Source organism: Siphateles boraxobius, unplaced genomic scaffold, assembly GCF_051911475.1.
Source record: "Siphateles boraxobius isolate OS27281-9 unplaced genomic scaffold, OSU_SipBor_1 53, whole genome shotgun sequence".
Lineage (NCBI taxonomy): Eukaryota > Metazoa > Chordata > Actinopteri > Cypriniformes > Leuciscidae > Siphateles > Siphateles boraxobius.
This window is the reverse complement of record NW_027509175.1, coordinates 9,111,597-9,183,685: the sequence shown is the minus strand read 5'-3', so window position 1 is coordinate 9,183,685 and position 72,089 is coordinate 9,111,597. Positions and strand designations below refer to the sequence as shown.

At 38.1% G+C, this 72,089-nt stretch overlaps 3 protein-coding genes across 3 annotated transcripts; 1 reads left to right on the top strand and 2 right to left on the bottom strand.

Annotated features, from left to right (window-relative positions):
* Positions 1–17,245: 17,245 nt before the first annotated feature.
* On the bottom strand, positions 17,246–31,438 carry efnb2b (ephrin-B2b). The gene is made up of 5 exons (XM_077205334.1): positions 30,898–31,438; positions 27,373–27,662; positions 22,383–22,475; positions 21,884–21,997; positions 17,246–21,379 (listed from the first exon to the last, which is right to left on the bottom strand). Exons 1-5 carry the CDS (start codon positions 31,008–31,010, stop codon positions 20,982–20,984), a joined length of 1,008 nt encoding a protein of 335 aa, XP_077061449.1. The 5' UTR covers positions 31,011–31,438; the 3' UTR covers positions 17,246–20,981.
* Positions 31,439–33,239: 1,801 nt separating this feature from the next.
* Positions 33,240–45,233, bottom strand: arglu1b (arginine and glutamate rich 1b). Its single transcript, XM_077205333.1, has 4 exons — positions 44,619–45,233; positions 42,311–42,536; positions 40,624–40,707; positions 33,240–34,209 (listed from the first exon to the last, which is right to left on the bottom strand). Exons 1-4 carry the CDS (start codon positions 44,951–44,953, stop codon positions 34,045–34,047), a joined length of 810 nt encoding a protein of 269 aa, XP_077061448.1. The 5' UTR covers positions 44,954–45,233; the 3' UTR covers positions 33,240–34,044.
* A 5,794-nt stretch (positions 45,234–51,027) lies between these two features.
* On the top strand, positions 51,028–55,438 carry en1b (engrailed homeobox 1b). The gene is made up of 2 exons (XM_077204942.1): positions 51,028–51,815; positions 54,644–55,438. Exons 1-2 carry the CDS (start codon positions 51,311–51,313, stop codon positions 54,961–54,963), a joined length of 825 nt encoding a protein of 274 aa, XP_077061057.1. The 5' UTR covers positions 51,028–51,310; the 3' UTR covers positions 54,964–55,438.
* The last annotated feature ends 16,651 nt before the right edge of the window (positions 55,439–72,089 follow it).

The following is a 72,089-nucleotide window of genomic DNA, read 5'->3' as shown; positions in this document are numbered from 1 at the left end:
AGTTCATTTTATCTATAAAGCAGTTCTGCAAAAAAACAAAGTATGTCATCGTCCAGCGCAAATCAGTTCTCCTACAACCCCGGCAGTACATTGTTATATCTCCTCCCATGTACTTCTTTACACTGTTGTCGCCCACCACTCTGAGTGAAGGTCCCTCAGTTGCCTGGGATCATAGATGCTGGCAGGCTGAAAATGGGAAGCATGACATAGTCCAAGAAGCATGAAACAGTCTCTCCCACGCGCTCCTGCCTGATGTAGCCCACGGAGACCATGTTCTCCTTCATATTGAGATTTGAAGCTAACTCTAAGCTCAAACGTCTTCCTCTATTTGTGCATTCGTTTGGTCACTTTGTCAAAACTGTCTGAGTGAGATCACCACTGTACTCCTGAACAGGCTGTAATTTTTCATGTCTTTTATGCTTTTGTTAAACACAATCTGTTATTTCTTTCTATTAAAACATGAAACACCTCATTCGCTGTCTTCGTTATGTGCGCAGGGCTCTTTTGTGGTGATTTATGCGATGAATATGTAAAGCCATGCATTAAAAGAATTCTCTCCAGATTAATCACTGTTATACTGTCATAATTCATTTGCAATAACAACTGCCAGTTTGCTTATGTTGCTGTCTGTGCTGTAATATAGAACGGTCTCATATTGCATGGCAAAGAACAGATATGTTCCCCTTTGCTGAAAACGTTATACAACAACGTCTTTCAAATTATGCCTGAAAAAGACACTACAAATGTTGATCTTTTAAGAAAGGAATTGTTTAAAAAAATATATAAAAATAAGTACCAGATCCCTTTTTGTACGCAATTCCTTATGAAACTATATGGCACTTGCTTAGATTGTTTTTTGTGGACATTTTTTAATAATGGCACTTGAACCTTAAAGTTCTTGTGCTTTTTCGAATTTACCTTTCATCCAGTGTGTAATATATAAATGTAAAAAGTATAAAAGATCAAAGTGCACAACAGATAAAAATTATTGTCTCCTGCTGAGTCTTCAGCAATTCCAGTCTCACATCTTGTTACATACCTAAGTAACAATGTAACAAATTTGCATAATGCCAGCCTATAGTCTTCATTGGCTGTCTGCGAATGACATTTACTTTGACCCGCCCTCAAACCCAGACAGCAATATAGTGTCGGCCCAGATTCGGCCCACATCTGGTATGTATGGATTCCACGTTGCTGTCTGGGAGCACTGTAGTAGCTGAGACTGGAAGTTTGGTTCGTGTTGTCGACATGTCAAGAAAACGTACTCGGTTACATACGTAACCTCGGTTGTCTCTAGAAGAGGGAACGAGTATTGCGTAAGCTAGCTTACGCTATGGGTAAAGTCATCTTTTCTGGAGATATTGAAGCCAAAAATTATCCGTAATTTTGCATTTATTGTCAGCGCAGTGCAGCAGCCAGCAGACCTAGAGCAGGCAATCTTGCGTGCTCATTGGCTGCCGTGATGCAACTGCTGCAGCCTACCACTGAGCCTCGCGCGTGACGTCGCGCCCTCTACGCGTCACAGCCCGCCAAAATGGGGGTGGCTTAGCATATAAAAGCCAGGCTCGTAGGTTGCGTCACTGATTTCATCATCTTCAGCGAAGCTCTCCGCATCGCTGGATCTTGAGAGAAAGCCGTCAGCCGTCGAAACTAGCGACCAGCACTCAGAGGAAAGCGCCTGAGGAAGCCGGCCGTCTTCACCGCCTTCAGCCTTCCGTGCCTGCTACGCCATCCGGCGTTGAGTATCCTTTTGTGCTTGCCTTCTGTGAGTGTTCGCCGCTGCGACACTCACTCTCTCTCACTAAAAAGAGCGCGAGCGTTTTTGTCAAAATGCCTCGCCTTTCCTGCGGCTCGTGTAGAGCCCCGCTCTGTGATTTGCGCTCTCTGCCTGGGCCCAGACCACGCAGCCCTCACCCTGGAATCGGGAGGCTGCGTGCACTGTGAACCGCTTCCGTTGTCGACCCTGCGGGCTCGACTCGAAGCCTTCACCCCGGACGCTGTCACTCCACCCTCTGGACCGCGCAAGAAGAAGCGCCGTGCGCAGAGGATGCCGGAGCCTGTGGCCACAGTGAAGCGATCGCCGGATCGTATCCCGCCAGCCTCACTCTCTCCGGCCCTCCCGGACACGCAGCCGCCTCAGGGGACGAAGCTGAAGGAGCGTACCCAGGTGACAGCTGTTATATCCTGGCTTCGGATAGCGAGGAGTGGTCAAGTTCCCATCACTCCGCCTCCTCCTCGATCCAGGAATCCAGCAGGACTTGGGCTGGCGTGGACGCCAAGCTCATGCGCCTCCTTTCGAAGGCCGTCGACCAACTCGGCCTGGATTGGTCACCGCCTAAGGAGCCCGCACCCAATAGACTCGACGGCTGCAACCTCCACAGCCGCCGCCCCCCGCCTATTCCAGATCTGCGCCATTTCTGCCAGAGCTTCATGACGAGCTTTCGAAGTCACGACACGCTAGCCAGCGCCCAGCTAAGCCCCAGCCTCCGCAGCATCGACAGGGCGGCCGCCCTAGATCACGCTCGTCTGGACGCAGGCTGCCTCCCTCCCGGGGGCCCCGGCCCAAGATTGCGCTGAAGCCCGAGCAGGGAAAGTCCTCCTAGCAACACCAGAGAGGATGACGGCTGGGTCTCGCTGCGGCCTCACCACAGTCAAAATATCTCGTCCTGTCAGTCGCCTCAGAGAAGGCTACTGCAGACGCACATTTAGCAGACAACGAGTCGGCAACACAGCCCGCTCGCCTGCACATAAACGCCGTTTTTATGGCGACCCAGAGAAATCTCAAAAAGAGTATAAATTCTGGTTATCCGGCTCACGCCGATAAACACGTTTACACATAAACACGATGCCCCACGTATCTCACACAGAGCCCACTCTCATAAAGATGGCAAATACCGCTCGAGTGCTAGATGTAGAGAATGTGGCCACAAACCTGTGCTCACACCTACTCGCTGTCCACTCTGTTACACGGCAACAGCCTCACAGCGGCCAAGTTATGAATGTAAGTCACGCGACACGGGCTCTGCCAGCATCCGATAGTGAGGGTAATGTTAATCTCCTCTGCCCCGTAAGGGCGCTGAGGGCTTACATTACGTGCTCCGCTTCTTTCAGGCGTTCGGAACAGCTCTTTGTCTCGTTCGGTGGGCGCAACAAGGGTCTCGCCGCCTCGAAACAGAGCCTGTCCAGATGGATAGTGGAAGCCATCACAGAGAGGCATCTCTGGCTGACGCTTGCAGATATGAGGGAGCCAGAGCGCTCCGCATTTCTTGACGCGCCACTCTCCCCTACTGGTCTCTTCAGCCCAGCGGTGAACGGGATCGTCGACCGTTTCTCCGAAGTACAGAAGACCACACAGGCCATGAACCTCTTCCTGCCGCGACGCTCTAGCTTCTCTGCAAGCCGCCCACGTGAGCCGCCTGCACGACACGCTAGCCAGCGCCCAGCTCAGCCCCAGCCTCCGCAGCATCGACAGGGCGGCCGCCCTAGATCACGCTCGTCTGGACGCAGGCTGCCTCCCTCCCGGGGGCCCCGGCCCAAGATTGCGCTGAAGCCCGAGCAGGGAAAGTCCTCCTAGCAACACCAGAGAGGAAAAGACGGCTGGGTCTCGCTGCGGCCTGACCACAGTCAAAATATCTCGTCCTGTCAGTCGCCTCAGAGAAGGCTACTGCAGACGCACATTTAGCAGACAACGAGTCGGCAACACAGCCCGCTCGCCTGCACACAAACGCCGTTTTTATGGCGACCCAGAGAAATCTCAAAAAGAGTATAAATTCTGGTTATCCGGCTCACGCCGATAAACATGTTTACACATAAACACGATGCCCCACGTATCTCACACAGAGCCCACTCTCATAAAGATGGCAAATACCGCTCGAGTGCTAGATGTAGAGAATGTGCCCACAAACCTGTGCTCACACCTACTCGCTGTCCACTCTGTTACACGGCAACAGCCTCACAGCGGCCAAGTTATGAATGTAAGTCACGTGACACGGGCTCTGCCAGCATCCGATAGTGAGGGTAATGTTAATCTCCTCTGCCCCGTAAGGGCGCTGAAGGCTTACATTACGTGCTCCGCTTCTTTCAGGCGTTCGGAACAGCTCTTTGTCTCGTTCGGTGGGCGCAACAAGGGTCTCGCCGCCTCGAAACAGAGCCTGTCCAGATGGATAGTGGAAGCCATCACATCTGCTTATGAGTCTAAAGGTCTGCAATGCCCCTTGGGCATCAGGGCGCATTCCACCAGCCTCTTCATGGGCTTGGTCCAGCGGAATTTCCATTCAAGACATTTGTGAGGCGGCAGGCTGGGCCTCTCCGTCCACATTTGTTAGGTTTTATAACCTGGAAGTTCCCGCCTTGCAGGGTAGACTTCTGTCAGTGTGAGCGGTGTGTTTGTCCTGCCCAGATTATCATGCGCAGACTACTCTCACGCGACGTTAGCTCTCCTGGTTGAGCTGCACTATATGGTGAATAGGAAGCTCTGTATACCCTGAATGTGCTTATAACATGTGCTGGCTCGCATTGCTGGCCATCTGTTTCCCACTTATCTATGTTCCCCGGGAGTCCCTGGGACTCATGAAGTTGAGGCTGGACGCGCACAGCGTTGACAATGGGCTCCCGTAACGTAAGCTAGCTTACGCAATACGAGAGAACCTCTCGTAAGAGAACGTACTCAGTTACAAACGTAACCTCGGTAACGAGTATTGCGTAACCCGACAGTGCAGGCGCCACGAGCGAACCATAATTTTGGCTTCAATATCTCGAGAAAAGCTAGCTTACGCAATATGAGAGAACCTCTCGTAAGAGAACCCTGTTTTCAGACTCTTTGAGATGTATATTATGAGAAAATGTAAGTGTTTTTTTACCTTGGATGCTGTAGGAGACCTTCAAAACAAAATTGTGAACCTTTAAAATACCATAATAGGGGCACTTTAATGAAAATTTAAATATTTAAAATAAATGCTGTTGTTTTGAGCTTTCTATTTATCAGAGAATCCTGAAAAATGTGTCCACAAAATATTAACTGTTTTCAAAATTGATAATAAGAAATGTTTCTTGACCTCCAAATCAGCATTTTAGAATGATTTCTGAAGGATCATGTGATACTGAAATAAATTCAGCTTTGTCATCACAGAAATAAACATATTTTAGTAGTTATTTGAAATTATAGTTATTTTAAATTGTAGTAATATCTAGTATTGGTGTTTTTATTGTCTTTTTGATTAAATAAAATCTAAATTAGTGAGCATTAAAGACTTCTTTAAAAAACATTAAAACATCTTACTGACCCCAAATGTACTTACTTTATAGTTAAAAAAATTTATGGATTTTTAAACAATAGCTTGATTCCAAAACCTGACATTCCTTGCATTTTCATTTGGTGTTTATGGTTTTAAACTGGTAAAATGGGAAAAATATATTTAATCTAAATTCTTTATGTATAAATTTATTCAGCATGACTAACTGACAACCAAACAGAACAAATATATAGTTTTTAACCTTTTCCCAAATAATCAGAAAAAATGTTTTAGTTCTCTTTCAGTCAAGTAACTTTACATTAAACAGTAAGCAATACAAACAATGTGCTCATTGCATGCAAACCCATTAGCCTAAATAATGAAGACAAGGCTTTTCCTATTTAATGTGCATAATTGTCTACATGTTTACACCACATTCGTTCCCCCAACAAAGTTTGTAAATGGTACTAAATCATAAACGTCTGCCATGTCATGGGTATTTGGTGCATATGGCAATCACCTGTTTACAGAGCATTGTTCGAACCCATTAAAGCAGTGTTTATGTGTTTTTGAGAACTGTACAACACAAAGAAAAATCGCTGTTTTTTTTTCTCACATGAGAACCCTCCAAAGGTTTGGCTCGATGCCGACAGCTTGATTTGTGTACCTTGTTACAGCACACAGCTAGATTGACAAATTCCCTCTCCCCGTCCTGGCTCTGTATTAAACACAATACATTATGGGGCAGGACTTCCCCTATTGTCTGAGCCCGGGTGTGGACCAGAGCGCTCTGTCGCCACATTGTGCCTCTTTTCCTCTCCTCCCACTCTGCCTTGAGGAGTAGCTGAAGTAAGACTGCACCAGAAAAAGACTTCTGGTCCCTTCACTTCTTATCTATGGACAATATTTGTTGTTGAGTTAATTACAGAACTCTGAACTGATAGGCAGCTTAAACCAAGATTAAACTGGTGGCTCTATCCGGCCAAGAGATTTGCTTTGCAACAGGTTATTCCTTAAAACATGCAAAGAGTGAAAAATCATTTTAATCTATGTTTTGGAATCTCATTGGAAATATCACAGCCACATTATCACAAACCATAACCCTATATCCAATATGTTACAATACATTACACAATAGTTTTTGTGAAACTATGTCGGCCCAGATCCGGTCCACATCTGGGCTGTGTGGAATCCAGGTGTACCAGATGGGCCGGATCTGGGCCAACACTATGTTGCCGTCTGGGAAGCTATTGTATGATTTCCAAAGAATTTATTGCATGATACATATTGACAACTTACAGAATATTTGTCCTTTTTGAAAATTTACAGATCACTTACCAGTCATATATAGAAAACAGCATGTGTGCAGATTCTTCAAAACTTCTTCTTTTGTGCTTCATGGGGGAAAATAATCACCCGTCTAGAGCGACATGAGTAAGTAAATGACAGAATTTTCTTTTTTGTCTGAAAGCTAACTTATTTTCTCTTCAAATCTGTACATAGCTTAATTATTGTGCTATGTATTACAGTTCAAAAGTGGGGATCAAATGATTTTTTTATGTTTTTGAAACAAGTCTTGCTCACCAGGCTGCATTTATTTGATTTAAAAAAACCTCTAAAAGTTGTTATATTACAAAATATTATTACAATAAAAAAATCCTGTAATTTATACCATTATTCCAGTCTTCAGTGTCACATGGTCATTCTAAAATAATTATAATATGCTGATTTGGTGCTCAACAAACATTTGTTATTTGTGTTGATTATTATTACAACAGTTGTGCTGCCTAAAATTTTTGTGGAAACTGTGACTTTGGGTAAAATGTTTTTTTGAACATTAGTGTGTTTGTGTGTGTGTCTATATATATAAAGGTCATACAACCAAACATGCAATGCATTACATCATACATTAGTGTGTATAGGTTTGTATTCATGACAGAGAGTGCAAATCTGTTTCTTCCCTCGATATTTGTTTGCATGTGAACACTATTTATGTACAGTCACTGCACATCAACATTGTAATCTGTATTCAGATTTAGGGTCAAAGGGATGCTTGTGCTTCAGGGCAACAGCTCTTTCAAACTGCTGAGTTATAGTCCTGCTCCATTAGCAGAATCTGGCTAATGGAGTCTTGAAATAATACGGCGAGTCTCCTCTGGGGCAAAATCATTTTTCCTGCTCCCTCTTTCGCACACAGGCACACATCAATGCCATACAGACTTTCGGTGGGCAAACGGAAACTGTAGCGAGTGCAACTGTGCCACATACTCAGTCAGATGCTAAAGTGCTCACCTGACAAAATTGACAGTATTTCCTCCATGGCTTCACAGATGTTCTGACACAGAATCACACGCAATCTGGCTGGGTTAAAAAGCTGAAACAGAGAGGATCTCACAGCCACATTGTCAAATCTGTCATGAAGGAACAGGGTTGAAATAAACCATCAGGACCCGAGGCAAACACACCGCACTGTAATTTATGGCCGCTGAGGCGAATGCTGACTGCCTAGTCAAAGTATAGCGGGAAGGCAAAACACAAGCTGTGAAAAGCATTTATTAACTTTCACTCCCTAGACGCTTGGAGCCTGCACTTGTGACAGTGAAATGTTTTGTTAACCCCTTTTTACAAACGAAACAGTCTGAAACGATTTTTGCGACTTATAATTATATATATTTTACAGATATACACCAGCCATTTTTCTCTGACATGTTGAGAATGTCCCCCATACAAAATATACATTCTGTGTGATTAAATTGGATCCTTCTGGACTATGAAACGGTCCCCTCACGGCAGGCCTGGAAATCCATTTACGTGCACAGCTCACTATGTACAATTGCCACACAAGTGGAAAAAAAGGTATTTAAGTGCAATGCACAGGGAGACTTGAGAGAGAGAAAGTGAAGAAAAATAAGACAAAAACGACAAACTAATGTCAAACCTTGAGTGCTGCTCACTGCATGTACTGCCCAGTGGAGGTACTGTATCAATACTATTTATTTTTTATACTATAACGTTAAAGGTTTCAAGCAGAAGTATGTTACATTATTTGCCATGTTTAATTCAGTGAGTGACATATAGTGCAGTCAAAAAATTATTTTGCATTTTTAATCCAGTTTTATGTAAAATGTCTTGCCTGATTAAAAATGAATAAAAAAAATGTAATATCACTTCCAGATCACTCCTCACAAGTCAAGCCCAATGCGTCATTGGCAGTGTGCTTTACATACAGCTGGCGCTTTTTATTAAAAACGAAAAATATATATATACAATTATATATTTTACATTAAAAATAAATGTATACTCTCTTGAGCTGTATTTATCTGGTACAAAAAATCTCCATTAGTGACCCAGCTAAAATATATATTAGGACGTTTTACTTACATTCCCATGAAGTTATGAACAAATTACATTCAAAACATCCAGTTTAAAAAAAAAAAAATAATTTTGTAATGTGAACGTTGAGGGAACATTACATTTTATAATTTGCAAACAGTACAGGAACGTTACTTTTTAATGTTTTCTGAACGTTCTCAAACAAGTAGTAACCCAGCAAACACAGGACGTTCCCCTAACATTCCCATATGGTTCCCATTTGGTTATTTTTTGGAAATCAAATAAGAACATTCTCTATAGGTACTCTCTTTTTTTTTTTTTTTTACTTAAGAGAACCTTTGAACATTCCCTGTGCAAACGTTCCCATAACAAACGTTACAAATACATGTTTTGGGAACAAAACTAACGTGCACGTTAGCTGGGAATGTTTAAAAAGTGTTAGATGAACATCCAACTAATGTTTCAAAAAGAAAAACCATTTTGTGAACGATGTATAAATAAAATTTTAATGATAATATGTTGAGAACATTGTTAAAGACCACAGAACTCTGAACAAAATGTAAAACTTTAATTATGAGTAGCTTGAACAGTTTAAAAGTAACTACTCGATACTGATGTGCATGTATATAAGTGAGTAATATAGTAAGAGTACCGACTGCCGTGGCATGATGTTAGCCTTGGTTCCATGACCCTTCCCTTCCCCCGCACTGGAAAAGCCAGTCACAGGAAATTATGTTTTTTTTTACACAGAATATTTTCCAGGTTCTTTCTCTTTCTCTTTGTTTCTTTTACTCTCTCTGTCTTTTTTCCTTTGTCATTTTCTCTTTACTTCTCTCATTTCTCTCTCGCTGTCTCACGTTCATTCACAAACGACTTGCCTTCAGCTGTCACTGTGCGTTTGCAGGTATTCACTGGGTGCATGTACCTTATGAAGTTGCCGCTATAGGCTTTGACTCATTTAACACATATTTTAGCTTTTGCTGCTGGCTAGCTTGGCCAGATCTGATGATTTAAAGCCTCTCCAGTACCAGAACTACTGCTGGGTCTACACACATTAACTGTTTTGCATCCTCAGGGAAACCTAACGGGATCTTGAAGCAGCATGGGCTTCAGAAATGCACCCATGCAAGTGCACTGTTGCGTGGACACACCCTGCCAGCAATCGACCTTTGCCCCACTGCCTTCTGGGTAAGTCTAGAAAGACAACGCTTTGGGAGCACACACACACTGGGAAAAAAACAAAAACAAAGTTTTGGGGATCCAGTAGCACATGTGAAAGGCCTCAGTTTGGTGAAGCGCAAGATTTGGTGGATTAAGCAAGAAAAAAGCCCAAAAGAAACATGGAAGTTAGGCAAGTGACAGCTTGTGCCAGTAAACGTTTGTTTAATGAATATAGCCACCATGATAATGAGTAATTAGATGAGTATCTGAGCCTGTATCGCAATAACTTGTGCAGGATGTGCATGTAAAGTGCGCTGTATGTGGCATGGCTGTGGTTTTCTGTGATTCATGGGTTCCTTAGACACAACAGTAGTGGTCTCTTTTTCAAAACAAACACAGAAGTTAAACAAAGTAAAGATGGTGGTTATGGCCAAGTTGGAAATATACTGTGGCTTTAAATGTTTTCCCGAGCTTGGCCAACAAGGTGATGGATCAAAAGAGGAATATTGACACAGCCAATAATAATTTATTGCTTATTTAAAAAAAAAAAAATTTGACTTTGATTAATAATAATCATGAGAGACAAAAACTAAAACTTAAAAAGCTTCGGGGTAAAAAAAACGTTTTAAAGCCGTAACAGTCAGTTTGATTTACTGTGGCCAACATATTTGATTTACTTTTTCTACATTAAATCAAATTGACTCTATTTACTTTCTTAGTACACATCACTGGTCTTATTGTGAATGATTAATCAGCACGAGTTATTCCAGAGAAAAAAAATGTTTGTCTTTGCAATCCTTCATCCTCCAACCACCTGTCATATAGAGTCAACTTTTCACCATTTAATCAATCCCCTGGAAGAAAATATCCAAATCCTGGCCTACTCTTTTTTTTTTCTTGTTGAATTTACTCTTTCATATAGAAGTATGTCATGTTACAATACAAATGGGCTGCTAATGACATTTCATGGTGACTTTAATAATTAACTTGATATTTGAAAGCACCCTGATGTAGGAATATAGTTTAGAGCACAATTACTTTGTTTACATATAACTGACGTTAAAAGCTTGCAGATCTATATATAAGTGTATATTGATCTGAACAGATTAAATTGTTTTTCATTTCACATTTTTAGCAGGTCTAAAATGTTGCACGATGTCTGGTTGAAATACATGTAGGTAAATTAAATAGACAGAATGTAAAAAGCCTCTCAATTAATTAACACTTTTGTAATGTGTTCATTGAATGAGTGATGAACATTTAGGACAAACTGACTTACTAGAATGAATCAGACTTTACAAAGCCACATATGAGATTCTAGGATTAACTAATTCACTATAATGTATCAGACTTGAAAAACTGTATGAGAAAAAGAGGACTGTTTTAAGACGCACCAAAAGACTAGAATGAATCAGACTTAGCAGCGCTACATAAGAGAGAGAGCAGGCGGGTTGTTTGTGGTTGTTTACCTCCGTTCGCAGTAAGGTAATAAAAATGTAACATTAAAAACTGCTGTTGCTCTAAACCACAGATTGATGAGTTTTTCTCAAAGCTACTTAAGTTATATATGTGGTTGGAGTGTCATAGTGCTACATGTAGGATGGTAAAAAGAACCCCACATGGTGTTTCTTTTACGGCATGAAACGATAGAATTTTCTTCCATGTTGCGACGTATATCCAAGTGAAACAGACTCTTGAAGAAAGAAGAAATGTAGGGCGGGACTTGATTTTGTCCATCTGGAATTGATTGAATGGTTGTTTGCTATTGGTCGACCTCATGTGAGTGACAGGTTGCCCCGCCCTTGCGCCAGTAAACACGTCAGAAGAGAAGAGATACGCTTCAAGACAGATGGAAGTTATTTATTTTGATTAAAGATTATGAGGGAATATGACATAAAAACATTATGTGCACGGATAAATCATTTATAATAAATACTACAAAATTCCATAAAAGCACAAGAATTATCCTTTTTGATTTCATTGTGACTAATTTATTTTTGACCATCTGTTTGTGCAGAAAAAGAAGACTCTTAACATTCTTCTAAGGTGTTGTTGTTACTGTGAAAGAAAATGAATCACTCTGAAAGTGAGAACAAAACAACAGTGTTGCATTCTGCATGTATAAAACTAGCAAATATTTTTTACCCTTGAAATGAATGTGTTTGAAACCACTTCAGTCTTGTATTCAAGATTTTCTTTTATATTTACACCACTTAACATTTTAGCTATCAACATTTATTTTTCAAAACTGTTTGAAATCAACATGAATTTTAAGGTTACATTTCTAGATTTTCAAGAGATTCTTTTCTTATGTCTCAGACAATACAATAGAATATCAAAAGATCCTCTCCTGAGATCCTCACACCAGCTTTAACAACCTACAACAGATTTAGTCTCCTTTTGAATGCCAAAGCGGCCTTTATTTATTTATTTATTTTTACCATGACTATGAAGCTAAATATTAAAACTGCAATCCAGACTAGCTAAATCCTGCAGCAGTCAAAATCCATCATATTCTGTTGAAACCTTGTAATCCCTCCGTGCAGTCCATCCTCACCTACTCAGGATGGATTTTGTCATTTGTTTAAATTATTCATCGTCGTGTCTTGCCGTGCTGAATCTCTGGAGATGGCAGGAGCTGGAATGATCACTCTGGTGTCAAGCAAATGTGGAACGGATGCTCTGATGTTTCCTGGAAGCCGTGTGTGTACCGTAGCGTTAACACGCTCCCCTCTCTTCTCCAGCCCTCTTCCCAGGGTGCACACAGAGTCTTCGTCAGACTGTAGCGTGTGGCAGATTGGGTGGACTAATTCAGGATTAATTGCATGCTTGTTACAACAGGGCGCCCATATGGCCTCAAGCTCACTGGAGTGGCACTTTTGTGTCAAATCACACGTTTGCTTGAGGAAAAGGAGGTTGCTGTTGGACTGAGTCTTGTTTCCAGATTCTGACGAATCGGCAGAAACATCCAAAATCCTGCTGGCATGTTACATGGATCTTCCTGAATTTCCAGCGGCAGTTCCGCAAGATTGAAAAGGACGTGATTGAACATTATTCTCAGGCAAAGAATTGCTCACAATGGAGAGTGATAGGTTATATTGTGTATTCAATGAGAAATCGAAGACGTTCGAGATGAGGGAATTCATGAGTATGTGAAAGGCACGGTGGAAGGCATTTAAGCCTGTTTAGAGTCAATGTCACACAGATGTTCAGGATGGGATCCGTTCCTCAGCAGTAGAAAGCTATTAGAATCAAAAGCTCCCTGAATGCTTGTTAACTCCACAGTCACACATTTTAAGAAACAATGCCGGCATGATCTATATTCCACTCAAGAGGCCACTTTTGTATCAAAATGATTCAACAATGATCAGTTTTGGCTTTTAGCAAGAGAAAATTCACCCAAATGATTGCTATTCCATTGCAGTTTCTCTTTGCTCAATGCAACGCAATGCAGCATTTTGTAATTGCCTGCAAATTATCCCTAGTTTTTTTTACTCATCGTTTTGACAATTCTATATTTATTTTGGTCATTGAATATTGGATGTGACATTTAACCTTGTTGGCTAAAGGCACATGCAACAGAGAGAATAAAGTCGTTACTTTGCAATGACACATATTAGTAGTAGTGTGCTCCAGATGCAAACCTTACCATTCTTTCCCCTTTTACCTGTCACAACAAAGAAACCTAAACTAAGAATGGAAACTGGTCAAATACTCACTAGAAAAAATGGTGATCATTTTCAACAGATGTTTGCATAGCGGATTCCATCTGCTAGTTTTTTCATCAAAACATTCGGGGCAACTTTAGCAGGCTCTCTAATTCAATTACAAAGTGGCAAACAAAAGGTTTGCAGTGTTGTAAGAACAAATGCTCAAAGGTGTCATCTTCTTTTGTGGTCCACACACTTCCAATTAGAGTTGCTTCTATCTGGGTGTGAAATCTACTAGCAAGAGCGATTTACCGAGCAAGTGACAGCAGACAAACCAGTTGGCTGCGAGGACAGAAATGAAGGTGGCAGGCGGACTGTTTGTGGTGTGCCGTAAGGCTCTCACAGCGGGTTTGGCTCTCACCTGTTTCCCTGCGAACATTTCACACTTCTCTGCAAAGCTAGTCTCTCTATTGAGGTTTGATCTAAGGACTTTGTTCTCCTGTCTTATCTGTTTATATTTCATCAAGTTTTTTTTTTAAATTTTCTGAAGAGTGTAAGTTCTTTCTTGTGCAAAACTCATCTACCACACTGTTGAAGTTGGTCTGACATATTTCCCAGTATATTCTATTCTGTTGTGTTCTGAATGGTTTCTAGGGCATTCCGATGGTTTATAGCACAAAGTAAAAAAAAAAAAAAAAAAACCTGCTTTGGTTCCTTTACACTTTTATACTTTTACAGTGCATATCTTAGGAGATTTTTCAAACCAGGCTCTTTAGAGAGAAAAAAACAAAACAAAAAACCTTCCATTTCTGCAAAATTATATCACATTGCTTCTTGTACATTTCCTAACACGTTCAAAGTGAAATTTCCAGTGAGTGTGATTCTGTCATTAATTATCTGTCACCCTCATGTCGTCCCAAACCCGTAAGATTTTCGTTCATTTTCAGAACACTAATAAATATATTTTTGATGAAATCTGAGAGCTTTATGTCCCTCCATAGACAACTACGCAACTACCACTTTGATGCTTCAAAAAGTTCATAAAGTAATTGTAAAACGAATTGATATGAAATTGAGCGGTTTAGTCCACATTTTCTGAATAGACACGATCACTTTATATGATGAACAGATTTAATTTAGCCTTTTATTCACATAGTTTAAACATTCATGAACTCACACATCAGTTGTGGTAAATGGAAGCTCAAGCATGTTCGCTTGACGTGCGAGAACCAATGAGGTTAATTCTCGTGTTACGCAGAACGTTTGAGCTTCCGCAAGAACCAATGAGGTTTGTTCTCACGCTTTAAGCACGCTTTGGACTAAACCGCTCAATTCATATGGATTAGTTTTACATCACATAATGAACTTTTTGAAGCGTCAAATTGATAGTTGTTTATTGATCTATGGAGGGACAGAAAGCTTCCTTTTTGTGAAAAGGAATAAAGGTTGTTGGTGTTTTACTGCCACTAGTGTTTATTTCAGCTGGAAACTTCAGTGAATTGTGTGTGGGTAAGTTTCGAAGCAAAAATGTGGGTAGATTCACTTTTTTTATTGAGCCTATGTTGAGGTTTTTAAACCTTATAAATTACAATTAAGAAAAGTAATCGCACATCCTCCAAAAAGGTGCCAAAGTCGAGATATTCACGTGAAGCACAAATAATGCATCACAATTTACACAGCAAGTTTTCTGCAGAAAATATATAGTATTGAGGTTCGTCTTAGCAAGCACCTCTAAATGGAGAACAAACAAACCAGATAGATAGATAGATAGATAGATAGATAGATAGATAGATAGATAGATAGATAGATAGATAGATAGATAGATAGATAGATAGATAGATAGATAGATAGATAGATAGATAGATAGATAGAGGAACAAAAGTTTGATTGTTTCCTTGGCGGTCTAATTAAATATTCATCCCCTTCTGTCTCATTCTCCATAATGATCTGTAACAAAATGCAATCAGATGGCTTTCTAAACCCTGTTTTGTGAAAGGCCTGTGCGGGTTACGAGGTCAAGGTTCAGCTACGAGGGGTTGAACTCCACTAATTGTCTCCCTAGAATGAGGTCTACATCTCTTTCAAACTGCTTTCATTGAGTCACGTTTTGAATTCGGTGCTTTGACTAACTTTACAAAGACTAAATTACAGACACCGTGAATGAAAGCGGCAGATACTTAAAATGTAAAAAAAAAGGCCTCCAGACAGGGATGTCACATCACAGATTGAACAGAAGGGGAACTCCACACCCTTGGGCCAAAGTCTTTCTAGTGCCAAATAAACGATAGACAGCACATCTGGCTGTCAATGTGCGTTCCTTTCAGCTGAATGTTGGTTTGCTTTTATTGGGTGGTGGAACAAATGTAGAAGTATTTTCAATTTTAACACTGGTTGCTGCTTTATTACCTGCATACGCAAGGCTCCTTGAAAGAAAACCAATTTTTTGACCTTCAATCCATTGGCGTGACATGCCGGAAAGGCAACCAGATTTAATCGAGCTATTAACCCCGTGCCCTGAGCATTAAGTGTAGCTGAGGTAGAAAATGGACGGGTTTTTTAAATGTTTTCACACACTTCATTAAAACTCCATGTTGCGGGATGCACCGAGCCGTGGCAGCAATGACACTAGGCACTAGAAAGTGAGAAATTAGATGAAGGCACAATCAAAAAGGTGACGCTGGGGCCTCGTGGGACTGTTAGTCATCTGCTTGGGTGAGGATGGTGTGTGGGGGGTGACAGACAGAGGAGGCGTTCCGCCTTTTCTTCTCCATTACTTTAATTGTTTCCAAACCATTTGGCCTTGAACGTGCGCTAGTCTATACTCAGCACACATGCTTCAACCACACTTAACATTCCTCGGTGCACAAGCCCTTAATCTTTCCTCCACTTTCCCTGTCACTTGAACGTAAGGAGGGTGATATATGGCGTTGAGAGACACTGAAATTTCGGGTAACTTTGAAGGCATCATCCGCAGGCAGTTTATCTGCAGGTCTGAGTGATTGCTTTTTGTCTTTTGTGCTCGCCAGCTTATTACTTCCAATATAATATTGAAATATTGCATCTTGCGTGGCACTTCATAAAGAGTCTGGATATTTTTCAGCGTATGTCATGCAGAATTTTTTTTTATATACAGCCATGAATTAAGAATTTGTTTCCATGACTAAATTCGGGACCATGTTTTATTAATTTGTTCCCTCGTTTTAGGTCAATTGTGGCCACTTTTAACAAATTTGTCCCCTTGTTTAGTCACGGTTGAACTAATTAAAAATGAAGAAACTAAGTAGTAGGCTACAACCTGGCCATGATTTACCTAAAACTAATTAATAAGTTAATAAGGAACAGATTCTTAATTCATGGCCATGATATCTTATTGTTTGGTTTTTTTCTCCCTGAATGTCCTGTGCAAGGCTCCATATCGTCGCTGGCGGGTGAATGGGGAAAAAAAACACATAGTATTTTTTTCAATTATTAAACACTGCGTTGTCAAAGTTGATATTGGGGCTTTATATGTGGTCAGAAACTTGCATCTGCAATTATATTACTAACATTTTACCAAAATCAACTTAAAATGGAGTTACGATTTTTTTTGACCAGCGAAATGTCTGAGGAATTCAGACATGGGCTACGTTTGGTCCATCATTAGAAAGGCAGTAAGTGAATTGCATTAGGTTTTCATCAACTTACATGTTATAAAGTTTACTGTGTATCTCATCTTTTTTCTGCCATTTGTTCTGCCAAATTCTTGTGTCGAAGACAAGCCGGACGATGACATCACTGACAAACTGCGTGCGACACTTCATTCATGATAGAGGCGGGTGGAGTTATGAGGTTTGTTGACTGACAGTTTGAGGATCCAATGGAGTCACGAGGTTTAATCACAAGCAGTTTTTAATACTTTTCATCGGTTAAATATTTGCAAAACCCACGGGCAGACATAAAGGGTGACAAACAGTAAAGATTTATGAAAGAAAAAGAAAAATGAGATAGGCTTACAAGGTTGCGAATTTGTCTGTTAGAGGCTAGAGCATTGCATTCATTTTTCCAATTGGCCCAGCAAAACGGTTACCTTGAGCACGTTGTTCACTGAACCAATATAAACTATTACAAGTTAAAAGTTCACACAAACATTTAAATTCTGTCATAATTTACTCAGTCATGTCGTTCTAAACCTTTCGTAAAATGTAAGTCTTCTTTTGTATTCAACAGAAAAAGAGAATGTCATACAGGTTTGGAACTATCACATGAAAAGATAGCTTCCTTTATTTAATGACTAGTGATATCTGATAATAAATAAAAAACTATACAAACATGTTTTCGTAGCCCAATGATATAACAAGCCTGCTAGACATTTTGTGGAGTCCAAGTGAGCACCTCGATTTAGTCTAATACAGGTTAAGCGTCCTCACGCCGTTTAAGGAATTCAGACTTGTGTACAGTTGTGTATTCACACAGAGCCTTTGTGACAGGTCTCAAATGATCTATGGCTCTCCTCCAGAGTAAAAACATACTTGAGGCCTTTCCTCCCTTTTCTTTTCTCACCCTGCATGACAGATGTGTCTCCCTTCCCCCACTAACTCCCCCTCCAGCACCCTTATTTTTCCTCATTGGTCCTTTATTTCATCCTGCACACTTTGGTGGGGAGGAAATGTGCCTGCCACATGATGATATCTTGATTTTCTCCAAAAGTTTCCCATTTCCTGTGAGTTCTGACTCACAGACATTAACAAAAAGGCGCACAATCAACCAAGTCTCCAAAAGTTATTCAATATGGCATAAGGCATTGTGGTCTCTGAGTAATTGTTCCTGATTTTTAACCAGCTGTAAATGTTTGGGGCAACTAGAAAAGGTCTTTTGTCATTTCTAGTCCAGATGTGTGCTTTCTTCCGGATATACGACTTCAGCTGTTCTCTCTGATTTAATGAAGCATTGTGTGTTGCGGATGATGTATTTCAGTCATTGTTAGTTTTTAGGTAAAGTGTGTGGAATAAAAACTCTCATTTCAAACTGCTTTCATTTCCTGGAAGGTTCTTCAGAATAAAATCAAGAAACATTGCTACAAATTATTGCTCGATTGATATGGGTTATTAAGTGATAGTTCCCCCAAAAGTGACAAATCTGTCATCATTTACTCACCCTCATGTTGTTCCAAAACCAAGACTTTCATTCAACTTTGAAAGCCTAACTTAAATCCGTTCATCGTAATAGGCAATAATGTATCTTATTCAGAAGACTGTTCAATTCATATGGATTTCTTTTATGAGCACTTTATGAACTTTTTGAAGTGCCACATTTTTTAGCGAATGGACTTTCAGAATGGAGGAACAGAATTCTCTCGGGTTTCATTAACAATATGAAACAAACAACTAATGACAACAGCATTAACAACAAATAATACAATTCATTGATGGCAAATGATGCTGATTCTCTCAAATTTAACTAATATAAGCTTATTAAACAGCTTGGCTGGTATGGCCTATCAGTACAACACACCTCATCTAAGAGACCTACAGACCGTGTCAGCATTTCATAATCCCGAACATAAGAAATTGAGGTTTGCATTTCAATAATTGTAGAGATGAGAAAAATATTTTTTGCAAAAAAACATCATAAAGGTGTACATTCCAGGATGCAGGTTATTATAAAATGACAGAAGTGTTTCTTTTGGCCGTGTGTGACAGGCAGCTGGCTTGACTTGTAGATTTACCACCCCATTGTTCTGTCCCTCCATAACAAAAACACACTGTTTCCTGTTCTGTTCTAACCATGCTTAGTATTCAGGGTGGAATATTGTTTGTAACGTATGAGGGGAGAGGAAGGGCCACAGATAATGTGCTGTGGAAGGTTAGAGGTCTTTTTCTGAGTCTGTAAGAAAAAGCGCAAACGCAGTGTGAGAACATTATGTGTGTAGCTGGGATTGTGTGAGGCAGTGAGGTAAAGTGTGTCTGAGGTCATGAGGTGTGAGTGCTTCTTTTGAAATGCATCCCACTACACTCCCCACCGTGGGAGAGCTCTGAGTGTCCTGTGACCCAATGCGTCATTTGGAAATCAAGCCAAATGGTATGTGCTTCCTATGTAGTCATCAGGGACAATGATCGGACAGTTAATTGTGAGAATTGGACCCCAATCTAAAGTGTGACCCTGATTTGTTTTTTGCTTCGAAATTGGTTGAATATCAGCAAACTTGGTAAGTATTGGTGATGCATTTGACGGCACATCTCGATAAATGTCACAAATTAAACAAATCACGTTTCACCCCAAAATCATAAGAAAAAAATCCAACATGTTGCATAAAATAATGGGAATAATATGTGAATTTATCTATCTATCTAAATATTTTTAAAAAATTCAAACTAAAATCCTGTAAGCTATTGATTTATTAACAGTGATGCTTTCAGATATTGAGTCAAATTTTGACAAGAGGCCACTTATTTTATTTGAACTTTTCATTCATTCAAACAAAGAGAGAGAGGGAGAGAGAGAGAGAGAGAGAGAGAGAGAGAGAGAGAGAGAGAGAGAGAGAGAGAGAGAGAGAGAGAGAGAGAGAGAGAGAGAGAGAGAGAGAGAGAGAGAGAGAGAGAGAGAGCAGCTCAAGCGACTATGGCAAATCATTTCATTAAACCTCATCAGCCACCTGGAATGTGAAATTTCCTCAACACACTATTGGTTAGTTAGAACCAACAAATAAGTTTAACAAATGCAAGATTAAAAAAAAGCCATTATATCCAACACGTTGCTTCACGTTTGCTGAAGTAAAACCCTCAAGTATTTTAACAAAATTGACTGAACATTCAATGATGAAACTTAATGGATGAACAATATTCAGATTCATAGAAAACATAACTTAGAGCATAATTTCAATGCTTGGCTATTGTATTTACATTACCAAGTCAACAAAGGATCTTTCTGTATGTTGACCTTTAGTTTTGTTTGTTTGCTGTTTGAATAAATGTTTGAAAAGTTATAAGCAAATGGGGATAAAAGAACCACATGCGTTTTGGACCACACCGGCTTGCACATCAACAGCATAAGGGCTACAAATGTCTGAACTGATATGTAATATGCATCCATCAGGCCAGCTTTGGGATGCAGGCAGCCAAAATTACATCGGATGGACTCAAATGCATTGAAGAACTGCAAAGTATAGGAATCAAGGCCTCTTCTCGTGCATTAAAATTTCGATATTCAAGATCTGGGAGTTGAGAAACAAAATCAAAAACCAATAAATTAAAAAAAAAGTCCTGTATTTTCCTAACAAAACCAGTTTTTTTGTTAGAGTATTCTCAGACTCTTCTTCACATGAGATGTTTATTCAGCATGATTTTGCAGCACTTCTTCACTGCTTGTTCATTTGTTCTATGCTTTGAAAGTCATCCAGTTTTCCATGTTAAGGTATAAACAGAGAGCAAATTCCCATGTGCACCAGCATCTAATCCAGAAACCAGGCCTCATGACCAACAAAGAATGAGTTCTTCTGAACTAGACAACACTTCGGCCCTTGTAGCATCCAGCCAACAGGGCTAAATCAACTGCAACAAGCAACTGATCTAAAGACTTTCCATCCTTAAAAACAACACCATTTCAGTGTCCGTAGCTTGTCCATGCTCTGTCAAACTTTGTAGTAGATGTTTGCAGGATTTTGTGGTGGCATTTCTTGGACGATGTAGACAGGGTGTCCATAGTCACCACTGACCTTCTCATAGTGCGGACAGTACATGCTTCCTGAGGTCCGCAGTGGAAAGATGATGTCACTCGGCTCAGAGCCGTTATTGTTGCTCCCGCCACTGGCGGAGCTTCCACGTTTGGGCAGCGTGTTTAACGGCAACTGGGCAGAGCACTGCGCGGAGTGTTTCTGATGACGCCGATGAAGGAGTGCTACAAGAGCAATGATGATGATGATGAAGATGACGGCACCGGACGCAACACCAGCAAACAGGGCTACTTCAGATCCAGCAGATCCGACAGACTCTCCGCTCTTCCCTCCGGACTCACCATTCTGTATAGAGTCTGGGGGAACAAGAAAGAGTTTATGATCAGATGTAGTTTATTCTTTGTTGGGTAAAAACACAATAATAGTCAAAGTGAAGTGCAAGTCCACACTAAACTGGCAGCACTTCATTTATTTTATTTTTTACATAAATCTGCATCTGTGATACAGATCCAAAAAATGTAATCGTTTTACATCCAAAAGGTTTTGATTAGTCTTTTGTCATTTGTGAATATCCGTCATCCATTGTCATACAAAAAAAGGGCTAAAACTGGTCAGACACCAAGAAATATATAATTTTAGGAATAATTGTATTAAGACGTTTTGCATTGTGTCATTAATCCTCATTAGTTGTATTTAATGATATTATATATTGTATAAAGTATAATTATATATATATATATTATTCCCATTATTTAGGCAAAATATTGTTTTTTTTTTTTTTTCTTTTGATTTTGGGGAGAAATTTGAATTGCATAATTTATTATTTAATGAGATTTACCCTCATATACATGAATACCTACCAATTTTGCTGACAACGTCATTCTCCTTGCTGAAGGTGTTTTGGTCCTTATTGTCAGGGTATTTTGGAGGATGTCTTGTGGGAGGATTTTTTGCTGAGATTGAATCTGTTGGACCTAAAAACAAAATAGAAAATTAAATATTTACAGCAACAAAAATGACTAATGGAGCTAAAGTAGTACGAAATGTTCATCGAACTGAAAAACTGATCTGAACATAATATCGGACCACCCTTACATCTTTTTGGCTTCCAGGCATTATGCCCCAGGTTTTGAGAGAGAATTTAATGAATTGGCGTAAAGCTGCAAGTATCTCCCAACAAGCCCAAAGAATGGACAGCTGGCATAGCCATAGGAAACAAGCTCACATGACATTTCAATTACACGCTGAGGCACACTAGCATGGACACCCACTAGAAGAGCGGTGACATGAAAGACTGTTATGGAAGAAGTGATCTTCATCATTGCAGGTATGGAGAGAAAGGTTGTGGGTGCTACTCACTCTGTCCAACTCTCAGAACCAGCTTCATGGATTTGGTCTTACAAACACCGCCATCATGGTTGTCCAAACCTTCAAATGTGCTGTTGGATGTGGCTGAAAGAGGGAAGAAGGAGACATTAATTATCCATTGATATCATTTTGTTATTCACACACAAAATCTCACAAAATCTGTCAAGAACAAGTCTGGATCATATTTATCCTGATGAAAATAAAGACTTTTTATGTTTGCAATGTGACATTATTTTCAATACAATTAAACACATTCAAATGTCATTATAATGAATCAAAAATAATAATACATTCAGTATTAGAGCTGCACGATTAATCGTTAAAAGATCACAATCTAGATTCAAACACTCGCAAACACAACTCATCATGTATGAAACAGCTTCATAAACAGTCTTTTCAACCACTCAGTATCATTATTTCTGGGTTACAATGATCAGATTATCACATAGGCTAAGTACTGGGATAAAAGTTTAAAGTTCAAATATGAACACTGATGTCTAAAGTCGATCAAAATTAGGGCTGTTGCGGTATGGATTTTTTCTAACCGCGGTTGAAAAGCAAGATTTTCCCGCGATATGGCGGTAAACCGATTTAAATACTAAATACTACGCTTTAAATAACCGCTAAAAATTCTGGGGATTCAACATAGCCAATATACTAGGGACTTTAGCCTTTAAATATCTTTGCTGCATTGGATCAGTGTTCTTTCTAGAACAGCCAAGAGCTTTCTAGCCTCGCGGCAGCAGCGCCTCGCATTGCTTATAGACCTTAAAACAGTCAGCGCCGCGGATGCGGTTTCTAAAATTGATCAAAAAACGTTGGTGCGGGTGGATGGCGGACAGATGAGTTTTGTGATGCGGTTGCGGGCGGATGAAATAATAATAGCGCATCCGCGCATCTCCAATACGAATGGAATGTTATTATGTGTCATGGAACATTGCGCTCCTCAACTCGCGAAAAATCGGATTTGCTCCATCTTTTGATGATAAGTTTTATTTAGAAAACCTTGAATCCATGTAAGCCACTATATCATTAGACATAATCCATGTCATTAGAATCAATGAATCCATACACAACGTGCACACATGTGCAGGCCAATGTTTTTTTGTTTTTTTTTGCGGTGATGACGGTGACGAGCTCAGACCCGCGGATGGAGTCACATGACCGCGGTATTGCGGTAACCATCCCAGCCCTAACCAAAATAGAGTAAATCACCTGTAGAAAGTAACGTTAAGCTTCAAAAAAGATTGTATCAAATACATCATTAACCAGTGGGGGGCGACAAGTGAGTATTAAAAATGTATTTGTCATTGAATCATTCATTCAAGAGAATCATTCAAAACGCTGATTAATCCAGTAATGAAGCAAGTGAAATCTTTATGAGTGAGTCATTGAATAATTCATTTAAACCAAAAAAAATTTAAATCAAGTTAATTAAACGTTTTTAAATAGACTGCAGTAATTAACATTTTGTCAAAACCTATAGTAAACTACATGCTATTCTGTTTAGTTGTCTATTCAGAATCCGGAGAGAATTGTGATCTCTATTTAAAACAAAAAATTGTTTATAATAATTTTTATCATTGCTAATTATAATGCGATTGAGAATATACTAATAATCAACAATGAGATAATAATGAGAACTACAAAACATCTGCATGGATTACAGTAATGAGTGGGGAGGATTTGTTTGTTATGAAAAGTCAAAGCAATGTTGAAATAGGAAAATTTCTAATGCAATTTCTTTCTTTTCTTTTTTAATGTGAGAGTCACCCATCCAAAATTTAGTAGCTTACATTTCTGATGCTGAAAATTTATAGCCATCATCGATCTTAAAAAACGTTTGCATGCCACCAAATTATTCTTTCCTCTCGAGGCATATTTCTCTTACAGTCTTGTGGATGAATTTGGCCATATAAGGTTTAGTAGCCCTAAGTGAGCTAGTTTATGACCGGGTCAACTTTCCACAAGTGTACTCACAGGTGCTTTAAAATCTTTAAAGTGTTCCTTGCGGACATATGAGTCACATGTTCATCAGTCACTGTGTATGTGTATGCAGAAGGTGAAGGTTCAACTTGCTCGCACAAAGAGAAAATCACAGTTTTGCAGCACGGCAAAGCTTCTTAAATGCTTGCGTTTGTTTGCCAGTAAATCCTTACGAAAAGCATTAAGAGGGGCGCGCACGCACTCACGTGCACGCTAATTTAGAAAACCCTCATACTGTGAGTAATAAACCCAGTGTAATCACACAGGTTTGAAGTTTACAGAAACTAAGCATATTACCAAAGCCTTTTCACATCATTATCACAGAATATCAAGGATTTGCTTTGACCGTCAATCCACGGCTAGTGGAGTGGCTTGGTGGAACGATTTAAACACCATTGTGCCTGAGCACCCATGCTGTGTCCTCTGATAGCAGAGCTAAAGAATTCCATTGGGCCGTAATCTCTCTTTCCCTGCGAGGATTAAGACCAATCCCACATGAACAAATGGACTTCCCCTCCAAACTGCTTAGGGCACAGAAAGAACTGAGTGACCAGCAAGTGAAAGGGCAAGAGAGTGGGGGGGGGGGGGGGGGGGGGGGGAGAAAGTAAACGAGAGAGAGAGCTAAGAGGGAAAAACAGAGGGGAAGAGAGAGAGAGAGAGAGAGAGAGAGAGAGAGAGAGAGAGAGAGAGAGAGAGAGAGAGAGAGAGAGCTAGCTTTTACCCAACATGTCCCAGTTCCCTGCAACCATTCCCACATTCATCTGTAACGGCCACTCTAGATGTGACCCGACTCTTCGGCTTGAATGAAGCCCGCTCATTTCCTAACCACAACAAGCACATTCAGTGCCTCGGGCCAGCGCAGCTCAGCCAGTCACGAAGCCAGCGACCGAGCAACAAAGTGGAGGTGGAAAATTAAAGTTGCGCGCACACAACAACAAAAGTGTATCCAAACAGATGTTATGGTTTCAGTAGAGTTTTTTTTTAGCTTTTAGCAGACATTAAGAAGTCTAACTATCCTATAGATCATATTTAACCACACATACACCTTGAAACATATCCTGTCTGACTGTATGTCTAGAAAAAATGCTAATTATTTGTTGTAAGTTGCAGTAGGACATAATGACGTCTTGCAATGGTTGCGCAGATATTCAATGGTTGCTCGTAATTTCTTACTTATTTATTTGCTCCATAAACATATAAATGCAATTTAACAGTCTCTCTTTTTTACTTTTAAAACTTCACTGTTAAATATGTAAGAAATAGAAATTACTTTTTTAGTCAGGTTGATTCATTCATATAAAATATTATTAACAAATGTCCTCATGACTAATTTTTCAAATTACTTCCACATGAAGTAAATTTACGTTTCTTAATTTACTGTACCAAAAGTCAATTAATTAAATAAAATATGAATTGTTACAAATCCTTAATGTCTCTCTAGAAACTTAAATTGATAAGAAACTAATAGCAGCTAGTATCTTGTTCACAAGAAAATGAAAACAACAAACAAATATAAATTACAGTTTGAAAGTTTGGGCTCAGTACCATTATTTAATGTTTTAATTATTTAAGTCTTTATGTTCACCAAAGCAAAAATACAGTAAAACAGTACTATTGTGAAAAATTATTACAATTTAAAACAACTGTTTTCTATTTTCATATATCTTAAAATGTAATTTATTCCTGTGATGGCAAACTTGCATTTTCAGCTTCATTATTCCAGTCTTCAGTGTCACATGATCCGCCAGAGATCATTTTAATATGCTGATATACTGCTCAATATACATTTCATATTATTATCATCAATGTTGAAAACAGGTGCACTGCTTAATATTTTCTGGATTCTTCTATGAATACAAAGTTCAAAAGAACAGCAATTATTTGAAACAAAAATCTTTTGTAACATTATAAATGTCTTTTATGTCATTTTTTTTTTTCAACTGAATGCCTCCTTGCATAATAAAAGTATACATTTTTTTAATTGCACTGACCCCAAACTTTTGAACAGTAGTGCATGTCAGGACTTTCCAACATGCCTAAAAAAAGTTTTAAAGAAATTATTCTCTTCCTCTCATTGTCAACTCTCACACACATCATAGTTACATGCACACGTTCTGACATTCACACACACACACACACACACACACACACACACACACACACACACACACACACACACACACACACACACACACACACACACACACACACACACACACACACACACACACACACACACACACACACACAAACATGGAGGTACGTCTCTTTAGAATCATTTAGGTCAGATATCCGTGTCCCTCGGGCTGCAGGCCAAGCTGCCTTAAAAAATCACATCAAACCGATCCGTCTCATACTGGCAAAGGATTGGGGGATTTAGAGCGTGTAAATCTTAAAATCACATAAACGGCCATTAAGGAATGTGCCAACTGAAAAGGGGCTGAGATCAACACACGCTAAACTGAACGATAACCACTTTTCGAAGTGGTTGAATGATACTAATGACATCTATGTAAAGGGCCATCAACAAGACTTGCTACACAGAGAACATCTTAGACTTCAGACATTTCCCTCCACACATGAGAAGAGGACAAAAATAGACCTGGGAAAAACTACATTTTAAAAAACAAAGAATTGATGTGTGCTAGGCAAGCTAAACTATATAATGATTAATGAGCATAAATATTTTTATGATAATGACGAAGACATCTTGTGTGGTAAACACACTTGCCAACGGATTTAACACATTTCCATTAACTATAAACTTGATTTGTTCATTATTTTTGGAGGGCTACACTAGTCAGTCGCCTTCCCAGACGAAAAGACGGAAAAGATATCTTGGGAGACAATGCTGGAGGCTGAAATTCCCATGGGTGGGATCAGTTCTGCATTTGGCTCCTTCTACACAGTGTTCCAGCTGGCAATGGAGGTGAAAAACTATCATGAATCAGCACCTAAAGGGAACATTCTTGAGTAAAAATGGAAATAAACTTACAGATGATGTGATAGTCCTTTCCTTTGAAGAACTCCAGGCCCCACAGGTTGGGGCTGAACTCTTGAAACTTGAAGGTGAACTTCACGTCTTGGTCCGGCTTGTCACAGTTGAGCAGTAACATGTCGCTTTTAGTAACACTACAGGTCTCCAATTGTTCTTTGGGAACAAGATAGACCCGGAAGTATTCAATGTTCATCTGCTCAGTGGAGCCTGCCTTGATTCTTGGACACACAATGTCCATTTTGTCTCCGATCTGAGGGTATAGTACTACACCCCTTCCTGGAACAAACCTGTAGGGAACAAGGGATGTTAAATATCTTATAGTGTGACAGAGATGGGAAAAACTTTAATGATTAGCATGACTAATAATTATTTATATAATTATAACTTTAAAGGTAATGTAAAATATATCATGTTTGGATGTCTAATTAATTAATCTGTATCTGGGGGTTTCTTCAGGTAATTCAATTAACCAAATAATCATTGGCTTCAATAATGTCTTTTAAGGGTCAATTCTCCTAGATGGGGATAGTTCACCCAAAGCAGTCCAAAAAAAAAAAACATTGGCCCAAAAAGGGGTCCAATTGGGTCGAAAACAACATTGGATCCCATTGACTTTCTCTGTAGGGTAAAAAAAAAAAGAACAAAAAGAGACAAATATCTTTGGTAAAGTTACACAAAGACGCCATGGCTGCCTCCATTCATAGTTAAACAAGCAACTGACTGAAATGGATTGAGACAAGCGATTTCCTTTGGCTAATTTTCAGAGTTCTGTCCTGAAGCAGAATGCAAATGCATATAAAGCATTTGGGACCTTGGCTTACTTACACTTTTTTGTTTTTTTGCAACTTTGTAGTCTTCCTATACCCTCTACCCCCCCCCCCCCCCCCCCCCATTACATACTTCTCTATTCTGTAATCCATTTCCACAATTAACAATCGCTCACTCCTGACCGTTTGCTGGCAGTCCTTTATCTGCCCTCAATGTTTATTACAACCTCACTATAGCTCCTATTATAATGTTCACTTGTTGTAAAAGGGTTCTGAAATTGACCTTTCAATTATTTGCAGATTCTCAGATTAAGTTGATTTATGATTAAACACACAAATTCCACTGTAAACAGACTTGTGTGCATTGGGTTTATCCCTTTATATTTTAATCTACCATGACAAAGTTGGACATGGTCTCATTCTCACTAACACCATAAGGAAGAATAAAAGAGTCACTTTCTAAGACTAGCTTCCATCCTCATAAAGTCATTAAGAAAGGGACCCTCGAGGTTCTGCTGGGGGTCCTGAGAAGACAGGAAGCTTCAGTGCCCCTCCTCCGCCCCCCTGCAGCACCAACTTCTGTGTGGATCTTGCGGAGAACAAACCGGGATGGGGGTTGAACAGTGCCTTCATCCCAGCGCACCTTTTGTCTCCAAAGCTCTGTGACAAAGATGACCCACTGAGCTACTGGAACTCATGAAAACCGATTACAACCTGCAGCAAAGCTCTGCTGCACTACGGCTTAGCATCTTAAAAGAACGTTATCCTGCATCTAAACAAAACTAATCTATTTGAATACAGGTTCACTGTGAAAAAACAGCCACAAAGCTACCAAGGCAACCAGTTTCACTCTTGAGTGATCAGATGGTGGAATACAACACATAAAGACTTTTAACAAAATGTGAAATCTAAATGTCCAAACATTTTTCAGGTAAGTTGACCAATTGACAAGACCTCCCAATGGCAGGAAGAGAGTCTGTGGCAGCTGAGAAAACACCAGGCTGGGTGTTTCAATCTCAGCGAGTAGTACTTAAATGCATTTCCCTTTCTTTTAACAGTGTACTGAGACTATTTGTCCTGACGCAGGAAGGTGTGCTGAGGAACAGATGCATAATTATCACAAGACTTTGGAGACACACTTCACAGTGGAAAAAGATAGCTCAGGAAACAGATCTCTCTGTGGCAATCAGCGAGAGGTTGTAATCCACTCTTCAATTTAACATTTCTCAGCTTATAATCAGTCCTAAATTTAGGCTGTGGCTCAGCACTCTTACACGATATTAACCATGATGTAAGGTCTCCACAAGTTTGATTGCTCTAAGTGCAGATTCATTCTGCAGCTTTACTCAGCAAATGCTGGGTGCATGGAGTTCGCAAGACATGTTACAATTTCACCATATAATTTATATAAACCATTACATTTAACTGCACTTTTTGACAGGGCGCGCACAGGCTAATTACTTAAATTACAAAAATGCATATAAATGAACTTTTACAAATAGTGGTAACGTCTATGAGGTGAAGTTCGTAACGGATAGCCCAACTGAACTGTTTTTAAAGTTTATGCGGTGATCTCCTTTTAGCCTGATTCTGCAAATGAAAGCACTTGCATCTCAATGCTGCCAATAAAGCATCATTGTAACTAATACCCTGCAGTCTGGAAAGGTGGGTGGTCCTCCAACAAAATGCCATGGATTATGAATATGTTTAGTGGGCTGTCTTGTGTTTAAATGACTACGACAAGGTTATAAAAATCAATGGAGAAATCAACTAATTAAAACTGCAAATGAAAGTGTGATTACAGATACACTTTTAAAATGAAAGGTTCTTCAATGGTTCTTTGCTACACCTTCAGAACCCTCAACTACCTTTTTGTAGCTGTACATTTTGTTTGGACTAAGTAAAAAAAAAGAAAAAAGATTAAGACTAAGATTTAAAAAGTTCTTTATGTTGCATTATAGGTTCTTTCCTACCAGTCAGCATATTGCTATTTAAAGTTCCAGTACATATTTTTTGTCTTTGAATTATATGGGCATCTGTGGTTCAGTTCAACTTTCAACTGGTAACTATTCATTGAGTACTAGTACGTATTTCTCGTTATATTCTTGTTGTAGGCTACTTGTTTATTAGACATTAGCATGTATTCCATTTTTTGTTGTAAAAATGAGGACTATAATTGTTGCTATATGCACTTGATTATACATAAAATAGGGGAACACAAAATATACAGCAACGGGACTAGACACAACTGTCAGAAATCATTTGCAATTTGTTAGGCAAATTATTTTTGCTCCAGTTCCAAATGAAATAGTTATGTTTCACTATTGATACAGTAAAGATATAGTAAAGTACTATTTCAATTGGAACTGGAGCAAAAATAATTTGCCTAACAAATTGCAAATGATATGCCTTCAGAGTAACTGTAATTTTCCCAAATGTTTCTGACAGTTGTTGTCTAGTATTGCAACGTGATTTTCTATTAAATAAATCAGTCACTTGTAGGCTAATTCTCCATTTGATAGAACTTTGCTATATCTTTACTGTGTCACTATTGATACAGTAAAGACAAGTGACTGATTTAATTAATAGAAAATCACGTTGCAATACTAATACAAATATTAAAAATGAATATAACCACCAGTAGCCTAACAAAATAGATTGTAGTTTGTGTAGAAGAATAAATGTTAAAGCTGCTTGCCATACAACGCTTTTTGGGGTTCTATTTGGAGCCTTTATTTAAGTGTAGGCTACTTACTTGGTGTTCGAGGTATTCCAGTATATTGATTCTAAAACTGTTGATCGAGCCAGTTTTACTCGACAAGCAACCACGAAAAGACAAAATATATAAGTCCACATAGATGTATCCATTGCGATGAAAAAAGAGTTTAGCAGTCCAAATCGATTATAACAAGTGAGAGATCCACAGGCACTAATGCGAGGAGAATCCGATGTTGTTGGGCGCTCTTCTGCTGAAAACGCGTTTTATTTCAAAACGAAAAAAGAACACAATTTGCTAAGACTCCTTCGCAACTGGCACTCTATAGAACAAATTTAACAAAATAGCCGAACAGCGAGAGTTAATCCATGTAATCGGGTTTTTAGACATTAAATGTCGTAATATGCATCCTTTGAAGAACAGTGATTGACATTCTTATGAATGTAGAGTAAAATAGTGCAGGTTACGTGGGATATCAGCACAGCTCTAAAATTCTGATGTTACTGAGCTCAACTCTAAAGGCGGCATCAGTGCTTCTCCTGTTCTTCGTCTTTGCATTCAACTCTGCCAGTCTTGGAGTGCCCTCAAGACGTGCTCAGAGACTTCTTAGGACAACCCAGTGTTGCGGCTAGACCCCTCCCACATCAGACTCGATTGGATGACGCTAAATGAGTGACACCTAGTCGAATTGAAGGAGACAACACAGAAGTCTGGCAACTGTATGTATACTGCTATATTAATCATTATAGGCTACTTCCAGAGCACAAAGTTTACCCGAGCTGCAAAGCGGTATCAAAATTATCAAAATGCTATTGTTTTCAACCGGGAGGAGGCCGTGACCCACTAGGGGGCCTCAGCGAACTTTAAAAAAGCCATGTTAAATTAAAAATAATTCAGCAATTCGTCATATTAATATTAACGACTGTATTCTAAGTAAACAGACTGAGACACATTCTTTTCCGTAGAGATATTCTAGAATGCTATGTTGTCTTTACAAAGCCATAAGGCAATTGAGCTTTAAGGTAGCCTAAGTTTTAAGGGAAATAATAATATTGAATTGACAGACAGAGATAAAAAAAAAATCGATAAAGAACTTCTTGTAGGCTATATGTATTTTAATTTCTGAATACACAGAGAGTGTGTGGCCTGGCCTGGTAAACCTTATATTATGGGGACAAAATGTCCCCACAAAGATGGCGATATCTAAAATCCTTGTGGGGACATTTTTTGGTCCCCATGAGGAAAAAAGCTTAAATCATATAGTGATGTTTTTGAAAATGTAAAAATGCAGAAAGTTTTCTGTGATGATGGTGTAGGCCTACTGTATAAAGGGATACAATTTACAGTTTGTAAAGTATAAAAACCAGAACATGTGTGTGTGTGTGTATAGGCCAACCTGCACACAAACAAGATACAGAATGCACATATAGGGCTAGTGAAAATAATTGTGTAGGGCTAAACGAAGGAATGTGGCGTCGGGTTCGAAATGGAATGATTAATCTTTTTATTTCTATTTAAACCGCTATGGAAGCTTGTAACTACAGGCATTTCCCACGAACTTAACGCGCTTAGTCACGAAAACCTCAAAAAAGTTGTAAAAATCTGTATTAGAACTACTCACAGTGTGAGCAATTTCGTCATCCGTTTAATGTTTAGAAAAAATAGCCTTCCCTAAATTACGCACATTTTATCTTAAATATTAGATGTCTGAGATAAATCAAAACATTTGTTCGATGGTTCGGGAAACTTTTGTTTATTGTCCTTTGCATGTTTGGACAATAATCAAAAGGAAAAACTAACAGGTAAGAGATAATAAATGTGATGCGTTTGCACTTCCATCGTCTGGTCTGCGTTCGAGCGCGAATCAATTGTGTATTTGCGCTTGGGGCTTGTGCCGAAATAACAGAGGTGTCAAACAAACTATTAATTAGGCTGCAGATTTAATAGCATTTGGTGATGCGTTGACATCCTGACTCAAAATGTGGTCTATCTTGTTGATCCCATGTCTTCCAGAGTCTTTGATATCTCGAATGCTTTTTTTCTCGATGGTAGGGAACATTAAAGGCATAGTTCAACCAAAAATGAAAATTGTCACTATTTACTCAATCTATGAATTAATTAGTTTGAAAGAGATTTCGAGGAATATGGGTAACCAAACAGTTGCTTGACTTCCATCAATGGGGCAGAACAAACGTTTGCTTGAAATGTCATTCAAAATATCCATTTGTGTGAGTGTGTTCAGCAGAAGACAGAAACTCATGTTTGGAACAACTTGAGAGTAAATGACAATAAATTTTTTGGGGTGGGCTAACTATCCCTTTAATCCTATTTTTTTATGTAATCTAATCCTGATTAACTACACAAGTTAATACAAATAGATATCAGAAACACGACACATGAATGGATTTATTGGAGATTTGTGACATATCCTTGATAACTGGGTCAAATGTTTAACCAGACCACAAACATAAATTCTGGCCAATCAGCAACCTTTCACTCAATCACCTCTAAAAGCATCTCATCACTAACATAAGAAGCTCAATCACATGCAACGACCAGGTACCATGTATTACAGCATCACCTTACCTTTTGAATGTACAATTATGAATGATAATGCTAAAAATGATAAAAGGAGGTTACTCTTGTTTTATGATGCTTCTTGGTTGGACTGGTTACCATTTAAACCATAGTGGTCTGTGCTATTCAAAATAGAGGGATGGACTTCCAGTTCAAGCAATTTCCCAGCCATTCTTTCATTCTAATTACTTTATACTATGAATAAACTATTAAAAAAAATAAAAATACTTCAATCGAATCAGCCAGGAAAATCTGTTGAGGTCTTGAATTAGTGACACCGGAAACCGTAACGTGCATTTGGGATAAGAGAGCAGGTTAGGCCGGTCCTTTTTCACCCTACCCGTGCAATGCACCAAATGTGTTTGCAGATACTACATGGAGGACAAGTGGAGGTTATCTATACAAGTAGTCAGTAATACAAAACAGATAAGTAAAACTGGGGGGCGGGGACCGTAAGGAAATTTGATAAACTGATTGTTCCCGTTGTTCTGAGAATTTGAATTACACCACACAAGACCAATGAAGAAGAACTTGTGCTGCAGCACAAATGCCTCACACGGAGAGGTGGTCTGGAGAAAGTCTGGAGGAATCCTGGCCACATTGTTTTCATCACTCAGTGGCCTTGAAAGAGAAAGACAGTTTAGGCCTCGACTTCCCTTTCCCCAAAATGATCTTCTGTTCTTCTTTCTGCTGTTTCTGTCGCTCTTGTTCCAACTTCATACGCTCCTCATGTATTTTTCTCTGCTCTTCAACTATTCGTAGTTGTTCCTCAGCCTGCAGGACAGAAAAAGTTATTTATTAGGAGATAAATATTAACAAGCGCAATATACTGGTATTGATTAATTGATAAAAAAAAATTATATTGATATGTTAATTAGTGATGATGCAATATACCAGTATTGGTGATAACCATAATATTTCAAATGAATAGTACATATGATATGACAAATAAATAACCCAGCGCCAGTATCTGTTTCACATCCCAACATACAGTAGGTGGCGGTATTGCACCTTAACACTGGGTGCCAACTGTCATAAAACACAAGTAGACACAGTGTGCTACTTTCATGCAAAAGCATGTCGTCAGATATGACAGACACTCTAGCCGCACTCCAAAATGACTCAATCACCCCAGTCTGCAGGACTTGCCGATCAACACTGAGCGCAACAGGTGGGCAATACAACCAACCAGTTTACACACCTCCGCCTCTGTTATATAGCAGATTTGGACACTGTACAGACAGTAAGTTGCAATTATTTTGCTAGTCCTGAAATGGGAAATGTTACATTAACCTGTTAACTGCTGACAACTTTGTGTTTTATTAAATTTACATCCCTTGGGTCTTTTAGTCCAAATGTGTGCTTATTCAGATAAAAACTTATGGATTATCGTATGTTTACTTCAAATATCTTTAGAGAGCAGTATTTTTTTTCTTCTATTTTTACCCATTTTTAAGGACAATGTGAGCATTATGGTGCACTTAACTCTTCACATGTAATTTATGTTTCATTCATACTCGATGCCGGAGGTAGTGAAACTCATAGGAGTAATAAAACCCTAATATGGACAAAGACATCCAGATATCACACGCTGTAGCTGAATAAAGCGCAGACCAAGAGTTAACACACCATTGCAACAGTGTATGGTTTTTCTGTGTTTTTCAAGCCATCTCGGGTATTTTCATCAGGATCATGTATATTTAAAATGTAATGCCAATCGAGACAGCCTTTATCACTTCTACCTCATTCTGTGATGAGAAACAACATCAGTTCACCGAAGGAAGTTATTTCAAACTGGTTGCCATTAAGTGTAAATGTTCCTTTTGTATGCAATGGTTTGATTCTTCAAAAAAAGAAAAAAAGAAATAGATGAATTTGACTGATAGCATTACTTTTTTTCCAAGATTTCTATAGATATATATTGTTTTTGTGAATTCTTTTGCATGATAATCATGTAGTGAAAAATCTGATATCCTGACAGCCCTAGCGCAAATTTAATATTGGCTGATACCCAACTGCATCACTATATATTGGAATGGTGCCTATCTTGCTTTATTATTCATGCAATATAATTTTTGCAGTTATATTTGTTAAAAAAATAAAGATGCATAGAATACTAAAAACATTCAAGACTAGACTATTCATGCAAAATGCATTCATAATTACTAGTCCCACACTTTAATTAAACGCTTCAAGCAATCGTTCTGTGCTCTCTGATGTTCGATATAATGTAGAAAAGTGCTTTACCAATAGTCTGTTAAACTTTGAAAGTTATATCATTTGCAATATGTAGTCGTATATGACAAACCAAATTTTGTGAAAACGGTTTAAAAAGGGATAGTTCCAAGAACGCATTTGTCAGTTCACTTTTAAGTTTTGCTCTTAACATTTATGGCTTGTAACTGAGATCCCTTATATAAGCTCTGTTTTGTAACTGAATTCAGGAATAAAACTAAACTGATCTCCTTTTTTCTTTTTTCTAAAAGGCTGCTCTGTTGAGAAAGAGAAACATGTCAAGTAGTGCTTCTGCAACATTAATGTTCCACATGGCCACAGAGAGCAGGGGACATTCATTCTATATGAGAAGACAGCAAGGCCAATAGAGTGCTATTTAGAAAGAATTCAAGGTGCTTGACACAAAGAACAGTGTTTATTGAAAATTCTGAACATGCCCAAGTTTGTGCAGAAAGCATAACAAAGGTTTGATTGTTAAAGTGTCCCTATTATGGATTTTTTTAAATTACCTTTCATGTAGTGTGTAATCATAGCTGAATGAAAACTTTCTAGTGAATGAAAATATCCTGCAAAGTTTTAAATCTGAAAGTGCACCGTATATAAAGTTATTGTCTTTCAAAAGTAAGAGTCAACTCTGAGTCAATGAAATGAATAGTTTTAAGAGTCCTAAGCCGGTTCGTTGTGACGTCAAGACGAAACAATAGCATATTGCCCACCACTTTATTGCGCGCGCAGACACGAGGGAAAACTTAAACCTCAGACACTGCAGCTGATTCCTGTAGATACTGGATAACATCATGCCGAGAAGACGCTGTGCTTTACAATGTGAAGGTAAAGCCTGTTTTTTTTTCACTGCCCAAGGGCGAGCATGTGAAGAATCAGTGGTTAAAATTCATTTTACCACGATTCCACAGCAGTATAATCCTAAACTTTTGCTGTGTTCCCTTTATTTTACTGACAACTGAGTTCAATGCAGGATCCACAAACCGCTTGCTCTTGAAAGATGGTGTTCAAAAATAATTAGTTTTAATAATTTAGTTTTATACTGTGTAGGTCTCCTGCTAACTGCTTAACCCTTTATGAGGCAAGTAACCATATTTAGTCACTTCCGCACACATTAAAAATGCCCTCCCCCTGCCTCCAGTTGGAGTTCTAGAGTCATGTGGTTTTCTCTCAGCCAATCAGGGGAGATCAAGCTATCTGACAGATATTGACATCAAGGCATCTGACCAATCAGCAGTGGCCTGGAGCACCTCAAACACAGCCATCTTGCAGAAATCATAAATATTGCTTTTTTGAACCTGCCTTCTCCCACAGCTATAGTAATAACATCATAACTAAACATGGTAAGTTGATGTAACTCACAAATTATTTGGTTGAATAGTTGTGTTAAAGATTAAGATTGTTGTTATTTGCATATCATTTGTAAAAATTAGCTTAATGTTTGGCTGAAAACTAAATGCACCATATTTGATCATATGCCCCGTTTACCTAAGACTAGCAAGTGTCCATTTTTAGACATATGCCTTATGAATGTATGTTTTTTTTAATTAAAGTTAAATGGCATACACAGGTGCTTATTGTCAGTGTGAGGCCTAGTTCTGTGTGAATTGATTTTAATTACTGAATATTGGTTTGTGATAAAACACAATTATGAGCAAATATAAGCTCATGACCATAGGTTAGAGTAGGAACGTAGATCGACCGGAAAATCGAGAGCTTCGCCTTGCAACTCCTTCTTCACCGTGACAGACCGGTACATCAACCGCATTACTGCAGAAGCTGCACCGATCCGTCTTCAATCTCCCGTTCCATCCTTCCCTCACTCATGAACAAGACCCCAAGATACTTGAACTCCTCCACTTGAGGCAGGAACTCTCCACCAACATGAAGTGGGCAAGCCACCCTTTTCCGACTGAGAACCATGGCCTCAGATTTGGAGGTGCTGATTCCCATCCCAGCCGCTTAACACTCGGCTGCAAACCATCCCAGTGCATGCTGAAGGTCCTGGCTTGATGGGGCCAGCACGACAACATTATCTGCAAACAGCAGAGATGAAATCGTGTGGTCCCCAAACCTGACACCTTCCGGCCCCTGGCTGCGCCTATAAATTCTGTCCATAAAAATTATGAACAGAACCAGCGACAAAGGGCAGCCCTGCCAGGAGTCCAACATGCACTGGGAACAAGTCTGACTTATTGCCGGCAATGCGAACCAAGCTCCTGCTCCGGTCGTACAGGGACTGGATAGCCCTTAGGAAAGGGCCCTGTACTCCCAGAGCCCCTCCACAAGATGCCAGTATCAGTACCTCAAGACAGAGATGTCTCTAAATAAATATTCCTTGCAGTTTGTGCCTATAATAAATAAATGTTCCTCGCAGTTTGTGTGTGTTTGTGTCATATTTTTTTTTTAAAATTCACTCTCGGTAATTTATTTTACCCTAGACAGGCAAGTGCTCATATATGGTAACTTCATTGACCTTGATTTGCAATGCAAAGATGAAAAAAATTAAGAATTTTTTTTGTTTTTGTTTAAATGTCCTTTAACATCCCCCATTAGCTTTCTGTGGTTAAAATTTCCAAATGTTTCAATGAGTGCCTTATAAAGGGTTAACTCACATTATTATTGTCTTACTGAAATACTTCTGCTGATCAGTTGTGGGCCATTATTACCTAAAACTGTCTCTATTAATGTAGATTGTCTGTCGTTCTCACTACTTTGAGGAAAGATTAAGCATGAAGCAAGATTTGTTTTACCAACGCTTATGTTACATCAGTCATTCACGCTAGAGCTCAGCTAATGTATGCACTGTTATTGATACAGTTTCCACTTGTTCACCGCAATAAATGAGAAAAATACTCTGTAAATAAATTAGTACAAGTAAAATAATCGGTTTGTTGATGGACATGCACTTGTTAGTGCTAATGGTGAGGAATTACAGTTGCAACATCTCATAATGTACCTCAAACTGAGTATTGTATCACTGAGAAACGTCCTGCTCGAGTCGTCCTTGCGATGGAGGTTCGGGTTGAATAAGTTCTTCCAGTGTTTCATTATCGGACTCGCGCTCGGATTGATATGGTAAAATCAACGTCATTGTTCGCTACTGTGTTTAGTTTACAGTGTAGGAAGCCTCAGGACAAGCAGAGCTGACGTTGTTATGGCAATGGGCGTTTTTGTTTTTCGACACGCACGCTGTACACGGTAGACCAATCACAACAGACTGAGCTGTCTAGCTACAGAGTAGCTAGTGGAAAGGAGAGATTTAGAGAGATTGATTCATCTGTCAAGTCATTTGAGAATCCTTCAAAATGTGGTGATGTGCAAATGTAAATTATGAGAAAATGAAACCGTTTTTTGACCTTTGATGCATGTAAACCAGTTGTAGGAGACTTCAAAACAACATTAGGAAACTAAAATAGCATTATAGGAGCACTTTAACATCAAACTAAATGGCTCCCCTGCCCTTAAAGGGGTGGTTCAGGATTTTAGACATCGGACCTCATTTCGAAGTTAGCCTGGGTGTTATTTATCAGTGGAGACAGTTTTCAAAAAATTTTCATCCAGTCCTTCCAGTTGCATAGTTCGCCGGTGCTAGGCTAGTGCGAGTCAACAGTATCTGCTAGCCTGCCATTAAAAACAGTTTTACCCACTCCACAGTACACCAAAAACAAATCAATTATAACGCCAGACTATCGATGTAAATGTCTGTTGAGAGAATAATGTTAGAAATCAAACAACTCTTGCATCTCAATGATCGCATTACGTTTACAGGAACTAGTAGTACTGCGCTGAAAAGTAAACGCAGAACAGAAGCGACCTACGGCCGGGACTTCTAGCTAGCTAGTAGTAGCTTTGAACAACGATATTGAAACATTCGATTGCAAATGAAGGAATTGGCAACATGGTGATATACTCTGCTTCTGTAGTGATGAGTGTCAGCGACAGGGAAATACACTTGTGTGATTATCATGTGGACCGGCTTTCTCGGTTGCCTAGGTAACTTAATATCACTCTGCCGCTGCTGTAGACTGTGCTAATAAACACAGGGAACAAAGTATAACTATTGCAATGCGATGAAAGGGTAGTTTGATTTCTAACATTATCCTCTTAACAGTCATTTACATCGATAGTCTGGCGTTATAATTGATTTGTTTTTGGTGTACTGTGGAGTGGGTAAAACTGTTTATTCAAGGGTAAAACACTTTAATGGCAGGCTAGCAGATACTGTTGACTCGCACTAGCCTAGCACCGGCGAACTATGCAACTGGAAGGACTGGATGAACATTTTTGAAAACTGTCTCCACTGATAAATAACACCCAGGCTAACTTCGAAATGAGGTCCGATGTCCAAAATCCTGAACCACCCCTTTAATTTCGATCAGATACACTACTTCTCAAAAGTTTGGGATATGTAAGACTGTTTTTAAATTAAGTCTCTTATTCTCACCAAGGCTGCTTTTATTTGATCACAATTGGAATGAAAACAGTAATACTGTGGGATATTATTAATTAATGTAAAATAAATGTTTTTTATTTTCATATATTTTAAAATAGAATTTATTTATATGATGGAAAAGCTGAATTTTCAGCAGCATCACTAGTCTTCAGTGTCACATGATCCTTCAGAAATCATTCTAATATGCTGATTTGGCGTGAAACATTTCTTATTATCAATGTTGAAAACAGTTGTGCTGCTCCACAACATTTCTGTGGAATCTGTGATATTTTTTCCCCAGATTCTTTGATGAACAGAAGTGTAAAAGAGCAGCATTTATAATGTTTTGCAATACTGCAGTTTTTACTATCAATTTTAATCAATTGAATGCATTCATGCAGGATAAAACTTAATTTCTTTCAATAAAAAAACTAAATTTTCAATGAATTGTTCCATTGTTTAAACTATGCAATTCAACTTTTATATGAAATGAAACATGACAAAACCACACGTACCAGTTTAGCTTGAGCATCTGCTATCTTGCGATTGTTCTCCACCAGAATTTTCTCCAGCTCTTCACGCTTTGACTTCTCTTCCTCCTGCAAAGTCAAACCGCTTTGATGTGAGTTGTAATGGCAGAAATCGTAAATATTCCCAAAAATTAGCGGCAAAAATTAGAGTAAACAAATGAGTAGATAATAAAGATACATTCAGCTCACCAGACATGGATAAACCTACAGTAAACTTGTCCTTCACTCACGAATAAAGTTCCTAGAGGAGTCAGGGTCATATTGGGAATACGTTTTTTTTAATTTTTAAAGATGTACCACCAATCAGCAAGGGAGGTTCTTTCAAACCACTGACCTGTGTTCTTGGTACTTCTCTACTTACATCTCACTCTCAGAAAAAAGGCCACAGTGAAATGCCGTCTGAGGAGCAGTCAGCTTTAATGATGTATAGGACCAACAGAAGCGTGAATAACTTTCATCACTTCTATTCATAAACAACTGAGAGGCATAGTGAAGTTCAGGCGAATAGCAACCAAAGCTCATGGAACTCGCAGGAATTGTGCATGAGCTGTTTTGTTCAAGAAAACTGTGAAACATGAAATTTAAAGATAATAAAATGGTAGAACTGTCATACTCAGTACTACTATGATGTGCGTAAAATTAGAGCAACAATTCGAGAAAAAAAACAAACAATTTCACTTAATTTTGAGAGGAATTAGGCTAAAGGCCCTGACATACTTTAAGCGAAATCGAAGAACAAACTGAACGTAATTACTAACAAAATCAGGCAAAACGTAGTTTTTTGGAGTTTTGAACAGCTCGGCAAGGCGAACTTTCACTCCAGCCGGTAAACGCCTTCAAACTACAATTGGCCCATGGCAATTATGTAATAAGTAGCTGTAATCTGAGGCTACGCCTTCTTTGATGTGGAAAATTGAGGTCAGATGTCTGCAAATAAAAACATTAAAACACTGGAGAGCTGCTGAGAAGAAACTGAAGTTGTATTTCTAATTGAAGGCGACACTGACACAGTTTTTTCATGTTTGATACTGTAAAGCTACTTGCTTTAAAGCAATCTATCGAATAAAGTGATAGATCAACGTGAAGTGACTTTACTGGAGTCCCGAATTGCAGAGCTGGTGTAAACATATTCAGGTCGCTCAGGTCACATGCTTTCTTAACTGGAGCTGTTCTCTCACAGCTTTCATTTTTGTTGTGCCTTTATTGTTTTATTGCATGGGAAGTGCGCAGCATATATTTACATATTCATCTAATCGTCGCTCTCAGCAGTGTGGGCGCCGTCGGGATGTTCACTAACACTGCAACGGTATTTCAAACTTCTTTTTACCCCTAAACGGAGAATGAAAGAGAACTTCGCTGTGAGTATATCAGAGCCTTAAGGCCTGTTTGACACCACACACTCATACAGTGTGCAAAGAAAGCAACATCAGGCTTCACACAGGTCACTTATCCACAAATAAACTGCAGATCCAAACAAAAAATAACGCGATTTCTCAGTTACTATATCGAATATTTTCTATTGCAGTTAATATGACTGCCTAAATATTTGTTGCTTTCGTGTGTGTGTGTGGTGTGAAACAGATCCAATTCCAACAAAACTACAGGAACCTACCCATTTAACCAGCCTTCATAAGCACATACATTCTGTGCTGCCAGTTCACATGCAAATTACCTCCCGAGCTTTCTGAGCAGCCAGCTCCGCATGTCTCTGTTTCTCCAACTCCTCCAGCAACTGCTTCTCCATGATGCGTTTAGCCTCCTCCACCCGTCGCAGCACTTCTCTTTCAATCTCATCCTTTCGCTTTTCCAGTTCCTCCTCCACGCGTTTGGCCACAAGTTCCTCAACGCGCCGCGCCGTCTCCTCCTCAATCAGCCGCTCCTCGATCTCCTGCTGTCGACTAGCGTAGAAGAGATTACAGTCAGTAAGTAATACAAAATGAAAGTGTACTTAGTGCTAAATATGTAACGAAGCAGGACATGTAAACAGCATGAAATGCAATGCACGTGCTAGCTGCCATGGTGCATGGAAAATCCACAACTTCAAACTGTCAAAAAGGCTTTTTAAAGTCCAAAATTGAAACTGCTATCAATGTTGAATGATAATTTAATGATTGGGGAAACATTTCCTTGAGTAAAATAATTATGCATCTCATTTATACCTTAATAGCTATGGTTACTACTACTGCTTATGTTTTTATGACAGTAATAATGAAGGTCATATTGTTGTCTAACACTTCTCTAAGGACACAAAATCAAAGTTCAAATTCAGACAATAGGCTATTGATTTATGTATGCATTCAATGACATGACATGCACATTATTGTGTTCAAGGGCAGTATTTCCTTGTAAAATAATTAGATAAATTCATGACATATCACTTTTATCTATAAAACCTATTTAGTTTGAATTAATTTTTACATTTAAATAATGCATATTATTTTATGTTTTATTATCTTAAACCCCCAAAATGTCAACTGTCTGACCAAATGAGCAGACTGAGAAATCAATTTAATATGGTGTCTTAACAAATTTAAAAACTAAATACTATGGCATAATTTTAGGTTTGTAACCTTTCATATAAACAAATTTTATAAACATTGGTAGTTTTAAAGCTGTTCTCTGTGTGAGATTTTTTTTCAAGTTTTCAGAGTTTTAATGTCAGTACTACATTAAACTAATATATATATATATATATATATATATATATATATATATATATATATATAATATATATATAAAATGCACAATAATGCAATGTGTGGGTCCTGATAATGCCAAATGTCTGATGTTACCAGTAAAAAGTGGCCTAAATTATTTTAAATATATCTAGTGAGAGACAGTGCAAGCCTGTGTGTCTAAAATAATTCTGTATTTTCAGCTTCAGAATCATGGACATTTTTATTCTGGTGTCACCATTGTCCTGTGCATTGGGTTATCAGTAACAAGTCCAAGCCTATTCATTTCCACACCCACAATGTAATATAAATGTAACCTTTTATCATATGTCTTGGAGTATCGCAATAATATCGTATTGTGAGTCCAGAATCGTGATATATATCGAATCTTGACACAAGGGTATCGTTACACCCCTAGTAAATATGATTATGCATCATCCAGAAGACTCCAACTGATCCTTGTGGCAGAGTGAAAAGCTTTGTAGGACTCTCTGGTAAATATACTGCTAAAAAAAAAAAAGCTCATTTCAAGTACGGATAGGTTGTTACACTTTCCATGTGAGGACTATACAACTATCTGGTTGTACCGTCTGAAATAAAAACAGTCAAAAAATGAATTTAAACACTTTGAAATGTCATTTAACAACTGAACACATTAAACACACTATTCATGACTCAAAATTATGTATTAGCTACGTCAGTTTTGAAAAGATTTTTAACATTTAAGCTTAAAAAAAAATATATATATAAAATTTAAGCTTTATTTGTCAATTCATTTAAATAACCAGTCTGGCTGATTGATGGGTGTATACTTACACATTAGAGCAAAAATTAAGATTTTCAGAATCCAGTCTCTCCACAACCCAAAAATACAATGTATTACGATTGCATTTTGAACATGGTTCAATGGTAGTGTGTAATTATTTTTACATGCGCCTCGGTTTTAACATGGTATGCTTTGCAAAAGCTCGGTGTACTAAAGTAAATACAATTGAGATAATGCAATATTTATGGCAGTATCTTGATACAGTAGTAACTTAGTATCTGATGGTACTAAATGTGGCCTGAAAACCCACATGAAAATAATACCACGTAAACACTACTGTACTGATATTTGTGTATTTGCATGGTCCTGCCAAAATACGATGATACATGCAAAACAACACGGTAGCTTTCTTCAATTTATGGTACCTCCACAGTACTTTTGTATCTTCGTGTGGCTCACATTATTCAGGTGATGTCTACTCTTACAGCATGACTGTCATGACGGGTTTCGTTTTGGAAAATGTGGGTAACGTTACTCACATTCTCCTCTGTCTTTCCATTTCGACTCTCTTCTCTTCTTCCTCTTTCCTCTGCTTTTCGTCTACAGCACTCCTCTTACTTATCGCCCTGCCGAAAATATCGATTCTCTCCGGCGGCGTGGCGGCTCTCTCCCTTTCCCGGCGAGCCGCGGCCGTGTTTGATTTGGAACGAGAGCGCGACTCTCTCTTCCGACTCCTTTTGGACTCTCGGGACTTCGAGCGTCTCTTTCTCTCTTTGTCCCGGGACCTTGATCGAGAGCGGCTTCGCTTTTTACTGTGCTTACTATTTTTGGAGTGCTTGGAGCGGGACGAGCTGCGGCTCCGCGAACGACCCATTTCAAACGCCGTTAGAGTTCAGTAGCGGTAACCAGAACACTGAACACCTCTAAAGCATCGGTTAGAGGAGTACAAGCACCTGGTCGTCTTTCAAACAAGCCCCAAATTACACACTCAAGGAATCAGTCCCGACTGCATGACAATAATCTTGAAGACGAAACTCTTATTTGGAAATAAATTGTTTAATAAGAACGTGATTGCTTAACTGCACGGTACCATTTATCTTGTATGGTTAAAAAGCAAGATGGAGGATGGCTGTTCTCAGATCCCAGAATGCAATTTCTTATTTTTTTTCCTACGTTGTGACGATCGGCACTTGGTTACATCGATTACTGCCATCAAGTGGCGTGGAGCGTAAACGAGAAGCCGTTGAATTTTAGAGAATCATTTGGATAGTTCGTTCAATGAACCGATTCACCACCGAGCATTTTTTTTGTAAAGTTGTTAGATAGATAGATAGATAGATAGATAGATAGATAGATAGATAGATAGATAGATAGATAGATAGATAGATAGATAGATAGATAGATAGATAGATAGATAGATAGATAGATAGAATTTTGAACATGTAACATAGCTATAATAACTAGAAAATATGGATTCATACTGGCTGTGAAGTAGTGACTAGTGGATAATAGGTTTTATTCTTATATCAACCATATCCAGCAAGTTGATTATAAGCCACCATAATTATATTATGGCCTATGTGTTCTAAAATGTAAAAAACAAAACAAACCAAAAAAACAGCCATTCTAATAACATAAGACTATAGGCTTTGTTTTTATTGATAACAAACCGAGCCTGCACAATCTTGATGCAATCGGATATATATCATCAATTATGAATGAAAACAGCAGAATATTTAATTAATGTCAAATGTTTAAAAAATTAAAAGGCCATCAGCCTTTTAACAGCATGCAGATGGAGAATTGTAAGATATCCTTGAATCATACACATTAAGAAAATAATAGAAGACATTATTATTATTATTATTATTAATATATTAATACCAATACCTTGGTTTAGTTGTTCATTTTGATTAGTGCTTTACTTGCTTTTCAAGTTTTTAATCGGAGTAAAAAGACAGATTTTCATGTCTAATATGACAATCAAATTAGTTTCTCCACTCACAAATATTGATATTAATTGCATTTGGGAAGTTTACATGAATGAGGTGCTAACTCCCACTAAATCCATGTCAAAAGGCATTTTCCAAATAGTATCATAAATGCAGGCTTTTTGAGATCAAATTAATAAATAATATAAAAAGCATACCAATATTTCTTCTTAAAGAGTGTCCTCGGCTTTAGAGATTTCTAAAATGAACTATTGAAAGGGAATTGTGTTAACTTTAATCATCATTTTAATAATGAATTTGTTTCCCTTCTTACATGCTCTTTTCCTTTTAGGCTGCCTATACATTCATTGTATAACGTTGACAAAGTTTGATGTTTGTAAAAGACTCTCTTTGACTTATATCACCTTTATGAAGATCAGTCAGTATAAACCGTTTTAATTTTTCATATATCTTCCCTTACATGAGCTTGGTCTTTGTCAAAAACATAGCCTACTAAGACAATACTACCCTGACACCTGCTGGTCATATAAAGCTACTGCAAGATGAGACTTAACTCCTCCCAAACGCTCCCACGTCAGTATTCAAATAGCCTATGAGATACATGGATAGAGCAAGACCAAATATTGTGTAAATACTCCAAAGTGGTAGGCTATATGTTCATTTAAGAGATTATGTCGTAAGGAAACTGTTTTATATTTATATAAAAATGTGTTTTACATAATTTGTCAAAATATATTTTATTTAACACGATGTTGAGTAAAGTAGGCTACATACGCATAGCCACGCTATATTAATTAATATTAATTTCCCTTAGTTGCTGTTTCTTGTATTTTGGTATGGAGTGTGTATACAATAAATATTTACTTCATTTTATAACACTTATAGGCTAATGTCAACAACAGCAAGGACTGGCAACACTCTTCATTTGGACTTTACTCCTTTGACCACAAGATGGCAGCCAAGTTTCGCCAAATGCCAATGTTGAAGGACAATATCACGCTTCTCGGACATAAAGGTTCGGAAATTGAGAACTTCTGTTTGTTTTGCTTTTCGTGTCACAGTCAACCATCTTCTCTCACCCCGATACATTTGTCGCAGTGGACCTTTTATAGCTAGGCTAATTAATCCTCGTAAACCGTTTTTCGACCAAAATCTTTCTACTTAAAAGGGTTCACTCTTTAATTAATGCTATTAGGCTATGGGCTTGGCTACATGCTATTAAAAATAGATACATAAATGACTTAAGCAGACCAAAGAACTTGTTGCTGTTTTTTGGCCGTTGTTTTATTCGTTTATCTGCTACTTATTGTAAAAAAAAAAATTGGAATTATGTTTAAACAGTTAGCATTAGCTAGCTAATGAGTTAGCCAATTAGAATCGGCTAACAATATTTTTCAAATAGACTGAATTTCAGCATGGTTACTCTAATAAATATTCATATTTATCAAACTTGCTGTTATTTTGGCTTGTCTTTTCCATTTTAGGATAAAGCTGCGTGTACTCTGATTTTACTGTAAATGTAGGCTGTAATCAAATTGCTTTGTCTGAGTGGGGGCCTTTTACCTGTAGGGCAAAACGCCCCAACAAATTTATTTTTCGTTAAAAATCTAATAGCTAACATGAAAACTCTGGACATTTTTCATAATTGGTTTATAATTTATGTCACTGTCACTGAAAACTATGATAACTATTCTTGACACATTTAACTTTTGTTTCACAGAACAAATTACACAGTCCTTAAGGACTGTACTCTACCCTACACAGAACATCCATTGGGAGGCGTTCACGTAATTGCAAAATATAAACCAGCTGGGGGAAAAAACGACACCTTTCGGCTCACATATGTGGCCCGTTGTTCACTGGATTACCTCTGTTTTTATAGGTCTACACAGTAAACTATAGACCTAGATTAAAACGAAATTAGCATGTGAAATTGCAAAAAAAATAAAAATGAAATTATTAGCATTTGAAATTGCAAAAAAAAAAAATAATAATAATAAAAAAAAGGACAACAACTATAATTTAACTCTGGCTTTTAGACAATAGAATAGGATACCTCACTATTATGCATATCGCTTGTGATTAAGTCATGCCAATCTAAAATTTGGTAATCTAATATATCTAATATATTCTATTAGTCTAAAATAAATAAAGGTATTTTCACCTACACCATATGGCAACGTCATGTAGCCTACCTAAACCCCCGTATGCAACATTAATAGTAGCGGCAGATTTGCTGACGTGAGCTAAAAAAAATATATAATAATGCCACTTAAATGTAATTCGTTTTAGCTCGGCTATATCTTTTGTGAACAGGTGCCTAAACTACACATCTTGAAACTTTGCCTTTTATTTGTATGACAAAGTAAAGTTCAAGCAACCTGATTTGCAAAACTGAAGTTAAACAATTAAAATAACTGAATGTCCGATACATTAAATATCATTGCAAATGTTAGATGTAGGCTAATGCATTGAAGCAGAACGAATAACAAAAGAAGATGAAGCACCCTCTTTCTTCAAGAAACTATCACCTTGTATTTGAACGTGTATGTTTATTTGTATGTGTATTTGTATTTGATGTGCATCACACATCAAACAGGAAGATTCCGAATTATTTATATTTTAGCCTATAATCAACATCTGAAAAGACAAGTTTAGACATTTGTCCCCCAGCTTTTTTTATGGGAGGAAATTAACAAAAAAGTAGTTTTTTTATCATTATTAAAAAAAAATTGTTGGTCTTTTTCTTTGATTTGAAGTGAAAAACCGAGAGCTTCTGCATGCTCACGAAAACATGTCCTAAGCAAAACACCCCTTTTAGTGAAAGTGTTCACTTGTGAATGCGACTGCCAGCGTGTCACATTGATTTATTTTGCTCGACAAGGTGTAGTTATTTATGTAGGCAGCGGTGGATTTTTCATAGTTTAATCAAGAAAATTATGCTGTTAACTAATTGAAGCAATTCTGAAAAGCACAACTAAATCCACGAAACACACCTGGGATGAAAATGCGTTAAAATTCATTGACGATTTGTGCACCTGTTATGTAATTTCGTTGCGCTTTAAGATGCGTGCGGCTAAGTTTTTATAATGGAATATTATTATTATTATTATTATTATTATTATTATTTTTACTCAATATCCTATTGTGGTGTTGTCTGGTTCTCGCTATGAGCGCCTATTTTATGTAGAGTAATTCAATATCCCGTGAGCTATCATTGCAACAGAGCTATTCAAGACCGGACAATATTTCAACCTGTCCATAATGAAATTAAAATAGTTACAACTTCGATTTTTACACGATTTTCGAGACATTTAGAGAAGGGCGTGTGTATTATATTCAATAATACGAGGTGCGGCCCGTTGCCACATTCATCATCCCATTACTGTACCCAATCCAGGTCCGATTCGTGAAGGGTAAAATGAATTACCGACGTTAAGTCGTCAATAAAGTCATTTCAGTAAATGGTGTCTCAGATGACTCCGGCATTATTCAACGGGCTTTATCAGCACTGGGGAAATTACGTCGCCTCTACACCTCATGTAATACGGCCCTGCTTACCTTGATAAAGCGCCCTGCCAGCGGCTACTGACAGTGCTTTTGACCAGCTTTTATTCACTCGCTGGTGATGAACGCCAAGCTGATCAGGCGGAATGGGCGCTAATTAAAACCTATAAATTATCTTTTGCAGCCCCTCTCAAGACGTCGCATGCAGCCGAGATAAGAGCTGGAGTGCTAATTTACCGCCTGAAAAGGAGCGTGCCTCACAATGGCTACTTGGCTCAAATAGCATATTGATAGTGTCCTAATTAGAAATTTATTAAGTACCCACTCGAGCTTTTCGAATAAAGATTTCAACCCAACCAGTTTTATATGAATAAATAGTGCATGCAGGCTACTAAAATTCCGTGTTTGCGCTTATTATTATTCTGAATGTGTTGAGTGCATGCATTCCTGCTTTCCCTTTTGGAGTATTATTTTGCGTTGCCTAATTGGTGAAACTTTAAACCATTTAGCCTACTTGTTATTAACACGTCCTGCTTTTATGTTGTGAGTTATTCTTTTTTCGTTTTAACTAAACACGGTTGCTGCCACATTTTCTTGATGTGGCCATCCATTTGTGAATCATTTTAAGGATCATGCAAGTAAACTGTCCATTGTTTTATAAATGTAACCCGAATGCGATTCATTTATCTAATTAACAGGCTTTCATTCAAACCAGAATATTATTTAATATGGCTGCATTAATATAACTAGACAGGTTACACCAGCAAAAGTGTGTTGAATTATGGGTTAGGTCAGGTAGAAATCCTAAAGGTAGGCTAGCAATTGCAATTGCATTACCATTTTTGACAGTATCTGGTTAAAACATTTCGACTAAAAATAAGAATAGGGCTATAAATACATTCTAGTCTGTTGCTTTGATATTACGATAATTAGGTGAATTATACACCGACCTTATATGCTATAGTCTAATATTTTTGGCATATAATTGCAAACTTTAATATTACTATTATCTTTCAATCCATCTAATTTTATGGTAATGTTTGCTTCTTAACCATTATTTATTAATTGTCTCAAAGAATAATAATCTTGGTCAAATGATGAAGGCTCACTCCTGTTTTCTTTCACTAGCTCCGTCTACCGCCTACCTACACTAAGAATCCCAAAAAAATGCTATTCGCGATGTTATTAGTGTCTAGTTTTGACAAAAATACAACGAGCAACTAAAATAATGAATTATCTGGCAGCAGTATCAGATCTTTTCTGTCAAAAGCCAATGCCGATCCAGAAACATCCAGTCCTCATTAGAGTGGATTTCCCGTTCGCCAGCGCATTTGGTCTTGGAAATCCATACATTTGCATAAGATTGTAAAATTCTATTGGATATTCTCTTCTTGTGACACCAAGGATGTTGGTACCCCATTGGTCCTTTGCACGTGTGTCTTGCTCACGTGCTTCCGGTTAAGGAAAAAAGTATGTGAGGGGCACAGTGATTTTAGAAAGAGTTTGTTAAGCGCGAGCTGTCACACGGGGCAGCGAGTCGGGGACTGCGGAGCATCGCGCGATGCATTGTCTGACATGAATAACGGGTGCGTTTTGACACTTCAAACGCCTTGATCACGGAAAGCATTCCGATGCTATGACAGTCGCTCCTCTTAAGGTATTTCGTATACCTTTATTTTAACAGTATAGACTGTATTCTTGTTTGTTGCTATCCGGATACTGCTCTTTGCAACAAGTGGAATTTTGGAGTGCAGACCACGATCCGGCTTGTCATGGAGGAGCAAAAGGATCAAAATAGTCGTGATTCGACTGAATCTGAGAGCGTTTCGCTCTCACCCAATTTACCATCTCCTCCGATTTTACCTCACCAGGCTGCGCAGCAAGCCCACAGAACCACGAACTTTTTCATCGACAATATTTTACGGCCAGATTTCGGCTGCAAGAAAGATCTTGGGAGTAGGGACCGCGCGCAAACCTCGGGTAGGGAGAATGTTAACCCTATGGTAATAAGGCCGTCGCATAATAGCAGCCTTTGTCAGGATTCAAACTGCAGTAGTGACAGCACTTCTTCTTCCTCGTCGTCTTCGCCATCATCAAAGCAGACCTCGGCAAAGCTTGTCGAGGGAAATGGAACTACCACAGCAAGGTACGGGGAGAATACGACGTCGATAGTCGTGGTGAACGCTAACGGGGGAACTCCGCCGGCTAAAGAGTCGCAGCCTTTACTATGGCCTGCGTGGGTGTACTGCACCAGGTACTCGGACAGACCTTCATCTGGTAAGGCGCTAGTTTCTTAATTTCATTGCATAATTCACAAACAGCAATCGACGCTGCACGCGAAAAACTTTATTGTTATTGTTTTGGAGGTCGCACAGTGAGCTATTTTTTTAGGATTGGGTACAGCGCTTTTTAATCAAACTCGTTTTACGCAGCGTCTGAAGCTGTCGCTAATATTCAGCAGTCTTGGGTTGTTTTGAGGCATGAGCGAACAATAGTCATTAGGCCGCAAACCATTTTATTCACTTTCTGTAGAAAAAGAAAACATGCAAAGTGCGTTCAATGTGTAGTTCAAAACATTATATAGTTCTGATCGACCTTTGGGTTTCTAGCCTTTTTCTGGTGAAACTTTACAATAAGGTTTAATTTGTTAACATTAGTTATTGTATTAACTAAAATGAACTAACCATGAGCAATAGGCCTACATTTGTTACTGTATGTGTTAACGTGAATAAAAACACAGCTGTTCAACGTTCATGTTAGTTCACAGTGCATTAACTGGTAACAAATACAACTTTGGATTTTAATAATGTATTATAAATGTTGAAATTAAAATTAACAAAGATGAATAGATGCTGTAGAAATGCAGTTCATTATTAGTTAGGTTAACTAATTGTGTTAAATAATGAAACCTTACTATAAGGTATTAACCTTTTTCAATACAAAATAGCCTAATTGTAGCCTGCTATAAAACCATCTTACAATCACTGACAATAAAGAGAATGGTGAATACTTTAATGTCAACCTATAGATAATGTGGAATAGGCTCGGAGATCGGGCTCGGAATAGATAACACGTAGGCTATATATTTAGATAATAGTAGGCTACTCCGTTTTAAATTAGTCTGTCTAACCACAGTTTCTCAGCAGCATATTGTTATTCATAATAACAGCAATAACTAGCATTTCTTTTCTCAGTATAGCGATAAATTGATCTTAGTCTGTGATCATGGGTATGTGCTAATCTGAAAGTAGTTTGTTTATAATCTCTGTACAACGGCTTTATCTTAAGGAAAGATAAGAAGAGGAAAGTGGCGAGATTTAATCAACCACGTTATGGCGTTCGTTATCCACCATGACTTTATGCTGCTGGCTATATTTGTAATTAATTTAGGATTTCAGGATATTATTCGATATTCAATAGATATTTGCATAAGTAGACTATTTTAATTGCTATTTTGTTATAGGGCCAAGACTACTCGAATTGATTGATTTTTTTTTTTTTTTGTCTGTTATGAATCTCCTTACATAATCACGCTGTAAAAGTGTCCAGTTCTTACCTTTAGGCGGTTTTATACCTGTCTTAAACCCAGTGTATTCCCACGGTTTCAGTAAATATTGTTTGACTTCAACAAAAGCCATTTCGTTTAGATGTTACCACACGAATGTTTAGGTTGACGGCAAAATATTTGTACATTGCATACCTGCCACAAAGTCAGCTGGGTTGTTGGAAAAGATGCTTTGATTGACTTCACTGATTGACTTACTGATTGAGCGATCAGGCACTGGACTTTTACAGACGGCAAGCAGAATTTCGATCATCTGAGTGCAGTTTCCTGAAGGAAAAGCTTTGGGTTCTGATCTGTTGTTGATTGGTAATGCAGTAAATTGTTTTCTTGACGAGCGTGTAATGCCACACGTGGTGATATTTGCTTTGCATAATATGCTGTAAGCAGGTCTTTAGCTTTTCTTATTTTATTTTTTTAAATTGCGCACTGTGCATGAATGGGTTTGGATATGAGCTGCATTATTCATGGATACAATAAAGGTAAAAAAAAAACAATTTCTAGAACAATAACAAGGCAGTTGTTGCAACGGAGCAAAACGTACAAATGTAAAATTAAAAATATAATGTCGGTTTCTTTTCAGTAAAGTACAGCTATCTTTAGCAATTAACACAGCTCGTCTGGAGAGGTTACCTTATAGTGTAGCTAATAGTTTCATGAAGTCTTTTAAGTGTAGCTAGCATTTTTAAATGTTTTATTAAAATTTATATTTTTATAATAGTACCCAATCGCTTGACTGTTTTATAGAGAGAAAAACAAAAACTGATTAAACTATCGATTTTCTTTTTCTGTGACTGACAAAAACAAGGTGATCTCGAACTTAACTTGACTTGCTTTTGTTGTCGAAAACAGGGCGAATATAGACCTATTAGCCTATGTGTTGACAAGTTGTCATTTTGTCTGATACTGGTAGAAATTATATACTATATTATACTCTGTGTATTTAATGCAACCTAATTTTTTTAAATATATTTTTGTAAGAATAAGCAGACTCACACAAAGACTCGTTCTTTCCCGCCATGTTCGCTGGGTGTAAGCTCAAGTGACAGTCGAGGACTGAGGCCTACATGCAAGCTTTCATTGCAGGTCTACGATTTACTTATAATTAGATATCTTATAAATGTATTAAACATATCTAAATACAGTGCATTTCAAGGTTACAGCTATTATATTTTGTGGTTTAGAAAAAAAAACTGACTAAACTATTTTTTCTGCGCATTTTGTTTCACTGCCTGTTTAGCAATTACATGTCTACTTGTCAGCTGATAATGTACACCCCAACACTCATTATGTTTCATTGCAAACACTCATTGTTTATTCAGAAACGAAAGAGAAAGGGCTGCGTAATGAACTGCAGTATGAAACCTTTATCGACATTTCTAAAAGAACGCAGCCGAAATAGCTTGTCCAATACGGAAGTGTCAGGCCCTCATGTTAACACCGCATCAATCGTTGCATTCTCTGTCAGGTGTGGGTAACCCATGTAGTGTTTATACTGCTTTATGATATTTATGTCTTCGTTTTATTGTTGTTTCTACACTAGGCCCAAGGACACGAAAATTGAAAAAGAAGAAAAGCGAGAAAGAAGACAAGCGACCGAGAACCGCTTTCACGGCTGAACAGCTGCAGAGACTTAAAGCCGAGTTTCAGGCGAATCGGTACATTACGGAGCAGCGGAGACAGTCGCTGGCACAGGAACTCAACCTCAATGAGTCACAAATAAAAATCTGGTTCCAGAATAAGAGGGCCAAAATCAAAAAGGCAACTGGCTATAAGAACGGCCTCGCTCTTCAGCTCATGGCTCAAGGACTCTACAACCATTCCACAACCACAGTTCAAGATGAAAAAGAAGATAGCGAATAAAATGGCCCGGATCCTCTTCTTGAAAAGGCCATGGACGCTGACCCCAACAAAAGTGATTTTTCATATTTTTATGAATCAAATGAGAAGGAGATGTCTTCGAATTCTGCGAAACGAAGATACGATATTTAAACAAATTTCTGTTTATCATACAGTATATGAACATGCATCTAAATACGAACATTATGAAAATTTATATATAGCCAAAACTGTAAGATGTATATATTTAATTCCAGGTAAGGGGATGTCTATATTACTCCTTACTTGCTGTATATTTCTAACGTTTCTTCTCCTTTCCCAATGTGGTTGCTCACCGTTTCAGTAGGCCTAAGTGTCAGGCTTGTTAGAGTTTTTGTGATAGCCCTGTCTCTTAAATCCCTTATCTCACAGTTCTTCAAATGCGTGACTGAACCAACGCTTCAAGCCAAAGATTTTAATATGTTCAGATGATGTTGTCTGAAATAAAAAAGGTAGAATGTGCCATTGCTTTTTTTCCTAGTCTACAAACCCTTAACATAATTACACGATCTGTAGCTATTTAAACGCTACAATGACTTGTCGTTCTCCCAAACCCCTGAGAGATTTTTGTTTAATAAATGTATCACAAAACTATGCTTTTCTACGATACTCTAATTTGTTTGAATGAGCCAGTGTGGTTGCACTGCAAGAGAAAAGTGTTTTACGGATAATGTATTTGCAATTTTTATGATGGGAAAGATTATAATATTGGGAGAATTTTTTCAAGTCTGTTTTAGACAGAAATAACATAAGGTCTCTAAATGTATTCTAAAACTCATTACTATTTATATTTATTCTATTTATATAGGCCTAAATGTAGGCCTAACTATATGTGCCATTTTGATACACTAAGTATAAAACATGGAATACAAAATGTAAGGGCATTTTTAAGGCCTATAGCGTGTGTGTGTGTATGTGTGTGTGTATGTATGTATTAGGCAACTAAAAAACCTATAAGCTACTATTATTCCAAATGAAAGTATATCTTGGAACGAATTTTGTATTATTTTAATTTAGGCAAGATAAGTGGACAGCATTCATTCTTTATGAAGCCAACAATCCAACTATTGACTTGAACCAAAATTCTGCGCATGTCAATGGTAGACTATTGAACAGGTGTCAAAATAATTGTGCTCTGCGAATCTGCCAGACTTAATTAAACGTAAGACGAGGCTATATCAGATTAATCTACCACCCTATGGAAAGGCTTTAGACATGCATTTTATTTTTTTCACGTGGCCTACGACTGCATGCATTACTCTCTGTATTTGCTGGTTTCGCTTATAGCAGGCTATCAGAATTTGTATCAACGTATCTCATGTGTTTGACCGCAAATTATTTTAATGAACTGTTTGAATGTCGATTACCGAAATAATTTTCTCATGTTGCCGTCACACATCTGACTTCTTGCGATGACAACAGCAGTGCAGAAAGCGCTCGGATAGCGGAGTGTCTTTGTGAGGAAGTGTGCAGGAGCCTGTGTCTAGGGATCAAAGAACAAATTCAGAAAACTCTCCCAACGAGGTTAAAAGGTCAAGCTGAGCAGTCAAAACAAAATCATGGATGTTTAAAAACACTACATTCTCTCTGAACAGTCCGCGTATTATCTCAAGAAAATGCGCATTTGAACATTGCGTTTCAAAGTAGGCAATAAAGAATCTGTTATGAAATTTTAGCTTAATAAAGGTATGCTGGCGGCCCGTATTTGGGTGAATAATACATTTGTTTTTAAGTGAAGCGTATCTTAGGCCTATAATCATCATTACATGTGCAGAAAATTTAAGCAATTTGTTTACAATTTCATATAATAATTTTAACGTATGGGTCTTACGGTGCAAATAACAAAATATATCCGCCAATAACCTCTCTTTGTGAAAATAATGCATTACATTCAATGTATGCACGTGCATATTTTTACACGCGAGTTTGACAAGTGAGCCATGACCAAAACAATACAAGAAGGGACAAGAAATCAGTCTTAATGTATAATACAATGAGTCTTGATGTAATATGCGCTGTCAGGTATTGTTGGGACGAGACTTAGCCTATAGGCACATTAAATTATGGTTCATTCCCACAGTTAGGTACTTCTGAAGGCTTACTCAATACTAAATATATATTATAAACAAGTCTAAACAACAACAACAACAACAACAACAAAACTACAACAATCAACTGTCTAAATGTACAGGCTATAGGCGCTCTTAGTGGCAAAAACAAAATATTGGTCTCTTCTCCAGCAGGCCTCGGCTTAGAATGTTTGGACTTGGAGGCGGGTCTGTAAACAGAGCGAGTTCACATCAGAAGTGCATCATCATTAATTAGTTAAACTAAATTGTTTTGGAATATTCAGTGTTGCCGGTGATTCGTAAGAAAATGATTTACAGCTATTTTGTCTCCATGTTAAGAGACTATTTATCTAAGTTTGCGGAACTGGTGTTGTGGTTAAATTTTTTTTTTTTTTTTTGACGATTGTTACAAAAGTATACTGCCACAAATCGTTTAGTTGAATTTCCGATTTCTTGACAATTGTGCTTGCACGACTGTATTTTTTAACCTTCAGTTCTTGAAGCATTTATTGTGGGACGTGATATGCTATATTGAAGCTAAGAGCTTACTTATTGTCATAAATGTGTTTTTATAGCAACGGTGACAATTTGGGAATGGAAAGGCAGAGCTGTAAGCCTAATGTTACAAGATTTCTCGTTTTATTATTATTAATTATAATATTTTAGAGTTCTGAATTTTTTAGGCTAATTGTTACAAATTACAGAAAAAAGGGAATTTATTTACTAATTTAAATCTATTTTCTTTTACTCTTCTAATATAGAATAATTCCTTAATTTCTTTAACGTAAAAAAGTTGAATTAATAAATAGTATGCCTTTCCACGTGGAATACGATGGTTTTGCCATCACAGGAGCCCGCAGGCGGCTTTTATTTGTAATTATTCTGCTGCTAATATAACTACTGCGCATTATTTTCAGTGAATTTAATTAACAAACTCGCATATAGCAAAGAGAACCATTTCAAAAACACCTGTACATTAAATATTAATAGCCATAAACCGATTGACATTACTTATTTAAACAGGCCGATTATTAATTTGCTTTCGTATAGACAAGCCAATCCCTCGTGCTCATTTAATAAAATGTTATATGAAGGGCCTTATCATTCATTTTAAGTTGTACAATAAAGAGCGAATGAAGCCTATGTCTTTTAACTAATTAGGTCCCTTGCTAATAAAATAATAAAAGCGATATATTGAATGTGAAATTTGCATTCAGGCTACCAACCATCCAAATAAAATCCTTGCAAGGCCCAAATAGACGGGCAAATACTAAGTAGGCTATAATAGCTATAGATTCCCCCATTAATTTGTGTTTAATGCATTTATGGTGTTTTTAACAAATCTTATTTGTACAATTGTTTGGGGGAAAGCCTTCGGAATGCGCAGTAGCCTATAGCTGTTCACATCAACATATCACACATTAAAATAATATTGTTAAAATATCCTTTAGTCGTTCAAACAATATAGCCTATACCTGGGTTTTTGTGTCAATCTTTTGAGGCTCAAAATCAAGGGTAAAGTGCATGAACGTATCAACCTTAATATAATGAAGGTTGGGGAGCTGGGCTATAGGCTACTATAGCATAGCCTATGTATTGTTTTTATTTTATCCATAGTCATAGATAGCCGTAGTCTATATGCTGTGGGGCCAAATAAAGGTTCAATCCACACATCTACTGCAGGTACCATAATTACTGATATTACCTTGTTAATAAATATAGAACCCAATCATAAACGGCACAAAACCGCCTTGCTTCGTTCACCAGGTGCTTGGCTAAAACAAAAGGTTCTGAGATCGGCGCGTGCTCACTACACACCGCCCTACAGCTACCATTCAACATGTAGGCTATTTAATATATATGCAAATGAAAGCAATAAAAGACGAAACTATGGGGATTATTTAGCAGGGTAGCTGCAAACGAAACACTAGAAACTTAGCAACATCAGACAAAGCAAAGGTAAGAGAACGCCAGTCTATTTTCGATAGGAGAGGAGGACATGTTTTGCAAAATGGCAAGTGGTGGACTTAGGAGACAGCACGAGAAAAGGCAAAGGCACTGGGGTTGAGGACAGGAAAAGCTTGCACAAATTTCACAGCCTCGCTTGGTTGTCTCGGTTTGTGCCCTCGTTGACCAGAGGCGAACGCGCACCATTGATCAAAGAACAGCGGAAGAGGCCAGTGACCATGAATAGGACTAAAGGATGCAAATATATGAGCTAAGTGATTGGTAATCCTATTAGAAAACACCGTGGGTGGGGGCCAGCGGTTCAGGGGCTATTCGGGTCTCAACACTACCAGCCCTTGATGCTTACACACGGCAGTGCTCTTGTACACACACAGCTAACATGTGTTTCTGTTGTGCGCACGCATGCAGAGGCATCATCGCCAGCGCGGCCCCACTGCTTAACTCAAATATAATCCCCCAAGGAATTACTGAGCAGAAAGTGCGATAAAAGCATCAGATCATTGGGACTTGCATTGGAAAGAGATGCCTTTCTGTCGCAAACTTCTACAATAAAGCACCATTAGACGCGAAGTTAATTCAGCATGCTCTGGCAAATCTACTTTTTTTCTCCATGCATTATAACAAAACCATTTAATCTTTAGTGTAAAAGGTGCTCTGAGGTCAAACGTCTGTTAAGTCTTTCATGTTTTCAGAATAGCCTATGCCTTCGCAAAAATGCACTGTCCTATTCTAAACACTGTCCTATTCTGTCCTAACCCAACCCCACCCCGCACCCCCTTCAAGTTCCACATCACTTCAGTTTTTGCTGTTGAAATGTGTGACAAATGCATGCAGAGGCAATACTGGTGGGGTGATTCAACAAAGGATGGCATTGAATGTTAACCTCCCAATGTGCCAGTGTAGGCATTAGGACTACTGGGAGAGCAGCCACAAATGTGGGAGCAGATAAATGAACATTACATGGTGGATAGAACCAAGTACCTTCATTCCCCTCGGCCTCCACCCACCCCTAACTGGTCTGCACAGGGCCAGACACAAACACACTGCTGCAAAGGCTTCGTAAAAGAAGAGTATGGTGAGATAGCATGCATCAATTAAAAAATAAATAAATAATAATAATAATAAAAATCTGCATAACATTGTTACTGGCTGACTTTCTAAACACTATTCTGTTATTATTTAAGTTATTAGCCTACTGTTTTTTTATTCCACACATTATTTACATACAAGTAAGAGAAAATAATACCACATTTGTATGGCAAACACACAGACAATATGCCTATTTGTCTATTTAAAAAATATATATATTCACTTATTATTGAGGCAATTAAACCCCTCAGAGTCAGAAAATTTTACTTTGTTTAGGCTACTTTTCATTTATTGTCAGTAATTTTGACATATATTATTTAAACATATATATATATATATATATATATATATATATATATATATATATATATATATATATATATACATATTTATTTTTATTTTTTCAAATGGCTATCTTTTTTTTCCAAGTAGCAATGTGTCTTACCATAGTTTAGTCAACCGGTTTAGAAGTGATGTTGAAAACATCTAGGCTTTTTAGCTATAAGGCTATATTTAGGATGCGTTAAATAAACTAGGCTACTAGTTTTTCAGTGATCCACCATATTCAACCCCATCCAATTGTATGAAAGGCCCTGCAGTGGTGCCGAAAAAAACACTTTTCTCAAAACAAAATGTTCGTTTCGTCGCAAAGTGACGAATATGAATGTCTGAGAAGATAAAAAGGTGCAAGCTTTTTAAAAATCTATTTTTATTTTTTTAAGCCTAATCAATTTTCATAAAATGTCAAAATGTGATTAATAAAAACGTAATGACCTTGACACAATCTTGAGTGTCTTATTATGGGGTTCTGTCACATGTCAACAAAATACCGTCGGCCTGTTTTTAAATTGCTCGACCTAATATTTTAATTATGAAATACGCCGTTTTTGGTATGAATTGCATTTTTAATTTTAAATAACGTAATAATTTCGGACAAAAATAAGTGTCACGTCATTGACCCATATATGAAAGGAAGAAGAGTTGACAAGAATTCTAATTACAAACAGAAGGGGTCCTATCGTGGGACAGCGGTGGGTGTTCACCCCGTTCACAATTGCATCTGCTCTGCAGATTTTTCAGAGCCCATCCTGTCAAGGCGCTTTTTTATATAATGAAGGTACACGCACAAAGAGAACAAAGCGCGAGACACCTGGTATCATAATATGCGATGGGTGGTCAAGAGGCTCTTCACTCCGCGTGCCTCTCACATGTGGTATTACTTTCCCGGCTCCGGCAGACGCAGATAGACAGACAGGGCCTTCCACGATGCGCGCTAGCATTAGCGGCTATGTTTTCACCGTCGGCCTTGCACTTCAAAAGGCGGCTAAATCGCGAAGTCCCCTTTTCGGTCTCTCATCGCTGGCTGTGTGCTGTCCCGAGGTTGAGAGAGGTGAGCCGGAGAACACTTCGTCATATTCAATTAGCACACGGCTGTCACAGGCCGTGATGTCATTCCCCGCGAGAGAAAATGAAGGATTGTCCCACCTTTTTAGAAGACATGATCTGAGAAACAAGCACTACTGACGCAGAGCATCAGTAGGGTAGGCTATATTAAAAATTGGATATTAAAACAATGAGCTTCTGAATGGGCGATTGTTCAATTAGGGGAACTATTCTGTCCCCTGGAATGATTTTTAACACAAAAACACAACCATTCTTAAAGCACTGGTTATTAGCTTTAATTAGCCTTTGGAAAACGTTTAATTCTTTTTTATTTTAATACTATTTTGGACTTGTCCTAACCCAAAATTGAACTTCCCCTCTATATAAATTTTTTTGAAAAAACATTAATCTAGGGTTTTCCAAAGTAGGCCCTTTTTTTTGTCCAAAAAGAGCCACATGTCATCACTGAAAGTTGATTAAGCATGATGGCATGTGATAGGTCTACATGTTTTAACACAGATGAAACATTTTAAACTGATTTGAAGTAGTCAAAAGTAACTTTAATTGAAGAATCACCCAAATAGGCTATTGTCAAATGACTTGCATGGTTTAAGCACGCAAGCATGTATTTTAATAACTAGCCACCTCTTTATGCTATTTTGTATAACACAAAAATGCAACAACCTGTATCTGGTCCAACCTTTACAAAATTGGTGCCCAGCCCTAATGTATAGCAATTAAGGTTGCTTCAGTCATAATAAATAACATTTTTGATTTGAATAAAGACAGTTTATTTAGATGTTACTACAAAGCACATTTGGTTATAAGGTGTCCTTGTTACAGTGTAATTATACATTTAAGCATTATTTAATAATATTAATTAACCACATGTACTATATTGTTAGGATTAGGATTGGTTTAGGGTTAGTTGCATGTTATTACTACAGAAAATGTAACATGTGTAACAAGGACAATGTAAAATAAAGTGTTATACCGCACATTTTTACGTTGCTTGATGAATTTATATCTCAATTTCTATCTCAAATTATCTGCATATTATCTCAAATTACCCCCCCCCCCCTTCATATGGTGTATAAAGATGCCTACAATTTAATTTCAACCAAGTCTAAATCTCTCTTATACAACTTAGCCACTTTAATATCCTAACTGTGTATTTAATTCCTTTAAATTAAGTGTCATCTCTCCATATTTAAAATTTTTAACAAAGCATGTTTTAAAAGTTGCTTGTGACTTAGTGTATTTGTGTCTGTGTCTGGTTTTTATCCATTACTGCATTTTGTTAAATTCTCAAAACTGATTTAAAGTGGTAGGCCTGTTAATGTATGTTGTGTATGCGTCAGTGCTGAAACACGCCTGTCAACACATCTGCATATGCCTGTATCATTACCCAAATAAGGTCCCGTTCAGGGACTACTTGTACCTCACCTAAAATCCATACGACGATCTGTTATGGCACCAGCCCGCTCCACAACTCCATGATTTACGGTTTTGCGTCAGCCCTTAGCCCTCCTGCACAGCGAAGTTAAATGACCCGAAAATAACATTAATATGTACCAGGGTCTGATGGAGTACCGTACAGGAGGGGTGGTCTGCGGCGTTGGCTTTCACCCGCAGGAATATAAACTCCAGGGTCGGGATGGGTCAAGGGGCGGCATCAACGATACAGCTGAAGTGCAAAGCCGACAGAAGAGAAGAAAAGTGGAAAGCAATCTTCAGGCTAAAGATGATTTCATTTGAAGCGAACTAAAGATTAATGTTGAATGAAATATCTGATGATAATTAAATAAATGTGTGACAAACTCATAAGAATGCAATTTCTGTTCATAACTGCCTTTTTGGTGCTTTCACATTATTAACAGAGAGAGGCTTCATATCTTGGCAAGATGATTCGTGTACAGTTTTTATAAAATATAGAACATGATAATAGGCATATGCTTGTTTTCCTTTCTGAAAGTATCACTTCAGGATGGGAGTTCAATAGTTTTGGATGGGAGTCACAGATATGAACAGAGACAGTTCTGTACCTTCATGAATGAAGTGAAAGTGAGACAAAGATAAAAATAAAAGGCAAAAAAACATATTGAATGAGAAATAAATCAACAAAAATTTTTGGTCACACTTTAGATTAGAGTATACTCACTATTAACTAACTATTAACTACAATTTTTGCCTTAAATAAACTCCTAATTACTGCTTATGACTAGTTAGTAAGGAATTGAATGAATTGGACCCTAAACTAAAGTGTTACCTTTTTTTGTTTGGGGTTAATTCAACAAGGATGCATTAAATTAATTAAAAGTGATAGTAAAGACAAAAATATTCAAAATTCAAATAAATGCTGAACTTTTTTCACCAAAATAACTGTTTTCCACATTGATAATAATAAGAAATGTTTCTTAAGCAGCTGAAAATTCAGCTTTGCCATCACAGAAATAAATAACATTTTAAAGTATAACATCATGCAAAGTTATTTGAATTACGTTGTAATAATATTTAATGATTTTACTGTTTTTATCAAATAATTACAGACTTGGTGAGCAAAAGAGACTTCTTCCAAAAACATTTTAAAAATTGTATACCCACCCCAAACTTTTGAATGGTATAGTATATTTATATAGCAAGTAGGCTATAAGTATATAAGTGTTTAAGTATATGCTATCTATTTATACAAGTATAAGTCATTCATGTTTTTATCTTTCTTGCTCACTTGTTCACCTGTAGTAGCCTGGGGTCTTGCTTAAAGGCAAATTTAGTTTTTCTCAAACCAGTTACGAGCCCTGAGCTTTAACCAGTACACCACATAACCCCCACTTGACTCAACTAACTTACTAACTCACTCGCCCTTTCAGATGACAGAACCAGCTCAAGAGAACGAGTGATATCTGGGGCAGCCGCACAGCATTGAGCATGAAGAAGTCCTTTTACACAGCCTGCGAGATGTGTGGTCCGAAGGGTGCTATTCCAATTCTCTCTCTTTGTCTTGTGTGTGTGTGAGCTCACTGTGTGTCTGCCCAGACAAGAAGGGGGGGAAAACAGACACACACATTACAGCAACAACTGTTCCATGTGAGTAAATCATTTTATGGATGTTCAGGAAGTTTGTGTTGGGATCAGGGTGAGATGGCTGGGCTGTAGAGTAAAGATGGTAATACGCTGGAATGCTTCAGGGTTTATCGGAATTGCAGGCTGATCTGTCCCATGACAACAGGTGCCGGGTGTCCAAGACACCTGTAGTCCTGACACAAATTTTTACTCAGAAAAAAAGGAACAAAAGCTGTCACTGGCAGTAAGCCCCCCCTCCATTTTTTTTCTTTTCTTTAAAGGTATGTACCATTTAGGTACTAAGATGTATACTAATATGCACTCTTTAGTGGTAAAAATGTACAGTACAAAGGTGTACTTTTTGAAAGCTTTTGAACCTTTTTTTCTGAAAGAATTTTGCAATTTTGGCCAGATCACTAATACTGCTTAAAATCAATTTTCAGTCATAAAGCAATTTAAAATAATAAAAGTCTACCCAAATATTTATCTTTTGTCCTGTCTTTTTGCACTTTTGTGTTTGTTGATTTGTATCCCAAATACAAAGTTTAGCGATGCACTTGTGGTGAAGAATCAAGCAAAATCTACGCCGGCGTGTTTAAGAAGCCGAGACGACTGGTTAAAAACACGTTTCCATCGAGCAGTCGCAGATGTCTGTGAAAAAAAGAGATCCTGACACACACAGCTGCTGCCCAAATCTGCCTTGAATCAACGGACGAACTGTCACACACTTTGCACATTCCTTTCAAAGTCACTTTTATGCATGCAAACATTGTTTGATCTGAACAAAATTACCATCAAGTACATAATTAATAATAAAAAAATACATAAATATATTTTATTCATATTTTATGCAGTGTTGTAGAACACGAGCATGGAAATACTTATGGAGGAGGCCCGGATGTCAGTTCCCCCTCATGCCCTCTACAGAATGGACCTCCAAGCAGCGTGATATTGCTCCATCAATCTGTGTTTAAAGAGCAGTGTGTGTCCACAGTGCAGCATGTTAACAGGCATCTCTCTCTTTCTCTTCATGTTCATGTTCAGGCACACACAAAATCCCACATATATGCTTGCATGCTCATCTGTTTATGTTTCCATCACCCTTATAAACAAACACAAACACAAACACAGACATACACTTGTTTTTATATCTTAAGTAGACTTTCCATAGACATAATGGTTCTTAATAATGTACAAACAGTATATTCTATCCCCTAACCCTATAATGAACACAAGAGCACTTGTCAGCCATCACCATATCAAACCAAACATTTGGCTGCTGTCACTCAAAGAACAGTTTTTATCTATTCATTGCAATTAGATCTACTTGTAGCGTTCGCATATCATTTCCATTCTATGTCTGTTTTAAAGGTAAATTGGGTTGGAGCCATGACACATAGTGCAAGTTTACTGGGATGCAATTTCAAATTTGGCCTGCATCGCACCCTGATCCCTTTCCTGACTCTACTTTCCAGTCTTCAGTTTTCTATACGTTTAATTAAAAACCCATAAATTAATGCGATTCCTTGGTTGTTGGGATTCCTTAAACAGATCTATTATACAAAATTTCCATTGGTTTTTGAACATAAATCTGGTCGGCAGCAGAGGTCGCGTTATAAGCCTTTCGCATTGACTGTCATTCTGACGTATAGAGGGTCATAAAAAATCTGCATAATCTATTATTACCCCTCATTTTAATTTTCATATTTCAATGATATAAGATTAGACATTTAATAGCTTATGTTTTGGTTTACATTTTCATTTTTATTCTCGCATTGCAGGACAAAAATATTAATTAATTTATTTAGGCCTATGAATAGAAAGTTGAGACTCGGCATCCCTTTACAGTTTTCATCATGAATGTTTGTCCACAACCGCAAATTGCAATATAGCTATGTTTTGCAATATAGCAATATACCGCAAATTGCAATATAGCTATGTGTTTTGTTACTTTATATATGAAACAACGTCTCAGCTTTCAAATTCCGTCCTCTTTATTACGAAATTCAAACAATAAATACCGTTTTGGTGCCCTTTAAAGTGGCCAAAGTGCGGCAGTGCGAAGCCCACATGAACCGATCATCTCTTAAACTTTACGCGTAGACTTACACAAACTTTACACAAAATAGACAAGCATAAACATATCAGGATATGTTGAAAGAACTTATAGTTCTTAACAGTACAACTTACTGAAATCCATATCATATCTCAATTAGGAGTTTGCTCAATCAGTGCTTCAATTCACTATGCAAAGACATCAGTAAAACTGCATATAAACAATACGCTCTGCTGCCACATTGGAGCGCACCCGCCACTAACAAAGGCAACAGTTACAAGTTGATAAATCACCTTTAGTGTTATCTGTCAAAATGACGGGCGGCCTTAAAGGGGTCATCGGATGCCCATTTTCCCCAAATTGGTATGATTCTTTAGGGTCTTATAAAGTATGTAACATACTTTGGTTAAAATTCCTCAATGGTTGTGTAAAACAACACCCTTTTTACCTCCTCAAAAACAGCACTGCGACCCTCTCCAAGCAAGTACACCTGGCTGCAGCCTGCAGATCGGGGCAGGGCTGCACCTTATTTATCAAACGGTTTGATTAGTTCTGATAAAGATAGCTGAAACTTTACATGTTCAGCTTTACAAACTGATACATTTCTCTGTACATATAAATATCTGTTTGTAGCCTACAAATTAATTTGATTTTTGTATATGTATCTGTGGTTAGACATTAACATCCTTTACACACTTTTCTCAATCTCCTTTCCCCAGTTCATGTCACCTGTAGCCTAAAACACACAAAACAGAACCCTTTCGTATGCACATCTAAGATCATGTTAGCCATGATACTGCTTTAGAAAATGCAAGAAGCAAGATTAAAGCCAACCGTATACCCATGAGGCCTTATGCCGCAAGCATTTAAACTTTAACACACTTGTTTGCCTTTTGTGCCTAAAAGGATAGAAGACAAGTCAAGATATAGATGACAAGAGAATTAAAAATGTCCAATTCAATTTCTCATACATTCTTTTCAGTATGCCTCATTTGCCTTTTTCTTGCCCGTATTTCCTCAGCAGACCTGTAATGAAAAGTAGCAAATGTATGTGAAATGCACAGAGTTTGTAAACATTTCTACTAATACATTTAAATTACTTTTCCATGACTTTTAGGCAAATTTTCATGACCTAACGTTCCGCCTGGAAATCCATGAAACGTCTGTGTATACATGTAAAAAAAGAACAAAAATGTCATGTTCAAATGTCAAAAATCACAGTATATCTTAACTAATTAAATGACAAGCTATGTGGTTTAAATGGATCATATAATGCCATTTTTTTACACGTTAATATTAATCTTTAGGGTCTAAATAAAAACTTTGTAATATACTTTTATTAAAAATGATCATTAGTTTTGTAAGAAAACACAAATTTTACCTGGTCAAAACAGCTCTGTTTTCAGCACGCCATTTCAGTGCATATGCCTTTAAATGATAATGAGCTTTGCTCACTCCGCCCCTCTGTTCTGTGGGGCGATTTGACACAACACGTGGAGTGTTGCCTTGACAACAGTTGAGGGTATATTCTGCACCAAGAATGACAGCGGGAGTCTCTGAGGACACAACTGTGCAACCATATCAATTTGAACCGGAGTCGGACCCGGATCAAGATGACGCCCCGAAGAAGTTCTACAATTAAGGCTCGAACAGTACGTTTCTGAATGGTTGGTTAACATAATGTCACTTTGATCTATTTTTGTAACTTATATACTGGCAGGGTAACTTAGAGTAGTGAGATACAGACGCTATGTGTTTACTGATGTAACGTTATAGGTTAGTTCGTTGACAGATTGATGTTGAAAAACTTTTTTTTTGGTAAACGTAGGCTTGTCAGTGATGCGTAATGTTATCTCAGTGTTAGGTAACTGTCAGTGCTGAAACATTAACCATAACGTGTTGTTCATTATAAACGTGGGATTATGAATTATATTGAGAACGTCGTAACGTTACAGAGAAAACATGCCGTAATATACCCTGAATGTAAACATTAGCCGCATTCATCGTGAAGCGTGCAAGCGATTTGCAAAGATTAATATTTAAAGGTTAATAAAACATACACTCACTTCTTCTGGAGGTGCAGCAGGAACACGAATAGTTGGTACCGATTCTGTTTTCAGGACCAGCTTCTTAGAAAACCCAGATTTACACTGACCCTCATTTAGAAAGCAGTCTGGTGAGAAATGATTAGGGCAAACGTAAAAGCATTTACGTAGATCGCTGGGATATTCCCTTCAAATATAAAACTGCGTCTTCAGCAGTTCGAATTTAGGAACACCAAAATGACTGCTGTGTTCCTTATTACAGACAAAAACAGAACACCACAATCGCTTAGGCCATTCTGCTCCAGTGTATCAACAATGGCGGACTATGATGACAGCTCGCTCAGGGCGGGTCTGTGTTGAAACGCTGCTGTCAATTAACAAATCGTGGGAGGGGCGTCCGTTTTATTGACGTCACAAAATCGAAGGCTCAATTGAGGCAGGGGAAGGAGATTAAAACAAAAAACTGGATGGATTTTTATCATCATATGATGGTTGTGTACAGGCACTGCCAACAGACATTTCAGTACAATCAACTTGTAAAAGTGCATGTACCATTATATGACCCCTTTAATACAAAATAAACACTCACACACCAGTAAGCCGGTAGCAAGTCTGGTAGAGCAGGAAGACTGAGGATGTGGCTGCTGGACAGAGCAGGAGGAAGACTGAGGCCGGGTTGGTGGTGAAGGATGGCTGGCAAAGTGCTTCAGCAAATTTCCCCGAGTTATCACAGTCGATGAACAATAGCAGCAGTGAAAGTTTACCTGAGCCTTAAAATTAAACATTATATATATATTGGCTGGTTTTCACTATACTTAAACTAACTAAAGTAACATAAGCAAAAGACTGTTAAACTCACAATGATGTTGGACTGCCCACTGAAAGTGATTTTTGATGTGGTAATGCATCAACTGTGGCATGCTGGTGTACTGGCAGAATGGGCACTTACTACTGCAGTCTTTTAAATAGTGCTCACACTCCCCCTTGCTTAACACAGTTGTGTGCATTTTTGCAGGGAGCAACGGCTCTTAAAAGAGCCTTTGAGTTATAAAGTGAACAACAACAACAACAACAACAACAAAATAGGTGAGAGAGATGGAGTGGTACAGTAAGAGTTAGAGAATAATTAACACAGCAAAACAAAAATAATATAAAGTAAAATAGCAAAAGTGGTACATAGGGAATATAAATGGGGATGACAATGCCAAGGATCTGCAAAGAGGAGGAAGAGCATCAGAATTAGCATAAAATGTTGTGTTATTTTAATACTCTAGTGCAGGGGTGCTCCCGGAGGGCCACTTTCCTGCAGAGTTTAGCTCCAACTTGCCTCAGCACACCTGCCTGGAAGTTTCTAGTATGTTTAGTAAGACCTTGATTAGCTGGTTCGGGTGTTCAGGTTGGAGCTAAACTCAACAGGACAGTTGCCCTCCAGCAGCAGGATTGCACAGTGCATATACTTTATAACAGCATAACAGTGTGCAATATATAAAACAAGCCCTACTTTCAAGGACCGTTAAACTTAATACGTTTTGTTGAATTTGTATAACTATTGAATGTAGTTTCATGTTTAAATTAATAAATGTGTACTTAATAATAATAATAATATCAAAATAGTTTACATTTAATCAATTTATTCATAGAAATATGTGTGAGTGTGTATGTGTGTGTACTGTATATATATATATATATATATATATATATATATTTGAGAACAAAGTATAATTTGCACGGTTAGACGTGATATGATAAGCGATCATTAGATTTAATCAGAGCGATAATTCCCTTAGTTGTTCCGAACAAAAGTGGATGTTACTTGTTCAGATGACATTTTTCGGTGAAAATTCTTATGTTGGTCATACTTCCAAAAAGGAGAAGCTGTGATTCCAAATGACAGTATTCACACCAGCGCGGTGACTGACAGCCGCACATTCTCCTCAAAACATTGGATTCATGCGTGCTGTTCCGTGCCGAGGCGGCAGAGATGGCGACAAAGAGGAAAAACTACGGACTGCAGCCTTAACTTGAGATTTAGTCAATATTCAGACCAGCGCCATGACAGACAGGTATGAAAAAGGTATAACAAGCTGTATAAAGCTCCTAGATCACTTTAATATATCATCATTCTTTAATATAGTTTTTTATCTACTGAAATTTCTTGGAAAGATACTTTTGCAGTGTTTGCTCCGCAGAACAATCCAAAAACAATACAACACACTGAAGAGATGTATGTCTATCCCTTACAGCCTCGCTTTAATTCCCAATTAAAATCAAAGACGGCGCTGCTGTGAATAAGGTCTACTGGTAAGGACTTGAGGTTAATGTGGTTAAAGTAATTGCAAACATGACATATAATATACACTACTTTTCAAAAGTGTGGGGTCAGTATTTAGCCTAAAGATGTTTATGATGTTACAAATTATGTCTATTTCAAATAAATGCTGTTATTTTGAACATGATTTGTTATAGGCAACTTGATGAAAATTATCAAGGATTCTACAAAAATATTAAAGGGGATGTCTAATTCTATTTCATGCATTCTGACTTATTTACAATGTTAAAGAGTTGGATTTTCATGCTAAACATGGCCAAAGTTTAAACAAATTAGTTGGGACGGAGTAGCTATATCTTAGACAAATACACCTTCAGGATTCGTGAAAGTTTCGGAACGTTTTTTTTTCTTCTGAGTGAAGCTCTGTATGACGTCGTAAAGGATTGAATTCCTTTTATGGGCACTTCTCCCGGAAGAGCAGTGCACACAACAAACAGGGATGCGTTTCCCAAAAGCATCGTTGGCCAACTATGATCGCAATTTCCATTAAACTCTATTGGTAACGACGGAACTTGCGACCATAGTTGGCTTTGGGAAACGCACCCCAGAGCAGCAAGAGCGCGCATCCATCAAATGGCAAGTTCGGCTTACTGAGGCCGTCATTTTGTTTTTAGACGAAATCAGCAATGTCACCAAAGAATTGTATTTTTGGTTGTGAGGGAAAGATAACATTGTTCAGCTTCCCAAAAAAAAAAAAAAAACTGCGCTAGGGAACAGTGGATGCAGTTAGTTTTTCCGGGGTAGCAACGAATTTGTGTAAGTGTGTTTGTTGGTGACAAATGTTTTATAAACAAGGCCCAGGGCGACGTTGGATTTGCAGATCGTTTGAAACTGAAAGATGGAGTGGTCCTATCGATAAAATATCCCGGTCGAGACTTCATGCGGTAAGTAACATAATGTCTGTGTTTTGTTGGCAATCGGCTTGTAAGTGTATATAATGTAAATAAGACGAACGTAGCCTATACAGTGAATCATAAGTTATCCAGGGATAATGTAATGATGTGTGCCTGACTCTTTAGCTCCGCCCAAGGCACGCCTTCAAGAGCTCGGCTGTTTCGGAAAGAATCGGTACTGTCACAGTATTTATCTGTCTTTTATGAATCTGATAA

Bases quoted from the DNA above. Each gene is read 5' to 3' on its own strand.
- efnb2b (XM_077205334.1), bottom strand. From the start codon at position 31,010: ATGGATACATCTATGTGGACTTATATATTTTGTCTTTTCGTGGTTGCT. The intron at 22,476-27,372 runs GTAAGTTTATTT...TCCCTCTTTCAG, and splicing joins AAAGGACTATCACATCATCT to CCACATCCAACAGCACATTT. The intron at 21,380-21,883 runs GTAGGTATTCAT...TTGTTCCCCCAG, and splicing joins TGACGTTGTCAGCAAAATTG to ACTCTATACAGAATGGTGAG.
- arglu1b (XM_077205333.1), bottom strand. From the start codon at position 44,953: ATGGGTCGTTCGCGGAGCCGCAGCTCGTCCCGCTCCAAGCACTCCAAA. The intron at 40,708-42,310 runs GTAATTTGCATG...TTGACTTTGCAG, and splicing joins CTGCTCAGAAAGCTCGGGAG to GAGGAAGAGAAGTCAAAGCG. The intron at 34,210-40,623 runs GTACGTGTGGTT...TCTGTCCTGCAG, and splicing joins CAGATGCTCAAGCTAAACTG to GCTGAGGAACAACTACGAAT.
- en1b (XM_077204942.1), top strand. From the start codon at position 51,311: ATGGAGGAGCAAAAGGATCAAAATAGTCGTGATTCGACTGAATCTGAG. The intron at 51,816-54,643 runs GTAAGGCGCTAG...TTTCTACACTAG, and splicing joins CTCGGACAGACCTTCATCTG to GCCCAAGGACACGAAAATTG.